The 72089-nt window shown below is 34.5% G+C and overlaps 1 long non-coding RNA gene across 1 annotated transcript; it reads right to left on the bottom strand.

Moving 5' to 3' along the window:
• Positions 1–28362: 28362 nt before the first annotated feature.
• LOC103104769 (uncharacterized) lies at positions 28363–46084 on the bottom strand. The gene is made up of 3 exons (XR_001627943.2): positions 45988–46084; positions 34405–34472; positions 28363–28546 (listed from the first exon to the last, which is right to left on the bottom strand). It is a non-coding gene; the product is annotated as an uncharacterized LOC103104769 (long non-coding RNA).
• Positions 46085–72089: the final 26005 nt, after the last annotated feature.

Raw genomic sequence — 72089 nt, 5'->3', positions numbered from 1 at the left:
TAGTGGAGACCAGGCACAACCCAACTCAGGCATCAGTGGGGAGAAACTTGGTGCAAAAAGGTCCAGCCTTAGTGTGATCACTGAGAACCCAATTCCAACAAGTTGAACTAAACTGAACAGTTGCAAACCTCCATAAAGAAGGCCACCCAGGTCATCTCTATAGAGTGCTCAGTCTGAGACCCAAATACTTGAGCTGACCCAGGCTCAATACAAGCATGGGACAATACTCCCTCCACCCCAGGAATAGGCCTGGGCTTCAGCTTTATAGATAAAATCAAGAATAACATAACCCCTTAATGAGCAAAAGTCAGAAAAATACTTCAAAGAGAGAAAATTGAAATGCAGGCTCAGAAGAGGACAGCAACATAAAAATGAAAGCATGTGAAGCCTCAAAGGAAAATGTTACAGGATATCATGCCCAAAATGAACCCCTAGTAGAACTCAAAAAAAGGGACAGGAAAACAAATAAAAAGAAACTTAGAAGACAATTAGAAAATTATAGAAAAAAATTATCAGTTTAGGACAAAAATTACTGAAGAAAACTGTTACCTAAAAAGGAAATATAATACCTGAAACATGAAATAACTTTAAAAAAAAGTACAAAGCCTCAAAGAAGAAAATGGCTCCTTAAAATTAGAATTGGATAAATGAAAGCTAAAAGCTTTATGAGACAGCAGTAAACAACAAAACATATTTTAAAGAGTGAAAAATAGAAAAGATACCTAAAGTACTTCAAATACTTAAAGAAATCAAGTGAAACAATGGGATTAAATTGATTATATTAATTGCATGGGAAATTGATTACTAGAATACTTATGATACTTATAGTCACAGAGATAGTTAATATATTTAAGATATTTTAAGTTAATCAAAAGCAGTAATGGGATTAAACTGATTTTATTATTAGAAGAAGGTAATAACTAAGATTCTTAAGATATCCATGATACTGGAGGTACCTAAGATAGCTAGGATACTTAGTATGCTTAACCTACCAATATTAGAGCAATAACTATGAACATAACTTGACAGAAACCAGTGACTAAGTTGAATGTAATGGCCTATTATTTTTTAAAAATCAAGGGATGAGAAGAGTAATAAAATTCAAAAGGAGAAAAGGAAAGAACTTTGGGATTAAATCATTTCATATAAGGAGGTGTGAATGAATTAACACAGTGGAAGGGAAAGATGAATAATCTAGTGGGCAATGCTTGAGTTTTATTCCCTTCAGAATTTGAACAAAATGTAAATAACATCCACATTTCAATTAGACATTGAAATCCCTTACTCACTAGGGAAGTAAGAATGTGAGAGGGAACGAAAAAGGGAGGGACAAACAAAAGTGAAAAGGACTTCAGAAATGAGGGTAAACAGAGGCAAAACCATTTCTAAACAAGGAAAGGCTTAAAGGAGAGAAAGAGGACAAATAGAAAAATATAAAATGGAGAGATCATTGATAGGGTAAAGGATCTACTCGTGTAAAAATATTTTAGCAACTCTTTTTGTAGTGGCAAAAATTGGAAAATAGGGAGTTGTCCATCATTTGAGGATTGGCTGAACAATTTCTGGTACATCATTTCAATGGAAAACTATTGTACCAAAAGGAATGATGAACAGGATGAGTTCATAAAATTCTGTAAAGACTTATAAGAATTGATTCAAAGTGAAGTGAGCAAAACCAGGAGGAACAAATAACTCAAATTACAAGAAGCTAAATCAATTGTACAAAAAAATCAAGCCACTCACTCCCTAATCAAAAAATGGGCAAGGAACCTGAATAGGCAGTTTTAAGATAAAGAAATCAAAACTATCAAAAAGCACATGAAAAAGTGTTCTAAATCTCTTATAATTAGAGAGATACAAATCAAACAACTCTGAGGTATCACTCCACACCTAGCAGATTGGCTAGTATGACAGCAAAGGAAAGTAATAAATTTTGGAGAGGATGTGGCAAAATTGGAACACAAATGCATTGCTGGTGGAGGTGTGAATTGATTCAATCATTCTGAAAGGCAATTTGGAACTATCCCCAAAGGCTTTAAAAGACTGCCTGCCCTTTGATCCAGCCAAAACACTGCTGGATTTGTACCCCAAACAAGATAATAGGGGAAAATATGTGTACACAAATATTTATAGCCGTGCTCTTTGTGGTAGCAAAAAAATTGGAAAATGAGGGGATGCACTTCAATTGGGGAATGGACAAACAAATTGTGGTATATGTTGTTGATGGAATACTATTGTGCTCAAAGGAATAATGAACTGGAGGAATTCCATGTGAACCAGAATGACCTCCAGGAATTGATGCAGTGAAATGACCAGAACCAGAATATTGTACACAGAGACTGATATGCTGTGGCATGGTCGAACATAATGGACTTTCTCTACTAACAGCAATGCAATAATCCAGGACAATTCTGAATGACTTATGAGAAGGAGCACTATCCACATCCAGGGAAAGAACTGTGGGAGTAGAAACACAGGAGAAAAACAACTGCTTCCTCACATGGGCCAATGGGAATAGGATTGGGGATGTAGACTCTAAATGATCACTCTAATGCAATTATTAATAAAATGGAAATAGGTCTTGATCAATGATACATGTAAAACTCATTGGCTATGATGGCTATGGGAGGGCCTGGGAGGAGGTGAGGAAAGAACATGAATCATGTAACCATGGGAAAATATTCTAAATTAATTAAATAAATGAACATTTTTAAAAAGCTTTTATTAGAAGCACCTCATGTTCTATGGACTGCAGATGCAAAGACAAAAATGAAATAGTTTCTGCTCTCAAGAACTTTATATTCATTCTGTGGAGACAACTTGTGCACATATAAGTATAACAAAATAGAAGATATTTTGTACTGAAGGTGTTGGAGCAAACCAGGAGGTGTGAAAGAACTTTAGGATCCCCAGAGGAAGAAGCCAATGCCTGAGGAGAGTCCATGGCTCTAAGCAAAGGGAATCCAGACTGAACAAAACACTTATAAAAAGAAACATGGATTCTGTCCTACCAGTCCAAAGTCTCCAGGAGGAGATTGGCTACAGCATCTGTCTGATATTCTTCTCAAAGTCTGTTACACTCAACTATCAACACAATTTTTGCCAGTTTTGTGTGAGTAGGAACAAGGAACCTGGGGTCACACTTTTCTCTTGCTGTGGAAACAGTGGATGATCCCAGTATACACCTCTCAAAGCTGGCTGCCATCTAAAATGAGCTCTACCTCATGGGGCAAAGCTGCCATCAGAAGCACCAGAAAATTTCTGAGCTCTTTCATAAGGAGGATCAGACATTCCTCTATATAATCTGTACTAAAGTTCAGAAATAGCTGTGGTGCAATGGTTAAGAATACTTGGCCTGGCCTAGACTAACAGAAGAAGAAATAGAATTCTTAAATAATCCTATATCAGAAAATGAAATCCAACAGGCCATCAAAGAACTCCCTAAGAAAAAATCCCCAGGTCCTGATGGATTCACAAGTGAATTCTATCAAACATTCAAAGAACAGTTAATCCCAATATTATACAAACTATTTGACATAATAAGCAAAGAGGGAGTTCTACTAAACTCCTTTTATGACACAAACATGGTATTGATTCCAAAACCAGACAGGTCAAAAACAGAGAAAGAAAACTATAGACCCATCTCCCTAATGAATATAGATGAAAAAATCTTAAATAGGATACTAACAAAAAGACTCCAGCAAGTGATCAGAAGGGTTATCCACCATGATCAAGTAGGATTTATACCAGGGATGCAGGGCTGGTTCAATATTAGGAAAACCATCCACATAATTGACCACATCAACAAGCAAACCAACAAAAATCACATGATTATTTCAATAGATGCAAAAAAAAAGCCTTTGATAAAATACAACACCCATTCCTATTAAAAACACTAGAAAGCATAGGAATAGAAGGGTTGTTCCTAAAAATAATAAACAGCATATATCTAAAACCATCAACTAATATCTGCAATGGGGATAAACTAGAAGCATTCCAAATAAGATCAGGAGTGAAACAAGGATAACCATTATCACCTCTATTATTTGACATTGTATTAGAAACACTAGCAGTAGCAATTATAGAAGAAAAAGAAATTGAAGGCATTAAAATAGGCAAGGAGGAGACCAAATTATCGCTCTTTGCAGATGACATGATGGTCTATTTAAAGAATCCTAGAGATTCAACCAAAAAGCTAATCGAAATAATCAACAATTTTAGCAAAGTTGCAGGATACAAAATAAGCCCGCATAAGTCGTTAGCATTTCTATATATCTCCAACACAGCTCAGCAGCAAGAACTAGAAAGAAAAATCCTATTCAAAATCACCTTGGACAAAATAAAATACTTAGGAATCTATCTCCCGAGACAAACAAAGGAACTATATGAACACAACTACAAAACACTCTCCACATAACTAAAACTAGACTTGAGCAATTGGAAAAACATTAACCGATCATGGGTAGGACAAGCCAATATAATAAAAATGAACATCCTACCCAAACTTATTTATCTATTTAGTGCATACCCATTGAACTTCCAAAAAATTTCTTTACTGATTTAGAAAAAAACCATAACAAATTTAATTTGGAAGAACAAATGATCAAGGATATCCAGGGAAATCATGAAAAAAAATACAAAGGAAGGGGGTCTTGCAGTCCCAGATCTCAAACTATATTACAAAGCAGCAGTCATTAAAACAATTTGGTACTGGCTAAGAGACAGAAAGGAAGATCAGTAGAAGAGACTTGGGGCAAGTGACCTCAGCAAGGCAGTATATGACAAACCCAAAGATCCCAGCTTTTGGGACAAAAATCCACTATTTCATAAAAACTGCTGGGAAAATTGGAGGACAGTGTGGGAAAGATTAGGGTTAGATCACACCTCAGATCCTACACCAAGATAAATTCAAAATGGGTGAATGACTTGAACATAAAGAAGGAAACTATAAGAAAATTAGGCAAACACAGAATAGTATACATGTCAGAACTTTGGGAAGGGAAAGACTTTAAAACCAAGCAAGACTTAGAAAGAGTCATAAAATGTAAAATAAATAATTTTGACTACATCAAATTAAAAAGCTTTTGTACAAACAAAATCAATGTAACTAAAATCAGAAGGGAAGCAACAAATTGGGAAACAATCTTCATAAAAACCTCTGACAAAGGTTTAATTACTCAAATTTACAAAGAACTAAATCAATTGTACAAAAAAATCAATCCATTCTCCAATTGATAAATGAGTAAGGGACATGAATAGGCAGTTTTCAGATAAAGAAATCATAAAGAAAGATAAAGAAACTGTTAATACAAACACATGAAAAAGTGCTCTACATCTCTTATAATCAGAGAGATGCAAATCAAAACAACTCTGAGGTATCACCTCACACCTAGCAGATTGGCTAACATGACAGCTATGGAAAGTAATGAATGCTGGAGGGGATGTGGCAAAGTAGGGACATTAATTCATTGCTGGTGGAGTTGTGAATTAATCCAACCATTCTGGAGGGCAATTTGGAACTATGCCCAAAGGGCATAAAAGACTGTCTGCCCTTTGATCCAGCCATAGCACTGCTGGGTTTGTACCCCAAAAAGATAATAAGGAAAAAGACTTGTACAAGAATATTCATAGCTGCACTCTTTGTGGTGGCCAAAAATTGGAAAATGAGGGGATGCCCTTCAATTGGGGAATGGCTGAAAAAATTGTGGTATATGTTGGTGATGGAATACTATTGTGCTAAAAGGAATAATAAATTGGAGGAATTCCATGGTGACTCAAACAACCTCCAGGAAGTGATGCAGAGCAAAAGGAGCAGAACCAGGAAAACATTGTACACAGAGACTGATACACTGTGGTACAATCGAACGTGATGGAATTCTCTATTAGTGTCAATGCAATGTCCCTGAACAATCTGCCAGGAACTAGGAGAAAAAACACTATCCACAAGCAGAGGACAAACTGTGGGAGTAAAAACACCAAGGAAAAGCAATTGCTTGACTACAGGGGTTAAGGGACATGTCTGAGGAGAGACTCTAAATGAACACTTCAATGCAAATACCAAGAACATGGAAATGGGTTTGAATCAAGAACACATGTGAAACCCAGTGGAATTGTGCGTCGGCTATGGGGGTTGGGGGGAAGGAGGAAAAAAAAATGATCTTTGTCTCTAATGAATAATGTTTTGAAATGACCAAATAAAATATTGTTAAAAAATAAATAAAAATATCGAACTAAAAAAAAAATACTGGGCCTGGAGTCAGGAAGATCTGAGTTCAAATATAGCCTCAGAAGCTTTCAAGCTGTGTTATCCTATACAAGTCACTTAATCAATGATTGCCTAACAAAACAATCCTTGGGAGAAGGATGTTGCAAACCACTCCAATATCCTTGCCAAAAGAATTCCGTGGATAGCTATGGTTCATGATGTCATGAAGAGTTGGACATGATTGAACAAGTGAGCAACAACAAGCTTAGGAGTATAATGGTTAAATTGGGATTTTGTCTAAATAAGAGAGTTATAAAAAAGTGATCACTGATTATTATCCCTTAAGTTAGGAAAAATATTAAAAGCTTTTAACAATCTTGTTTAATTGGAATATTAGTAAAAAGAGGGAAATATGGAAGGGAAAGAGCCTACCCTAAATGCTGATCCAGTGAAATGAAACTCACTTCCTGATGAGTTCCAATCTCCAAGTGGGAATCCTGGTCACTCACCAGCAAGCCGGGAAGAATTTAAGCAAGGTCCCAATGCAGAAAAACCTTCCTTAGCTACACTCCAAAGCCTAAAGCCAAAGTCCCAAAGCCAAAAACTCCAGTCAAAAGGCCCCAAATTCTAAGTTGAAGTTGAAGTCTAAAAGCTCCAAGGGGTTTTTGATTGATTTACTTAAAAGTTGATGATTGATAGACAAAGAGAGTTTGATTCACTCTTCACAGGAGAATATGGGTCACACCCTTTCCTCAAATGAAGAGGTTGCTGATACCAGCTGAAAGAAACTCCAGGACACTGCATTGTGCCTTATTTGAGAAAGAAGGTCAGGGAAATAAAGGAACTTAATATTTCAAAGAAGGATAGAGAAGTTAAGAGGAAAAAGCCAATTAGTGGTGACTTTCTCGCCAATAGTCAACTACTCAGAACACACCAACATGTTAAAAACATGGATGTCCTATCTGAGAGAAGGAAGAAACAAGATGCGCACCTGATTAGGAACTCCTTCAGGAAGGTAAAGAGTTGTTGGAAACAAGTGAGTCACTGCTTCATGCTGGTCGACCATTGCATTCAGAATGAATATCACTATGGATCCTACTCTAATCAGTCCTTATGTCATTCTATCTGATGGTGTAAAGAGTACAAGTCATGGAGATGACTGTCCAAATCAGTCTTATAGTACTGAGAAATTTCCATATTATTTTTCCCTTAGTCAGCAGACCTGACTCAACACTGTGAGATACTCCTGGCAGGTGCATGTAAGTGGACAATCTTAGTCCCACTGGGGATCTCTATTAAGGACTTCAGGAAGAAGACAAGCCACTACTTAGCTAGGTATCTACACATGCTTTGCTTTCAGAAGAGGGAAAAATGATTTCTACCTTGTCAACCAACCAGGACTAATTTGCCAGCAAATGAAAGTTTATTAACCTATAATTGGGCAGCGAGGTGGTGTACTGGATAAAGAGTCAAGTCTGGAGTCAGGAAGGTCTGACTTTAAATCCAGCCTCAAACACTGCTGTGTGGCCATAAAGTCATTTAACCCTTTTGCCTCAGTTTCCTCAACTATAAAATGAGCTGGAGAAATAAATGGCAAATCATTTCAGTTAAACGTGGAATTAAACCATGAAAATGACAGAACAACATCAATAATGTACCTATAAGTGGAATATATCAAGATTATATTGATAAGTCTTCCATTCTATATTGCTATAAAAGCTATCCTCATCTATGGATTACAACATATGTTACTCAAAAACTTGTCAGGCTTCTCTTCTCTCCCTGTTCCCCTAAGCCAGGAACAAAAGTTGTTCCAATGACCATTTGTCGAGAGGAATGTAAAATTTGTGGGAATGTCTGTCTCTGAATATGAACATTTTTTTGCGTGTGAAGGAACTCTAGATTAAGCCAAGTTCATTGCTTATGGTCATTGTAAACTATAAAAGCAAGAGGGTCACCTGCAGAGACACAGAGTCATGTTCAGCCTCTGCTAAATATCATCTCTAAGGAGGAACCAAGGAACCAATTTGCTGACAAGTGTAAGACTTCTTGCTGCTATGCCAGCTTCAGGGTATCATTCCCAAGTGGTTTATTTTCCGTAAGTCTTGATGTATAGTATGCTGATTTATTATCACAATAAATCAAACTTGATTGAATAATTCCATTTTTTAAAAAGAAGCAAAATAAAAAGAAGTAATTATTGTTTTATTTGAGTGAAGACGGAAGGTAATATACTAGCATTTAATGCAGGAGCTGGCAAATGACTATCCCAGGGTCAAATCCAGTCCTCTGCCTATTTTGTATCCTACTTTGGGCTAAGAATGTTCTTTATATTTAAAAAGAAAATATATAAAAGAAAATATTATTAATTAGAAAAATAAATGTATGAAAATATTTTAAAAATTAGGAGAAACAGTAGAAACAGTAACAGAAATATTGTACAATGATCAATTGTAAGGGACTAAACTATTATCACCAAAACAAGGTTCCAAGGTAATCCAAGAGACTCATAATTTTAAAAAATGCTATCCTGATGTAAAGGAGTAACTGTTAGAATCTGATTGCAGATAAAAGCATGTCATCTGTCACTTTACGAGTTTTTAAAAAAATGTATCTGGGATGTGACTTCATTTAGCACATGAATGGAGAATATGGGAATATGTATTATATGAAAGCAAGATAAAACCTATATAATCCATTTACTAACCTGACAAGGGGCAGAGAGGAAAAGAAGGATCTGAATTGCTAAATGTCAGAAAACACTGTCAAAAATTATTTTGACATGTAACTGAAAACATAAAATCAATATAATTTTTAAATCAGATATGCCTCAATTGTGTCCATCCCTCCCTAGAAAAATCCACAATCAAGTCTATATTATCTATTCATAAAGGATTGATGCCAGGTTTTCCCAAACCAAACTGTTATTGACTAATATCAATATCTGACATAATGTGAATGCTATATTAAACAGGGACAATTAGTAAAAGAACATCAAATATCTTTTGGGTCTTACTGTAAAAATATCTTTATTAAAAAAAAATCTCTGACAAAAGTCTATTTTCTCAAACTTATAAGGAGCAAAGTCAATTGTACAAAAAATCAAGCCATTCCCCAACTGATAAATGGTCAAGGGATATAAATAGGCAATTTTAAGATAAAGAAATAAAAATCATCAATAGCACATGAAAAATTGTTCTAAATCTCTCATAATTAGAAATTGCAAATCAAAAAAAATTTCGAGGTACCACCTCACATCTAGCAGATTAGCCACTATGACAGTAAAGAAAAAAAACATATGTTGAAGGGGTTGTGGCAAAACTAGGACTTGATAAAGAACTTTATCATCTACCACTAACCTACATTAATAGCTAAGCAAGTTTAAATCACCACAGGAAAATTAATTCCTTTATCCCTAGCAAGTAAAGAAAATCAATTACTGTAGTGAAAAATGGTTAATATCTGCATTCAGGTAACAGAATGCCTACACCATTTTAAATTTTACTTTTTGGGGGAGGGTGGGGAAAAGACGCATATGGTAAAATTTACTTCACATATATTGCTTGAGGATCTCAGAACTTTACATTCAGTTCATTCATCAAATTTGTTACATTCAATTCATTTATTCACTCAATGAAGGATAGCCTCCTTTTCTATTTGGCAAATTCTACTTTTTAAAGAGTGTCTTTCTTTTATAAATTTTTAAAATTATTTTTCTCATTTTGGGGTTTCCTTTACCAAGCATTTGACTTGATTTTCTTTGATTATTCTCATTTCTTTTTCAACCAGTAAGAAAAAAAAAACAGTTTAAGGAGAAAATATTACAAACAGCCAGAAAGAATAAATTCAAATGTCATGGAAACGCAATCAGGATTAAACAAAATTTAGCTGCTTCTACAATAAAAGATGAGAGGTCCTGGAATAAGATATTCTGGAGCTCAAAAGAAATAGAATTGCAACCAAGAATGATGTCCCCTACCAAAAATTAGTATAATTCTGCAGGAGAAAAAATGGATATTTAATAAAATTGACAACTTTCAAATAGTATTAATGAAAAGACTGGAACTGAATAGAAAATTTGGCATTCAAACAGGAGATTCAAGAAACACAGAAAGGTAAACAGGGAAGAGAAATACGAAAACATTCAATAAGGTTGGACTGTTTATATTATTACACAGGAAGATAATACTTGTAATTCTTAGGAACTTCATTAAAAGTAGGGCAAATTAAAGGAAACTACCTAGTGAGAGGATGTGGATATGCATTAATTACAATGGGTTGTTATTTAAAAAAAAGATAAAAAGGAGAACTGCACCAGGAGAAGAGGGAAGGAGACATTGAGTGGGGCAAATTATTTCAAATAAAAAATTCATAAAAGAATTATTATAATGGAGGGGAAGATGGAAGGGGTTGGTAGGAAACAATTGAACCTTTCATTAGATTTGGTTCAAAGAGGAATAAAATACTCTATTGCAGAATAACACTCTATTGCAGTGGTCCCCAAACTTTTTTACACAGGGGGCCAGTTCACTGCCCCTCAGACCATTGGAGGGCTGGACTTAAAAAAAAAAAAACAACTATGAACAAATCGCTAAGCACACTGCACATATCTTATTTTAAAGTAAAAAAAAATGGAAACAAATACAATATTAAAAATAAAGAACAAGTAAATTTAAATCAACAAACTGACAAGATAACGGCCCCTATAATAGGGGCCACATTGTTGTGCATCTGGAGTAGTATGACGGCCATTGTACTACCATGTTTCCCTAAAAATAAGACACTGTCTAATATTAATGTGACCCCCCCCTCCAAAACAGTGGCAGTGTGGGCTTCTCACAATAGAGGCCTACTGCTGATGTCACAGGCCAGATCACTGCTTTCTGATGCCTATATACAGTACTGGAGGTGGTGCTGGGCCTGTGACACTGTATACTGCTGTCTGGGATAGTGGAGGCTGAAGTGCTAGCTGTGATGGGTCTGTCACACCTTGCACAGGCCAATGGAATCCCCTCCCCCAGATCGCTGCTCACTATGCTGATGTCTTCCATTGTGCAGCCACATAATCCTTTGTGTGGTGTCTTGTTCTCCAGAACAAGGCACCATGCAAAGGATTATGTCACCGGAAGTAGTACTGTATGTGAGTGACACCATGCTTTGAGGTGCTCCCACACACAGTGCTCCAGGAGCACCAATGAAAAAGGTGCTCCTTCTGGAAGTGGGGTGGGGGCTGGATAAATGGCCTCAGGGGGACACATGTGGCCCGTAGGCCATACTTTGGAGACCCCTGCTCTATTGTATATAGAAGCCAATCTTACCTAATAGAGAAGTAAAAAGGGACAAGGATAAGAGAAGAGGGTAGTTGGAGGGGTTGAGAGAAAGAAATCGGTTTGAAGAGATGGAGCTCAAAAGTAAACCATGCATTAGGAAGAAAAAAGTGAATGTAGAGAGAAAGAGAAGGATATGGAGGGTCAATGTAAGATGGAGGGAAATAGAATGAATTATAATAATAAATGTGAATGGAATGAACTTATCCATAAAAGGAATCAGATAGCAAAATTGATTAAAAATCAGAATCCTATAATATGCTGTCTACAAGAAACACATATGAAGTAGGGAGACACACAGATTAACGGTAACAGTCTAGAGCAAAATCTATTATATTTCAGCTTAAAAAAATGTAGGAGTAGCAATCATGATCTCAGACAAAGCTAAATCAAAAATAGATATCATTAAAAGAGATAAGGAAATTATATATTGCTACAAAGTATGGTAGACAACAAAGCTAAATCAATACTAAACATATATGCACACAATAATATAGCATCATCATTTTTAAAGTAAAAGTTAAATGACCTATAGGTGGAAATAGATTGTAAAACTTTACCATTTGTGGATCTCAACTTTTCCCCTTTCAGAATTAGGCAAATATAACTAAAAATAAATGATAAAGAGATGAATAGGATTTTAGGGGGAAAATAAGACAGGCCTCTGGAGAATACTGAATGGGAATAGAAAAGAATATACCTTTTCTCAGTGGTACATTATACCTACCCTAAAACTGACCATTTATTAAGAATTATTAAATGCACCTTCCTCAGATCATAATTCAATTAAAATTATATTCAAAAACAGAAAATGGGAAGACAGATTATAATTAATTAGCAACTTAATGATGTAGTTGTAATGAACAAGCAGGTCAAAAAATCACAGAAAGAATCAAAGAGAAAATGGTCTATTTATATACAAAATAATTATTACATCTTTTTTGAGGTAGGAAAAATTTGGAAATTGAGAGATGTCAATCACATGGGGAATGGCTGTTTATAATAGCAAAGGAATGTTAATGAAATATTAAAAAATGTCAAACAAGATGATTTCAGAAATATAGAGACATATTAACTAATGCAAATGAAATGAAAAGAATCAGAACATTGTACACAATTACAGTCAAAGGTTTTAATGAACAATTGTGAATGGCCTAGTTATTCTCAGCAAGCAGAGATCCAAGACAATTCCAGAGACTCGTGACAAAAATGTTCCTGAGTCATCCACAGGAAGAGATTGGGGTATAAAGGATATAAGAGGATATACAAAAAAGAAAAAGGGAGGAGGGGAATCAAAGATGGCACCAAGAGATACTTGAAGAAATAAAATAAATAGGATAATCTTTATCACACAAAGATATACATGGGAAAGGGTGGGGAAGAATATTCTTATAAGTAAGAGAGGAAGAAAGTGCTAATAGGTAATATTTAAACCTTACTCTCAGTGAAATCAATTCTGAGAGGGAAGACCATTTAGATCCATTGGGGTCTTAAATTCTATCTTATCCTACAGGGAAAGTGAGAAGGGAAAACTAAGGGGGTAGGGGAAAGGGAGTACAAAAAGGGAGGGGAAGAGAGGGGCGAGGGAACTTAACAGACCCCCAAAAAACAAGAAGGGAACAAAAAGGGAGGGATCAGAAAGGAAAGCATATTAAGGGAGGGTATTAGGGGGATTGATTAAAAGTACACCACTGGTTTAAAAGGATATAGCAAAAGAAGAAAGGACAGAACTGGGAGAGTAATCAAATGCCACGGAATACACAAGTGACAATCATAACTTTGAATGTGAATGGGATGAACTCACCCATAAAACAAAAACAAAGAGGAGAGTGGATTAGAATCCAAAATCCTACCATATGCTGTCTACAAGAAACACACCTGAGGAACGTAGATACTCACAAGGTTAGAATTAAAGGTTGTAGCAAAACCTATTGGGCCTCAAATGATAGAAAAAAGGCAGGAGTTGCAATCATGATATCTGACAAAACCAAAGTAAAAATAGATCTGATTAAAAGGATAGGTAAGGTAAATACATCCTGATAAAATGAAGTATAGGCAATGAGGAAATATCACTAATCAACATGTATGCACCAAATGGTATAGCATGCAAATTTCCAGAGGAGAAACTAGTGGAATTGAAGGAGGAAATAGATAGTAAAACTATACTAGTGGGAGACCTGAATTTACAACTATCAAATTTAGATAAATCAAATTAAAAAATAAATAAGAAAGAGGTAAAAGAGGTGAATGAAATCTTGGAAAAATTAGAGTTAATACATATATATAGAAAAATAAAAAGGGACAAAAAGGAATACACCTTCTTTTTAGCAACACATGGTATATTCACAAAGATTGACCACATACTAAGTCATAAAAACATGGCAAACAAATGCAGAAAGGCAGAAATAATTAATGCAATCTTTTCAAATCATAACACAATGAAAATAATGATCAGTAAGGGTACATGGAGAGCCAAATTAAAAATAAATTGGAAATTAAATAATATGATTCTCCAAAATTAGTTAGTTAGAGAACAAATAATAGAAACAATTAATAAATTCATTGAAGAAATTAATGATAATGATGAGACATCATTTCAAAATCTATGGGATGCAGCCAAAGCAGTACTCAGGGGAAAATTTGGATCCTTGAGTTCATATATAAATAAAATAGGGAGGGTAGAGGTCAATGAATTGGACATGCAAATCACAAAACTTGAAAGCGAACAAACTAATAATTCCCAGAGGAAAACCAAATTAGAGATCCTAAAATTTAAGGGAGAAATTAATAAAATCAAAAGTGAAAGAACTATTGAATTAATAATTAAGACTAGAAGTTGGTATTTTGAAAAAAAAACAAAAAATATAGACAAAGTACTAGTCAATCTAATTAAAAAAAGGAAAGAAGAAAACCAAATTATCAGTATCATAGATGAAAAGGGAGACCTGACATCCAATGAAGAGGAAATTAAGGAATCATTAAAAACTATTTTGGCCAATTATATGGCAATAAATATGCCAATCTAGGTGATATGGATGAATATTTACAAAAAATATAAATTGCCTAGATTAACAGAAGAAGAAATAGAATTCTTAAATAATCCTATATCAGAAAATGAAATCCAACAGGCCATCAAAGAACTCCCTAAGAAAAAATCTCCAGGTCCTGATGGATTCACAAGTGGATTCTATCAAACATTCAAAGAATAGCTAATCCCAATAATATACAAACTATTTGACATAATAAGCAAAGGAGGAGTTCTACCAAATTCCTTTTATGACACAAATATGGTACTGATTCCAAAGCTAGGCAAGTCAAAAATGGAGAAGGAAAACTACAGACCAATCTCCTTAATGAGCATAAATGCAAAAATCTTAAATAAGACACTAGCAAAATGATTCCAGAGAGTCATTGCAAGTTTTATTCATTATGATCAGGTGGGATTTATATCAGGAATGGAAGGATGGTTCAATATTAGGAAAATAATCCACATAATTGACCATATCAACAATCAAACCAACAAAAATCACATGATTATCTCAATAGATGCAGAAAAAGTCTTTGACAAAATACAACACACATTCCTATTGAAAACACTAGAAAGTATAGGAATAAAAGGGTATTTCCTAAAATTAATAAAAAAGTATTTATCTAAAACCATCAGTCAACATCATCTGCAATGGGGATGAATTAGATGCATTCCTAGTAAGATCAGGAGTAAAACAAGTAAGCCCATTATCACCCCTATTATTTAACATAGTACTAGAAACTCTAGCAGTAGCAATTAGTGAAGAAAAAGAAATTGAAGGTATTAAAATTGGCAATGAAAAACCAAGCTATCACTCCTTGCAGATGATATGATGGTCTACTTAAAAAAACCTACAGAATCAACTAAAAAGCTAGTACAAATAATCAACAACTTTAGCAAAGTTGCATGATACAAAATAAACCCACATAAGTCATCAGCATTTCTATATATCTCTAACACATCTCAGCAGCAAAAATTAGAAAGAGAAATTCATTTAAAATCACCCTAGATGATATAAAATACTTAGGAATCTATCTGCTGAGACAAACACAGAAACTATATGAACACAACTACAAAACACTTTTTACACAATTAAAACTAGATCTAAACAATTAGAGAAACATTAACTGCTCATGGGTAGGACGAGGTAACATAATAAAAATGACCATCCTAACCAAACTTATTTATTTATTTAGTGATAAACCCATTCAACTACCAAAAAACTTTTTTACTGAATTAGAAAAAAACATAACAAAATTCATTTGGAAGAACAAAAGTTCAAGGATATCCAGGGAAATAATGAAAAAAAAATGCAAAAGAATGTGCCCTTGCAGTACCGGATCTCAAACTATACTATAAATCAGTGCTCATTAAAACAATATGGTACTGTCAAAGAGACAGAAAGGAGGATCAGTGGAATAACCTTGGGGTAAGTGACCTCAGCAAGACAGTTGATGACAAGCCCAAGGATTCCAGCTTTTGGGACAAAAATCCACTATTCGACAAAAACTGCTGGGAAAATTAGAAGATAGTGTGGGAAAGATTAGGTTTGGATCAACACCTCTCACCCTACACCATGATAAACTCAGAATGTGTGAATGAGTTGAATATAAAGAAGGAAACTATAAGTAAATAATGTGAACCCAAATAGTATACATGTCAGATCTTTGGGAAAGGAAAGATTTTAAAACCATGCAAGACTTAGAAAATGCCACAAAATGTAAAATAAATAATTTTGATTGCATCAAATTAAAAAATTTTTTGTACAAGCAAAACCAATATAACCATAATTAGAAGGAATTGGGAAACAATCTTCATAACAAAAAAATCTGAGAAAGTCTAATTACTCAAATTTACAAAGAGCTAAATCATTTTTAGAAAAAAAAATCAATCCATTCTCCAATTGATAAATGGGCAAGGGACATGAATAGGCAGTTTTCGGATAAAGAAATCAAAAGTATTAATAAGCACATGAAAAAGTGTTCTAAATTTCTTATAATCAGAGAGATGCAAATCAAAACAACTCTGAGGTATCACCTCACACCTAGCAGATTGGCTAACATGACAGCAGAGGAAAGTAGTGATTGCTGGAGGGGATGTGGCAAAGTAGGGACATTAATTCATTGCTGGTGGAGTTGTGAATTGATCCAACCATTCTGGAGGGCAATTTGGAACTATGCCCAAACGGCGCTATAAGACTGTCTGCCCTTTGATCCAGTCATAGCACTTCTGGGTTTGTACCTCAAAGAGATAATAAGGGAAAAGACATGTACAAGAATATTCATAGCTGCACTCTTTGTGGTGACAAAAATTATAAAATGAGGGGATGCCCTTCAATTGGGGAATGGCTGAACAAATTGTGGTATCTGTTGGTGACAGAATACTATTGTGCTCAAAGGAATAATAAAGTAGAGGAATTCAATTGGAAATGGAACAATCTCTAGGAAGTGATGCAGAGCAAAAAGAGCAGAACCAGGAGAATATCATACACAGAGATCAATACACTGTGATACAATCGAATGTAATTGACTTCTCCATTAGTGGCAATGCAGCAATCCTGAACAAATTGGAAGAATCTATGTGAAAGAAAACTATCCACATTCAGAGGAAAAACTGTGGGATTAGAAACACAGAAGAAAACAACTGCTTGATTACATGGGATATGATCGGGGATATAGAAACTAAAGGAACAGCTTAGTGCAAGCATTAACAGCATGGAAATAGGTTCTGATCAAGGACACATGTACTATCCAGTGGTATTGCATGTTGGCAATGGGAAAAGTGGGGGAAAGTGGAGAGAGGAATAGAATATGATTTTTGTAACCAAAGAATAATGTTTGAAATTGACAAAATAAAATTATTTTTAAAAAATAAAAATACCCCTTGATTGAATCATTCTATATTTAATGTTCCTTTCTCTTTTCTTTAAATTGAGATTTTTTTCTACCAAATGCCTAATGTGAAAAAATGCTTTAGATACATATGTAAAATCTGTATCAGATTGCTTGCCATCTCAGGGAAGGAGGGAGGGTCATAATATGGAAGAGAATTTAGAATTCAAAACTTCAAAAAAGAATATTAAGATTGTTTTTACATGTAAGGAGGGAAAATTAAAATATTTTTTAAAAATTTAAAGCAGGGAACAGTTATCATGTGTGCTTTTACATAAAAAAACACATTTATAAAATCACAGATCATTGGTCTTAGAGTCAGGAAGACTGAGGTTAAAACCTTCCTAACACATATTGACTGTATAGACTTATTAAATTTTCTTGTCTTTTTAGTATCCCAATTTATGTTATAAAATATACTGAAAAATGGCAGCTTCAAATTATGGAGGGAATTTCCTCACAGAAAACTACCTATCTAAAAAAACCACAAGTCCATTTAAAATAATCCATATGTTTTATTATACATACATATATAATTCATATTTACATATCTAACCTCATTTGATCCTAATATCTCATCACTCTTCCTCTTCATGTACCTAAAATGCAATTAATAAAGTTTCAAATTATAGAGAAATTAAGAATGAATCTTCTTCCTCCACTGGCAGAATCTCCCAAATTCCTTAGCATCACCATAATATTATAATAGTAAAGAGGCTACCAATATGTAATTGATTGTAAACATGCAAATATGAATTCTAAAACTTCATTTGCTCTGACCAAAATCAACTTCTCTTTCCAGTGATTCAACAGTTCTATCTTTCCTATAAGACTGGGGTATTAAAAATGGAATCTGAACAATGAAGAAATGAAGATATTTTCAAAATGGATATACCACTGTTATGGATAATATTTGAGTACTGGATTTTAGTTAGAAATATTAGTATTTAGGGTAAGATATCTCCTACTTTATTCCTTCCTTCTTTATCCTGTCCCTGCCTCTCCTGATAATTATAAGTAAATAAGTGTTGGATGTGTCCAGATGGTTCATCCACCACCTTCAGGTTACCCTGACAGCATTAGCCTATATCTACTCCCTGATCAACATCAATTGGCTATCAATATCAAATCTTTACACAAGATCAATATTACCCAAAACAGCTCAGAAATAAATGTACAGACTAACTTTATAGAAATGACCTTAATTCTGAAGCATAAGTTTAAAGAGTATTTAAAGAGTGTAAAAAGTGTTAATCAGACTGATGTCTATATTATTTGCCTTTTATCAAATATATCAATCTGTAAACTAAAAAATCTCTAATTAACAGAAAGTATTATTGTGAAATAATAAATAGATGAACCCATCAGCAGAAATCATCAGCATTTCTATATATTTCCAACACAACTCAGCAGCAAGAGTTAGAAAGAGAAATTCCATTTAAAATCACCCTAAACAATATAAAATATTTAGGAATGTATTTGCCAAGACAAGCACAGGAATTACATGAATATAATTACTAAATAAAATACTTTCTGCACAATTAAAAAGAGATCCAAATAATTAGAAAAACATTTATTGCTCATGGGTAGGACAAACTAATATAATAAAAATGAAAATCCTACCCAAATTAATTTATTTATTCAATGTTATACCTATCAAACTCTCAAAAGTTTTTTTTACTGAATGAGAAAAAATTATAACAAAGTTCATTTGGAAGCACAAAAGATCAAGAATATCAAGGGAAATAATAAAAAATAAAGTGTGAAGGATGGGGGCCTAGCAGTACCAGATATTAAACTATACTATAAAGCAGTGGTCATCAAAACAATATTTACTGGCTAAGAGACAGAAGGGAGGGTTAATGGAATAGACTTGGGGTAAATGACCTTAGCAAGATAGCAAGTGTATGATAAACCCAAAGGTCCAAGCTTTTGGGACAATAACTCACTATTTGACAAAATGTGCTGGGAGAATTGGAAAACAGTATAAGAGAGATTAGGTTTAAATCAACGTCTCACACCCTAAACCAAGATAAATTCAAAATGGGCGAATGACTTAAATATAAAAAGGGAAACTACAAGTAAATTAGGTGAACATAGGATAGTTTACCTGTCAGATCTATGTGAAAGGAAATATTTTTAGACCAAGAAAGAGATAGAGAATATTACAAAATGTAAAATGAATAATTTTGATTACATTAAATTAAAAAGGTTTTGTATGAATGAAACCAATGCAACCAAAATTAGAAGGGAAGCAACAAATTGGGAAAAGATCTTTATAACAAAAAACATCTGACAAAGATCCAATTTCTCAAATTTATAAGTAAATAAATCAGTTGTACCAAAAAAATCAAGCCATTCCCCAATTGATAAATGGGCAAGGGACATGAATCGGCAGTTTTCAGATAAAGAAATCAAAACTATCAATAAGCAGATGAAGAACTTTAAATCTCTCATAATTGGAGAAATTCAAAGTAAAACAATTCTAAGGTACCACTTCACACCTAGCAGATTAACCAACATGGCAACAAAGGGAAGTGATAAATGTTGGAGGGGACATGGCAAAATTGAGATACTAATGTATTGCCCTTGGAGTTGTGAATTGATCCATCCATTCTGGAAGGCAATCTGGAACTATGCCCAAAGGACTTTAAAAGTACATCTGCCCTTTGATCCAGCCATACAATTGTTGGTTTGTACTGAAAAGAGATAATACAGAAGAATACCCATTCAAAAAGATTTATTTCCATGCTCTTCACAGAGACAAAAAACTGGAAAATAATAGGGTGTCCATCAATTGAGGAATGACTGAACAAATTGTATCTGATGGTGATGGAATACTATTGTGCAGAAAGGAATAATGTATGCATCTCTGACATACCTGGAATAGTGATTTCTGCTTTTAAGGTTTACAGTTAAAAGATGCCAGAATTTTTTTTTTCTCACACTGTTTTTCTGCATGATTGTGGCTGTCTAGAATGAACAGGGGAATGCAAGAGATGACTGAATAAGCTATTGCCTCTTTATGTGAATATTTTTGTGGGGAATAAATAGAGTCTTTATATATAGATTTTTTATTTTTGATAGGCATTTTGGAATGGAAGTCTGACAAAAAGAGTTATAATCCAGATATGCTGATTTACTAGACATTTTTGACCTTGGGCACATTCTATAAATTAGTTTGAGATAAATGATTTAGATTTTGAATATATCAGTTCTAAAATGGTAGTTGTGGGATATGACCATTTTGATGAAGATTAGGGGCAAGATGTATGACTGGTCTGAAACTGATTTCAAAGTGTGGCAGTGTTAGCTTACCAATTCACAGTCATACCTAAAAATAGAGATCAATGGTAACTGGAAGTCGCAGACTAATTTTTTTTAAAGCTCAATTATTGAAACCTAGAAATAAAACTGGTTTTTATATTTAACAAAAGGAAGTAATAATTAACTGGAGGAATTCCATGTGAACTGGAACGACCTCCAGGAATTGATGCAGAGTGAAAGGAGCAGAACCAGGAGAATATTGTACACAGAGGCTGATACATTATGGCACAATCGAATGTAATGGACTTCTCTACTAGCAGTAATGCAAAGATCCAACACAATTCGGAGGGACTTATGAGAAAGAATGCTATCCATACCCAGAGAAAGAACTGTGGGATTAGAAAACGAAAAAGAAAAACGTGATTAATCATATGGTTCAATGGGGATATAATTGGGGATGTTGACTTTAAATGATCACTCTATTGCAAAAAAATAATATGTAAATAGGTTTTGAACAGTGATACATGTAAGAACCAGGGGAATTACTCATCAGCTCTGGAAGGGGGAAAATGGTGAGGGCAGGGAAAGAACATGAATCATGGAACTATGCAAAAATATTCTAAATTAATTAAATAATTTTCAAAAGTTTATCATTTAATAACAATATTCACTTAGGTAAACAAAAATCTCATGGTATATAATAAGAACATGCAAAAATGAAAGGAACATAAAATTAGTATAACAAGGGCTGTTGCTTTCATTTATGATGCTTAGAAAAGTGTTTGAAACAGAGTAAGTGCTCCAGAAAAAAAATGCTTTCTCCTCCATTCAATCAGTCAATCCATTGTGATGAGAGGGATTATTTAATAACATAAATTCTGATGATATTAATGGACTAACCTCATCAAATAAACAAATACTGGATATGAACTTGAAAGGATTTATAGAGAGGACATGGAAAATTCAGTGATTTCAGTATGTTCCATCCAGGAGGTATTTGTGGAGGTGCTTACCTTCCCAACAGGGTTTGAGGAAAGAATTTTTCTTTTTTTCTCTAATCACTCATCCTCACTCACTGTCAATCTTGCCATAATAGCAATTAAGCTTCTTCTCCAGAGGTGATTCCCATCTAGCATTGGGAGTTTCTGTTGACAAATCTTTGAGATTCAGTTAAGAAGCTATGCACGAAAGACAGATATAGAGAGGTAGTCATTTGAACCTGAAGCAGCTTTAAGGGGCATGATCTTTGGCCCTGATGAAAATAAACTGGCTTTGAACTCATGAAATGAAAAGCTCGTCTGGACAAGAAAGAATTGGAGTACAGATAAGATTTCATGAGGAGTAAAAGAGCTTTACAACCTTGTAGAGTTGCCTTGTCTACATTAGTTCTCCTATTAGAATGTAATGGGTACTAGTTTTATCATTCTTTGTATTTGAGGTACTTATTGTAGCAGTGGGTACATATAGTAGCAATTACTCATTAAAGAATTGTTGATTGATACGTGTATGGTACCACTATAATACAGATTCTGTGTGAATTTGTGCAGCTCTAGGTTATGAGGGAAATGGATTGCAGATTCTGTTCTTCTAGTATCATCTTAATAAATTCTTTTGCTAAAAAGCTAATTGTATATAATGGTTAATTGTTAATGGAAAATACACCTGAGTTCTCATGAACACTAGTTTTATTGTCAGCTGCATAGATCCAACTCCTAGAGGCTATGGTAGAAATTGCCCTCTGGAAACCCAGTTCTTAAGTTTGGGAGCAAGTTGGGGAAGCACTTCAGAGTTTTGTTTTTTTTAAGTGTATTATTTTTAAAAGAATCATTAACATTTTCCCATAACTTTCTTATGTCTAGACAATTAATAAAATAATGAACAACTCCCTGATTTCTGTTTGCTAATATCTGAAAAATAACATTTTTTATTTTGTTTTTTTAATTGAAAAATTTTAATTAATTTAGAATATTTCCATGGTTACATGATTTATGTTCTTTCTCTTCCCCTTACCCTCCTCCCATAGCTAATGTGCAATTCCACTGGGTTTTATATGCATCATTGATCAAGACCTATTTTCATATTATTGATATTTATTCTAGGGTGATCATTTAGGATCTACATCCTCAATCATATCCCAATTGAACCATGTGATCAAGTAAATGTTTTTCTTCCGTTTCTACTCCCACAATTCTTTCTCTGGATATTGTGACGGAGGATGGCACTAAAGAAAAAGTGCCAGGCTGAAGAGTGTGTGAAACTGATCACCTCAATGGGGGAGGGGGCCCTAAGGGTTTGGAATCTTGAGGAGGAGAAGACTCTGGCTGGTAGAGGAGTTGGTCTCTCAGTCTGGAGAAGCTGAAGAGAGAAGGTGGAAAAAGACTTTCTCCTGTGGGTTACCCACTTTTTTTGCTGGTGACTGGAAATTTTCCCCCCAACATTTGACTTTATTTCAGCTCCTGTTGCCCCGAGTCTGAACTGTGGCCAAGGGGCCAAACCCAAGGGTGAATCAACCTGACTTTCTCTCAGGGGGCTCAGTCTGCCAAAGCCTGAGTTCCCCCCAAACTCAAGGAGTGAGGAAAAGGGGTTTAGATAGAGATTGACCAGAGTGGCAGTTGGTAACTGACTGGTACTCCCCCCCACCTGGAATCAAGATGTTTTTAATCCTGTGTGGAGACTGCTAGGCTGAGTCAATGACTATAACTGCTATCCTCAAGAGTTGTAATTGACAACAACTTCACAACTGACAGTTGATGACAGTTGATGACAGTCACTAAAGCTATTTTAATGGGGTTCTTTTAAATCTAAGGTGCCATTTGAATTATAGAGGAGAGGAAAAATTGTAACCTAGGGATTCAGTCTTTCAGTGTAGAGAGGGGGGAAAGTATGGAGAACATCACTCTTCTCACAGCGGGGTTCAGGAGAGACAGCTGATGTTTAAGGTTAGCTCAGATAGAGGAGAGGGGGTTTGAAGATTTCCCCCCTTCTGCCTTCCCTCCTTAACTCAGGCTATTCTCCCAGATTCACTCTTGTCCCATTAGTCCCCCCTCCACTAGTTAAGACCAAAGGGTCTCCCCTTGATCTGTTCACTCACATTCAGTTTGGGGAAAAGATAACTATTTTAATGGCAACTCAATCGGGGTAATACCAAGAATAGCTAGCATGGAAAGAATGGGAAAGGGAAGTGGGGAAATGGGGTCTCTGTCTCTATCTAAACCCCTTTTCCTCCCTCCTCAAGTTAGGGGGCATCTCAGGCTTTAGCATCCTGAGCCCCCTGAGAGAAAATCAGGTTAACTTACCCTGGGTTTGGCCCCTTTGCCACAGTTCAGACTCAGGGCAACAGTAGCTGAAATAAAAGTCAAATGTTCCGGTGAAAGATTTCCAGTCACCAGCAAGAAAAGTGGGTAACCCTCAGGAGAGAGTCTTTTTCCACCTTATCTCTTCAGCTTCTCAAGACTGAGAGACCAATTCCTCTACCAGCCAGAGTCTTCTTCTCCTCAAGATTCTAATCCCTTAGGGTCCCCTCCCCCCTCGAGGGGATCAGTTTCACACACTCTCCAGCCTGGCACTTTTTCTTTAGTGCTAGCCTCTGTCACAATATGGATAGCGTTCTTTCTCATAAGTTCCTCAGAATTGTCCTGGATCATCATATTGCTGCTGGTAGAGAAGTCCATTACATTCAACTGTATCTCAGTGTATCCATCTCTGTGTATAATATTCTCCTGGTTCTGTTCCTTTCACTCTGCATCAGTTCCTTCAGGTCATTCCAGTTCACATGGAATTCCTCCAGGTCATTATTCCTTTGAGCAGAATAGTATTCAATCACCAACAGATACCACAATTTGCTCAGCCATTCTCCAATTGAAGAGCAGCCCTTCATTTTCCAATTTCTTGCCACCACAAAGAATGTGACTATGAATATTTTCATACAGGTCTTTTTCCTTATTATCTCTTTGGCATATAAACCCAGAAGTGGTATGGCTGGATCAAAGGGCAGATAGTCTTTTAAAGCCCTTTGACATTGGTTCTAAATTGCCTTCCAGGGGTGTTTGTTTTTAAGAATGAGCATATTCTTCAGAGATAAAGGGGACAAGTGGACAAAAGCACTCAAAGAAAACTGACAAGTGTAATAAGGCAGAATATAAAAATAATTATTAAGAAGTATAAAATATCCATAAGAATATTTAAGGGGAGGACACCATAAAACTGTTCAGTGGAGAGAATATTATCTAAAGAATGCAATTCAGTGTTAGTGAACATTGTTAATATTGGACAATAATCTTATTCTAATTAAATAGTGATAGCTAGAGAGTTTGTCAGGGACCAATTGTATCAATTTCCAAGAAAAAGATCTCAGAAGAAATAAATAAATTAATTTTGCCTTTAAGTTAATTGACTAACATGTGATTATCTAATAATCCAATAGAAGTTTTAATGTTTGGTAAATTTTCTTCTGTGATGTATTAATATGAACTAATAAATGCTTATTTATTGACTATCCATTTTAGGTAGTTAAACTTCAGGACGGTTTATAATTATAAAATTTATGTTTTGTCAATGGAACTTTTTGGCTTATTTCAAACAATTGGATAGGGGACTGATTTATACCATTTATGAATTGAGATTATATTTTTGTGAGGTAATGAAACTATATGCTGCTAAATGTCAAATAATTTATGAAGGATAACAATGTACTTCCACATAAATTTCTATTTGGTGGTCTTAGAAGTTCTTGTTAGAGAAAAAATGAACTGCCTGATAGAAGTTGGTTTTTTAACTTACACTATTAAAAGACAAGGAACATTGCTCAGGAAAATATCATCTCATAATCATCTTTTTATTTTTAATATCATATTTTTCCAGATTACATAGATATACAATTTTAATAATTATTTCCTAAGATTTTGTGATTCTTTATCTCTCCTTCCCCTCCTCAAAACAGCAGTTAATATGATATAGGTTGTACATGTGGTATCATACAACACATTTTCATATTTGTCATATTGTGAGAGAAGATACATATTACTTAAAACAGAGGAAAATTCATGAAGGAAATAAAGTGAAGAAACTGTATGCTTCAATCTGCATCAGTTCCTTCTATGGTGGTCAGTAACTGATTTCGTCATGAGTTCCTGGGAGTTGTCTTAGATCCTTGCATTGTTCATAATAATGAAGTCATTCATAGCTGATCATTACTCATTATTTTTGATACTCTACATGATGTTCTCCTAGCTCTGCTCTCTTGACTTTGCATTACTTCAAAAAAATTCTTTCCAGGATTCTTTGTGATCATCCAGTTCATCATTTCTTATGACACAATACTATCACATTACAATCACATACCCATCTCATTATCATCTTGAACTTGAGGTGACCTAAAGGAAAAGCAATATCATGAAGACAATGGCAATGTATATACCAATAGCTGACATAACCAATTAGATAATAAAGCAATCTTAGAAAGAAATTTACAAGATTCTCCAAATCAAATCAATATCTTTCTTGATAATCTAGTGTCAAAATAAAGATAGATACAAAAAAGCATGGCAGGCATATATAAGAAAATAAAGTATATAGTTAAGAATAAAAGCTGCTCAAGGGGAGAGACTTCCATTTTTTGTTTTATATGCACATCACTGCACAATACTTAATGTGTGATAAACAATTTATCAATTATTATTTTTTGATTGAAGATAAGGATGATTTTTCCTGGCTTTTTAGAAAGTGGTATCTTTTTTCTCCTTTGTATTTCACAGAACACCAGGCCTGAATGTTTCTGAATCATTTATCATTTCATATTACATTTATTGTGTTATGTCTTCAAATAAATCTATGAAGTACATTAAAAACCATTTCTTACCTATTTTTTTTCAATTCCTTCAGTTTCTAACTTAGTATCTTTATGTTAAAGTTCAAATTTAACTGAAATTATGGGAGCTAAACTATTAATTATAATATTAATTAAAATTAAATTTGTACTAATTGAAACTAATTTGTACCTCTAGTTATATACAAAATATTTGTTGGGAAGTTAGATAATTTCATTAACTCATCTGGTTGATCTCCTGACTCCTTGAATTTTCACTGGTTGTCCATTGTGCCTGCTATTCTCCCTCTCATCTCCATCTCATGGATACTTTGACTTCAATACCAGATAAAATTCCACCTTCTATATGAAGCCTTTCCTGATTGTGCTCAATGTTAGTGCCTTCCTTCTAAGATTATCAATAATTTACACTACTTTATACAGAATTGCTTGTGTATTGTCTCCCCATTAAATTGTGAGCTCCTACCAACACGAACTGCATTTGCCTTTCTTGGTATCACCAGTGCTTGACACAGTAATGTTAACTTAACTTGGTTTCATCAAAATTTTTGAATCAATTCACTCACATCTGAACTGCTCAGCATACTTGAAAATATATAGTTGAATCCATCAGATGGTATTACCAGTTGATATGTAAATGATCCACAGTGAATAGTATAACTGCTTTTGAATATATACCTTGACCCTTTCTTTACAAAGTATGTTTCTATATGGGGATAGATCTCAAATTCTTAGATTTTCTTACAGTGCACTATTTACAGAGATATACTTGGAGATATATATGCATATATACATATATACACACATTAATGTAAACATATGTGTATATCCATATGTATACTATGTGTGTCTTTCCAATTTTGGAGATCATTTTATTAGCATCTGCTGATCCCTAAGGTATTTGTATAAGATTCAAACAGAAATCATACATACTAAGCCATGCATAAGTATCCTTGAAGGTTAAATATTGATAGTTTTAAAATGTAATATTATCTGTTTTGTTGAATTTTTATTTATTTTGTTAAATAATTTCCAATAGCAATTTAAATTGGTTTCAGCTGTACTCTGGAGTACTGTAAGACACATGCAGCTTACCTGCCTTTTGTTAGATATCTGCATTCTAATGTATTATAACAGTAAAATATCCAGGCAAGATCTGTTACTTTAATGAATTTATGCTACACTGTACATAATTTAAAGTGCAGTCAAATTATAAAGAAAAAATCCTTTATCTCAAATGTTTTGCATCCTGTTTTTGAAAGAAATCATTTCAGAGAAGGTAGAGTATTCAGTGCAGAGAAATTCCCCTGGAGGATAATTCCCCAGGGGGACAATTGACTGTTTAATTTAGTGTACTAGCAAGCTCCGTGCTTGCTTATTTTTGCTGTCTGAATACTAATTGCAGTATGCAGAAAAGAAATAGGAAAATCTGCTGGAGAAATTACCTTTGAAAGTGAGCATGACAGGTACATATATGATAGACACACTACTATATATATATTTTTCACTCACATCAGTTGAAACATTAATATTGAGAGGGTCAGTTAATGATATTTTTGTTTAAGGAATAACCAGTAGGGTTTGTATTTCAAATTCCCTATTCTAAGTTATAGTTGCCTAAGTTGATAGTTCACTTTTCTCATTCCTCTCCTGCTCTTCTCTGCTATTAGGGAGGTAGGATGTTAAACTACAATTGCGGCTCTGGGAAAACACTGTCAAGCACAATTTGTATCCCATGCAAGAAACACATAATTGGAAGGGACTGAAGAGAAATCCTGACATGTTGTCTATCTCCTATTAAGCCAATGTCTGTGTGCAGTAGTGTGACATATACCATATTGTTGATTATGTTACAAAGTCCTTTACCTTACTCACATAGCAGGGTGTGTGGGAAGAGTTGAAATAGGTCAGGATTTGGAGTTGGAAGCCCAAGATTTGAATCTTGACTTGGGCACTCACGAGCTCTGGAACCATGGGAAACTTATTTTACCTTGCTTTCATCATCTGTTAAAGGGAGTAAGATAACACTTGCATTACCTAACTCTACATGGGCATTATGAGGAAAATACTTTATAACCCATAACATACATTGCATTTCAACTTAATAGACATAAAATGTCTACTGTGTGCCAGAGACTGAAAGGCTTTATGGATACAAAGACTAAATGATTATTGCTTTCAAAAAGCTTACATTATACAATAGGTCAACAGGAAGCATAGAAAGAGGAATCAATGTGTATATTAATAAGTCAACATAGCATGCATACAAGATACAGAGAATAATCGCAATCAGGGGATATAGAAAGGCTGTGTGAATTGCTATTAATTTATGTAATTATAAAATTGGGGTAGGCACACCTGATTCTTTTGGTACTTACAAAAGAAAGACCACAATGACAGTGGGGAGTAATGCTGCAGTTCCTTTAATATAGCACAAAGGCTGTAGGAATGAACAGGCATAGAAAGTAAAGAAGAAAAACATGGTGGAGGGAAGGAATACAAAAGCATACAGCTTAGAGGTGAGAATGGACTGGTAGGGTAAGATAGGCAGCATGGGTAAGACCATTGGGGAGAGTCAGAGTAACCATGAATTAGAGCGTTCAATACCAAAGACCCAGATGCAGAAAAGACAGCTTTTGCAACAGAAGTTTAGAGTCTCATTTTATAGGGCTTTGGTAAGGGACAAATTAATTCTTAATTATGCCACATTGGGGATAGTTCATTAACATATCTATATGTCAGCAATAATTTAATGTTTATATATCCACATCATCTTAAAGTTATCAGTAACATTTCGTGTTCTGCCGGTCTTATTGCAGTTGTCTGGAGCTTAGCTGTTGTTTACATATCATAGGACCAAAAGTCTCTGACAGAAAAGACTAGATAACTTTTCCTGACTTAACACATAGTCTCAGGATGTAATTTTTGGTTAAATATAGTAGAATTTACAAATTATTTTCCTTTGATATTTGGGATGGTCTATACATGATTTCTAGATTCCCCTTTACAACTGTTCCTCCTGCTATTATTAATTTATATTGGCTTTTTATAAACTTATTTACTAGACTAGAAATAGGGTGATTAGGGGGACCAGACAAGAGACAATTTGAAATTATATAGGTACTGGCACTTGAGTTCAGAGAGGATCGAACAATAAGGAATTAAAGGAAGACGGTATCATCAAACAAGACTTGAACTGGGCAGCTCAAATGAACCAGTGGAAAGAGTAATGGATTTGCAATCAGAGGACATTGATTTAAATCCATTCTTATTATAATCATGAAAGCATGCTAGATTTGGAGTGGGAAGATGTATTACCAAATACAGTTTCAGGAGAGGTCATCTAGCCTAACTCTCTCATTTTAGAGGTGAAAAATTGAGATCCAAAAGAAAGAAATGACTTGTCCATGGTCACCCTTCTAACTCTTAAAATATGATTCTATTTTGGAAAACAATTTTCCCTCTCTGGACCTCTGCTTTCTAATGTGCAAAATAAAAGAGTTAAACTATAGATGACTGCTAAAGTATCTGTTATCACTAAATCCTTTGAACTATATGTGTGTGTGTGTGTGTGTGTGTGTGTGTGTGTGTTGTTATTATTTATTTATTTATTTATTTGGATTAACTATTGTTAATCTAAGTGATTACAGAATACTTCTGAATATAATACTGAAAATCTGTAGCTAACAGTGCCTAAGGTGTCAGCTAACTGAATTGGTAGGAACAGATATTCTCTAACAAAATAAGTCTATTGAGACATTACATGGTTACATGTGCATAAAGAATATATAATAAGTATTCTGAATTAAGCCTCATTCAATTGACTCATTATGGTATAAATTAAATTCATTGTTAGTAGACCATTATATATGGTAGGTCCTAATAATAGAAAAGACCTTAGGATTGAGACTTGTGATGGATACCAGACTAATTTAGCCCCAAGTGACTCATCAATATTGAGTTAGCCATTAAGTGATTAATTAACATTTTCAGACTAGCAATTCACAAATAGTGTCCCCTAAGACAAGGAGGTATTATGGTCTGTATAACTGCCTACTCCAGTAATATCACAAATCATTTGTATAGTAAAATTTAAATATAACTAAAGCTTTAAAATATTTATAATGCCAACTAGATGGTACAGTGGATAGAGCATGGAGTCAGAATAATCTGAGTTCAAATACCACTTTCCACACTTAATACGTATGTAGCCATGGGCAATTCAGAAAATTCTCTCTGTCTCAGTTTCCTAATCTGTAAAAGGAACTAATGAAAGTATCTATCTCTGAGAACTATTGGGAGGATCAGATGAGATAATGTTTATATACTACTTTGGAAACCTTAAAATCATTACTAAATGCTAACTATTTTAATTATTATCAATAGGGGCCATAATTAAGATAATATTTCTAAATTGTAAATTTAGAGACAGAAGTCACCTTAGAAGCTAACTAGTCTAATCACTTCAAAGATGATAGAGATTTGAAAAAAAAACTTATCTGGGAAAGATCACACAGGTTATAGAGCAACCAGGTTTAGGTTTGAACCCTGATCTCTTAATTCAAAGTTCATAAATAATAGAAATCTATTCCCATAGATCTATAAATTATATAAGTATGTCCTATTGATGGGTTGAGAAATATATGATAATTTTTAAAACCCTTACCTTCCATCTTCAAATCAATACTGTGTATTGATTCTAAGGCAGAAGAGTGGTAAGGACTAGGCAATGGGGGTAAAGTGATTTGCTCAGGGTCACACAGCTATGAAGTGTCTGAGGTGAAAAGGGTGAAATTACGGCTGAGACTGAATGTATAATTAATTTAGATCACAAAGAATTTTATTTATAAAAATCCTAATGAAAAACTCAAATAATAAAATACCCAAGCCAGGTGTCAAATTTTAGTCTAGTCTAGTAGTAGTCTCACGGTAACTGAGGATGACGATTGTCTTTGTGCGCTTTTGTGCACAAAGAGACTTGTGCGTGAAGATTTAATGGAAAAGTCCATGCACAGAGACAGTCCCACTCTCTCAGCGTTGGAAGCCTGGGTCCATTGGCACAAAAAGTTGTTACACCTGGAGACTTCCTCATCTGCATTAGATGGCCATGTTGTCTTTTGTGCTCCAACACGCCCTAAGCACTTTATGGTGATTTAATTGATATAGTAGAGAAGATTAAGAAGGGAGAAGGAAAGGATGAAGGAGGAAGGAATCAACTTGAACTCCAAAAGGGGCTCAGCTGAGATGCCTTGACCTGATTCATGTCAAGGACAAAAATCACCATCAAAACCCAGACAAATAACTGCCACCACTCTCAAGATGTCAGAACGCCTAGCAAGCTGCCAGCCAGAGTCACCTCTCCAGGGAAAGACCAAGAGGCAGGAAGTGACGTGCCTTATATGGATGTTTTTACATGACTTTTCTGCATCTCATCTGTACCAATGAGGACTTAGCTTGACTTAGGACAGCTCAGAGGTCTGTCCTTTTTTTGCACATGTCTGTTGAAGGCCATCTCCTCAGATAATTAAATCTTGAGTTTGAAGCAGACCTTCAAAATCTTGTTAAACTGAGTAGGGTGGAGAATGTAGAATTTACAAGAGCTGATTCTGTTATTCCAATTCCAAGTGTCTCCATTGTTTCTGATCAGGAATGAACTAAATCACATCTTCTAAAGAATGGTCTGATTAAGGTGTAATAGTTTTAAAATTCACAGAGGCCAGATTTGAATCCAGGGCCTCCCATCTCTGGGCTTGGCTCTCAATCCATTGAGTCACTTAGCTGCCCCAATTTTTTAACTTTTAAATTATTTTTAAATAAACATTTTCAACAGAGCCATAACTTGTGCAAAGAGACTTGAGACTTTACTTAGGCTCCCAGATGTATAGGGCAATGTCAGAAGTTCTGATTCTTTAGTAGGTATAAATAACAAAGTTTAGTAACAATATAGCAAGAACAATTATTTTTGGAATAGGTGACATGCTGAGGCAAACTCCATTTCCATCTCTGAACTCTCTCTCCTTTATTCCCATATCTCACCAGCAATAGTCTTGAACTCCTATCAGGGGTTTCCCCTAACTGCTCAACTGAAGACATGTTTCAAATGGCCTCTTCCAGGTACAGTTTGAGATGGTTATCCCAGGCTTACAAAACTTCATGCATGACTCAGAGATAGCAAGGAAAACAGATAATGAAAGAAATGGTAAAAGTCCCCTCAGAGAAGGAAGAAATAGTGATTAGATAGGGGAAAGGGATTAGCAGTGATAGGACCCACCTTCCCCTGAGTTTATCCCTGGCTTGAAGATATCTTTCATTCTAAACTAAAACCTGCAGATGCAAACAGAAAATGGATTGTGAGACTAAAAGAAGGGAACACGGAGTCAACTGTAAAGATTATAGACTCAAAGAACAAAACCTCTGAATAATAATTATGAGATAGGGAATAGGAATGTCAAAAACTAAAATAAATGCTTTTGTCTCTTAATTCATGGTAACTGAATAAATTAAATTACAAGTAGTAATTCAACAAATTCTTTACATTGGGAGAGTCTATACATAATTAACTTGTAAATGTAAGAAGGGGTAATCTCAGATCTTTTTGGATCAGAAAATCTGTATGTACATTATAGCTCCTACACTTACTTATTCTATTTCTTTTGACAAATCACTTAATCTTTCTGATAAGATTCTTTAATCTCTAAAATAGTATTAGTGTTAACTACTTTGAACACCTTACAAGACAGTCCTGAAGATATGTGTAAATCTGTGATATATTGTTAATTGTTTAGGTCCTGAAGTCATAATTTATGGTAAAAGTTCATCATTGTCAAGGTTACTCATAAAATTTCCTTGAATTTCCCATAAAACACAGTACATATTCTTTAAAAATTGCAGTTGGAGAAAGACTTATTTAAAAGGAGCCAGTCTGCATCAGAGAACAAAGGTTCTAAGATGGTCATTATGGAAATAATTTATTATAAATTATTTTTAGAAAACAAGTTAAACTATTGCTCATACTAGAAATTGGAACAGGTGTCCACAAATTTCTAGTGTAATGTAATGAAAGTTATTACAGCTTTAAAAGAGGACTAATCTCTACCAGTAGCAATGCAATGATCCAGAACTATTCAGGAACACCTGAGAAAGAACACTATCCACCTCCAAAGGAAGAACTGTGAGAAAAGAAACACCGGAGAAAAACAACTGTTTGATCACATGGGTTGGTGGGGCTATGATTAGGAAAGTAGACTCTAAAAGATCACCCAGGTGCAAATATTAATAATATGGAAATAGGTCTTGATCAATGACACATGTTAAACCCAGTGGAATTACACCTCAGATACAGGAAGGGGATGGGGAGAGGGAAGGGAAAGAACATGAGTCTTGTAACCATAGAAAAATATTCTAAATCATCTAATTAAATAATTTTTTAAAAGAATAAAAAATAAAAATGGACTTAGACTTTTTGAACCTCTGTAGAAGAAAGATTAGAGTCATTAAAACTGATGATTAGGGGGAATTGATCTTGAAAGGCTCTCTTCCTGGAGCTCCAGTACCACATACCAACTTACTATTGCACATTTCAAAATAGATTTCTCATAATTATCTCAAACTCAATATATAAAAAAAAAGAATTCTATATCTCTTCCTCCAAACCTCCCTCCACCAAAACTTTTCCTTTTACCATCAAGTGTACTACGATCCTTCAAGCCACAGAGGTTCACCACCTTAGTATCATCCCCTTTCATTAAACATTCATTTGGTTTCTGAATCATGTAATTTATTTTTTCTATATCTCTAAAATATGTTACCTTCTCTCCACTCATATAGTTACTATCCTAGTTCAGGTTCTTATCATCTCTTACTTGTGCTGTTGCAATAGCCTTCCAATTGGTTTTCTTGCTTCAATTCCCTTTCCGTGCCAATCTACCACCTGCAGAATTCATAAAGTGATTTTCTTAAAAGTAGTGAACAGTGATCCCCTTTTGCCAGTAGCCTCAAATGTACATTGACCTGTCTGATATAAAACTCTTTCCTTCTGACCCCATCTCAAATTTTCAATCATATACATTACTCCCCTCCATTCAATATACATTCTAATTAGATTAACCTACTTGTAGTTCCTTCCACAAAGCATTCCATTTCCCAACCCTGTGTCTTTGATCTCAATAGACATCATACTTGACTGTTCTCCATCCTCACATTTTACCACCACTGGGTTCTTTCAAGATTCATGGCAAGTGTATTTTTCTGTAGGCCTTTCCTTGGCATCCTCAGCACTGCTTTTATTTTTCCTTGAAGACTATCTTATATCTATTCTCTGTGTATTATGTACCTTTTTATGCACATACTCTCTTCTTTATTTGAACTCTTTGAGTGAAAGAACCTTTGTGTTTTTTTTCTCCGTGTCCCCAGCAGGTAGTGGCTGATAGTTTTGATTATTTTTAGGGTGATCTTATCATCATCAATTAACTGATTCTTCATATTATATCACCATGAGGAAAGAGAGGACACAAGGAAGCCAAAGGAAATTGAAAAGAGAATTTTTTTAATTGACCAGGAAGTGTCAGGAAGACCACCTAAGTCTATGTCTTCTGCTAACTCTTTTTGACTAAGCAGAATGAAAATATTCTCTGTGGATATGATAAAGAATACGTGGTTGAATTACATTTGGCAATATGAGTGGCTCTCACATTGAAGGCTAAGTGGAAAATGAGAAAAATCTGAGGAAATAAATTTGTATCTTCTTTCTCATATTCACTGTGAGTATAAATCCATTGAGTGAAATGCTCACGTTTCCTTCTCTGTTTCTTTGTCTGTCTTTCCCTCTGTGCCTATATGTCTCAGTCTCTCTCTGTGTCTGTGTGTGTGTGTGTGTGTGTGTGTTCTCCCTTTTACTTTCAGGTATTTCAATTTGGGTAAGTTAAATTCTACCTTGATAAGACTCCATTTTAAATATAAGGCAGTATTTGGTTGTAAACTGTAAAGCACTACATGCTATTTCCTCAGAGGAAAGAATTCCCACTGATACAGATCAGCAACTTAACTACACTACACTCTTACTTAGATACTTCAAAATTCCTCCCTTTTCCTAGGGAAAAGTCTGCTTTTTTGCAAGAAGTTTGAATACGTTTGGCAGCTTGTATTATAGAGTGGAAAAGTGTAAAATTCTATGTAGCTTTCAGCTTTTTAGGAAGGGAGCAAATGTTCCATGTAACAAAGTAGAATTTACCATAAATTCAGATGTTGAGTAGTTATCACCATTGAGGGAAAAAGAATCAATTGTAACTGAATAAATTATTAAAGTTATGCAGAATTATTGATGCACTAGAGAAATACATGAGAATTATGTGGGTCTGAGCAATGGAAAGATCATCAATTAAGCAAATACAATGAGTTTATAAATAGCATTAAGCAATGGGGAGCTTGCCTTTGTGAGTTGGCATGCTAAATTTCCTAGGGTAATTGACAATCAAACAGATTTTCTTTGTGTACATTTAAATTTATGAATGGGAGAAAAAAGAATATTAAAATGTAGACAATCTATGGTAAAAATTAAATGATAATGTCATATCTGTTAAATTACAATATTTATGAGATTTGCAGATGGCTGCTAGGGAAAGAAAGAGCATAATTTACATATACCAATTGTGTCTGTGTCCAGAATCTGTATAGGCACAATTCTCAGCTTATTTGCAAACATCTCTCCAGTTAGACTGTGTCTGCACCACAACTGATGATCAAAAACCTAAACTCAGCAAGGACCAAGCAAGCACTGATTTAAAATACTATAACCTTTTGCTTGAGACATGCATGCCAAGACTATTTCTTCTTTATTAGTCTCTAATATTTTGACACCTTCTTTGGAAATTAAATCATTAAGGGTCATTTTTAAAGGACCAGTTATAAACATTCTGCTACATACATGATCCTTCCCCCCAACTGGTACATTAAAATTTAAATCTTTGGAGATTTGATGTCCTCTAATGAGAGCCTGTAGAGTGCTGGGACATCACTATAGGAATCAGCCTTGAGCAAAGTAGAAAATATGAAAGGGTCTTTGAGAAAACTGTGGTGGATTTTAGGAAATATCTACTACAGCTAAAAGAAAACTAGTCCTGGTAGGCACTGGATAGAATACTAATCATGGAATCAGCAAGACCAGGATTCAAATTTGACCTCAGATACTTCCTGACTCTGTTATACTGGGGAAGTCATTTAATCTCTGTTTCACTATCCTCAATTGTAAAATGGGGATAATAACAGCACCTATCTCACAGAGTTGTGAATATCATATGAGATAACATTTGTAAAGTATTTGGAACAATTCCTGGCACATAGTAGTAGTAGTCTCTTGGTAACCGAGAATGATTGTCTTTGTGCGTTTTCATCTATGGATAGATGAGTGTGCACAAAGACACTTGTGTGTGAAGGTTTAAGTGGAAAAGTTGATGCACAGAGTCAGCCCCACTCTCTCGGCATTGGAAGCCTGGGTCCAGAGGCATGAAAGGTCGTTACACCTGGAGACTTCCTCAGCTGCATTGGATGGCCGTGTTGTCTTTTGTGCTCCAACATGGCCTAAGCACTCCACATAGTAGGCACTATATAAATGCATATTCCCTTACCCTCACCCCTTTTATGTTCTATCTGACATAGCAGTAGTGACAATTAATTATGGAATTTTATAGTTGTAAAGGATCTTAAGGATTATCCTGCCAAATTTCTGTATTTTTAAGGAAAACACAAAATATCTGCTATTATTTCTTCGAATGTACATTATACACTGAGTTAAGAGAGATGGTGGTTCAAACCCTACTTCTAACATGTTCTAGATACTCAAAAGTGAACGAACCATTCGGCCTCTTTGATGCTCAATTTTTCATCTATAAAATAGGGAAGATAATACCTGTAACATTTGCCTCATTGAGATTTTGTCAGTTTCAAAACAAATAATGTATGTAAAGCTCTTTTTTGAATGCTCTGTGAATATTGATCATCACCAAGAATATTTCTTGGACTCAGTCTTCCTGATTTCCAGATATAATATTTTTCCACTACATTATACAACTTGCAACAACAAGCATTCATTCAAAATCCCAGTCAGTAGCAGTTAGTTAAGAAAAAAAAAAACCCAAAGCTTCTGCTAAGCTTATTAGCTACTAGAAAGTTTAAGAAATGTATTTTATCCCAATTCTTCAGAATGTTCCCTTTTTCCTTTTGCCATTTCCTTTCCCACTCCCCACTCTGCTCCCATATCAACTGTGTTACTAATTAAGTTATGCCCCCTAAATTTTGACTGTCCTGCATTGTTTTGTATGTAATCCATATATTTGCACTTTAAAAAAATAATTTTATCAATAGCCTTCATTTTTCATTCACCTACATTCACCTACACCCAAATTGGTAGCAAAACTAAAATCAAGAAATAGTAGATTATAAACAGACAGTTAACATTCATTTAGGACACATGGGAGATAGAGTAGTGGTACACACATGAGCTATTCAATAAAATCCAACAAGCATTTATCAATTTCCAATTTAAAATTAAAAGTACAGCAAGAGGTAAAATTCACCTACTTTTTCAATATGCCTTTTCCTCTACATCTTATAGACAGTCAACATATTAAAAAAAAAAGAGGGGGAAATTGATCAGTGAAACTAACTAATAAATCCAACAAAATTGAAATTATGGACAGTTTTCCACATCCAGTCTCCACCTCTGCAAAGAAGGTGGGTCACCTTCCAAGACATATCTATGACATCAAATTTGGTTGTCCCTATATTTTTGGTCTGATATTAAGAAAAGTTTTTTTTTTTTTCTGTCTATAAAACAACCACTAATTTCAGGAGTCTGTATCACTTAAAATCTGAGATACCAGCATCAATCCTTGTGCTTGCTGTTAGTGAATTTCAAAGAAACCACAGATCTTACCACATAAACAACAGATTTACTTTAGCCAAACAGGAAATGTTGGCAGCAGGGATTAGAGGTTAAATGAGAATACTTGATATCATAGTAATTAAAAGAGAAAGTGGTCTATTGGGTAGAGCACTGGATGTGAAATCTATTCTGTTCTCTGCCATTCATTGCCTTTCAACAGACATCCCTTATTTGATCTTTCCACATAGATAAAGAACAAAGAGTTGTTCGAGATTTACAGTAATATGGTAGAAGCAAGGAAATGATTTCTATAGCACATTTTTCAAAGAAACAATTTAAAGAATGTATTACTGAAAGATATCTAGAATCATTTGATTTTGAAAATGAGCACAAAGAAATAAAGAATGCTGAAATAATACAAAGAGAAGAAGTTAATATATCATCTTTGGACTAAAAGTTATGCTTTTTTTTCTGCTGACCTATGACAATGAATAGAAATCCAAATTGGTAGCAAAACCTGAAATTAAGAAGTATAACAGATTCAGATTAGGAAACACATGAGTCATCCAATAAAATCCAACAAATATTTATTAATCTCCAAATGAATATGAAAAATATAATGAAAGATTCTTCAGATATAAATATGGAAATGGGAAAAATCAATTTTTATTTTCAAGGAGATTTTATTTCTTTGGGAATGTAGCAGTGCAATGGAAAGAGTCCTGAATGTGGAATTACTGAATTTGGCATCATGAAGCTTGAGTTTGAACCTTGGCTGTGCTATTTACTACTTGCATGATGCTGTTAAGTCATTTAACTTCTCTGATTTTTGGTTTCCTCAACTGTAAAATGAATAGTTTAGACTAGATCACCTATAAGATTCTTTACAAATAAAAGAGATCCTATAATTCAGATTATTATAAATGGAAACTTATGGAGGGATGAGAAAGCAGTGACTAATTAAAGGGTTAAGTATTATATATCCAATGTACCATGAACAGTGTGCCCAGAGATCCTAGCCAAAATTAATGTGAAAAGAATGATAGTGACACCACATTTTAACAATCTTGCTAGTGCATGGACCCAGTAGAAAGTAAGCTCTTTGAGGGTAGGAACCTATCATTTTATCTTTCTATTTCCAGCACCTAACATAATGTTTTGCACAAAGTAGACATTTAACAAAAGCCTTCTTAAATTTAATTCACTTAAACTTTATTGACCCAGCTGCAATCATTTCTAAACCTAACTACTTAGGTATTTATAAAATGTTCTACTTCCATTCCTAAGAACACTAACTGACAGAAAAGTACATAAAAAAGCATCCACTCCTTCTTGATGAAAGACTGTAGATCTGTATCAGTGAGTGCTCTCTGTGTGTATCTGAGGGGAAGAGAAAGGCTGCCAAATCAGCAGTGAAAGACAGGGCTGCTGAAAATGCCATATGGAAGAGAGCGGGAGTCCCTAATGTGAATTCCACCAGGAAGCCGTCAACTTGTCACAAATGTTAACAAGGAAACTGACATTTTCTTCTCCTCTTTCTTTCAAGCAACCCCAGGGCATTGATTTTTTTTTTTTAGAAATGCAGTAACCTCTGGAACATCAACCCTTGTCTATTTCCACTCATATTCTGTCCTTCCAGTCTCTATTTCTTTTCACTACAATTGTTTCTTTAAATTTTTTGTACATGACTATATATAGTTGCAAATAAAATATGTAGATCCTTATATGAGAGGAGATGAAACTCACCTCTGGAAAAGTAAAGGAGAAAAAGAAGATCGAGGAAATTATTGTTAGTGTCTAAACTGTAGCAACTTGACAGAAAGTCACTGTAAAGAAATCATTTTTTAACCAAATATGAAGTAGGATGTCAAAGAAGACAGCTATTAGAGGGAGACAGAAACAGAGAGATAGAGGTAGAGGCAGAGAGAGACAGAGAATGAGACAGAGGCAAGGAAGTGGGCAATTATTTATTTTCTTGCCCTCTTGGAATATGGATTCTTTATGGCTCTCTTGATATAGTCATAAGATTACAAAGAAAAACAATTATAATACACTGTACTCATCAAAATTTTAAAAGCCACAAATTCATGGACCCCAAATAAGAATCCTTGTGACCATTTTAAAACAAACCTTTTAGATTTGAAGATTCTGATTTTCATTGTGCCTACATTAAAAAAAAAAACTAAACTAAAACTAAAACTCTTCTCCATTAAAATTCCATTCTGTTTTATCACTGTGGCAAGATGGTGGTCCTGGATCATTGAAAATGATACCATCAGAGTATAAGCTCTGAAAAAAACTTTATATACAGTTCTTGAAAAGAAATGTAGTCCAAAAACTATCCTTCCTAATTACATTGAAGTACATTTCTTTGATCTACATCAAGTTAGAAAAAAATTGATTCCTGAATTATAAAAGTTTCAATATCTCTTACAAGGTTTGACAGATTAAAATTTAAAATTTTCAAATGTTGGAATGAATCTTTGACCTCATCAATTTCCTGCAATGTTACAGTCCACAATTCATTTGTTCCTGCCAATCCTGTGTCTCTTGCTTATTTCCTAATCTAAGATCACCAGAGGGAGTACACCTAAAACTCTGAAGGCTTTTTCTTTCTATCTCCTGACATCGTGAGTACAGGGATGAATCATGCTGTATGCCTACTTTGCCACCTCTCACCTTCACTATATGACATACCTATATTCTCTTCCTATCATGAAAGGAATTCCCTGATTTCATATTTTGCTCCTATTCTCCTATGAAGTTTCTCAATTGCAATATACAGTGCAGGAAGGAGAGGCTGTCCTGTTCCTGAAATGGGGGTGCTGTCTCCATATTGAAGCTAGTTTGGGTGCTCTAGAAGGTCCTTTAGAAGGGCAGTAACTCAGGTGAGACAATCATCCAAAGCAATTCAGCCCTATGAGTATGCTTACTACCTAAGAGAAAGAATCAGAAAGTGACCTGGTAAAATAAGGATGGAAAAAGACAGAATTACTCACTAAGAGTAAGTTGGGGAAAGGGAGCTGTGTATTCCTCTAGTGCATGCAATGGCATACAATGGCAACAGATCTTTAGGGAAGTTTCTAGCATATTGAATGGACTCCCTGTGTTGAATTTATAATAGATTATACATGAAACTAACACAAGATGGGTGCATGTAAATAGATTACAACCTATCTCATTGGAGGACTTATGATGACTAATGTTATTACAAATAGATAAAAGTTTTGAGGCTTAGTATAGTGTCAAAGTGCTTAGCACAGTGCATGGCAGATAGTAAGGACTATATAAAAGTTACAGTAGTAGTAGTAGTAGTAGTAATTTGTTATAAAAATGAAATCTTTAGTAATAATTAATTGGTAATATAATATAGAAAAGTATTGTCTTTTGGATCCATGCTCTACAACCACACCTGCATAGGTATAGTCCAACCCCAAAGCTGTAGAAGCCAACAGGAATAAGAATGAGATTGCCCAACCTGGCTCCAGTCATCTTTTATTGAAATAATCTGGGAAGATTGAATCACAATGGTGATAATGTCAGCTTTTCATAAGTTATTGGTTTTCTTCGTGTACTCTAATTGTACTATTGTACTGAATTAATACTCCACTACACATGTTTTGGAGGATAAAAAAAAAATTAGTAACATCCAAGCAGACCTTGAAAGACAGTGGAGGGTGGACAAATAAGGTAAGTTGGTGGTGGTTAGGAGATATATAAAGTGGGTTGTTGCATTAGGATTCAAGCTATTTATTGAAAGGTCTGCTCATTCAGCAAGGGATATATATAGACAGAGTATTATCAGCTAACTCCAGAATTCCATTAAATACTACATTTAAATGGAATCAGCTTTAAACAACTCCAACTAGCCAAAATATAGATCAGCTTTTTAAACATGAATAACATAAATGGCTCTAGTTTTCACATGAAAAGTGCATGTCAAAACAATTCAGCAAATTGCAAGACCATCCTATACTTTTGGGTCAGAGGAAATGATTTAGGACTTCATCACTAAAATCCATAACTACTATGGACTATCATATGTGGTCCACTATATCAGGTCAACTTTATTTTAACCATACTTCATTTTACTTTCTAGCTTTTAGCTTGCCAGGAAAAGGGCTTATACACATGTGTGCTCAATGGAACCTTTCCCTCCTTCTAGCTCTATTGACCCATCCACATTCTCAATTCTGGAAGCATTAATGAATCCCAGAACATTGGCTATCATGACATCATTTAGCCAGAGAGACTCGCAACTTTCATCAGTGTCAGCCCTTAATGTGCCCTTGTCCTGTCTGTTAGATATAGACATGACTCATCTATTAGGCACATCAGAGCAAACCTTGGTGCTTTCCTGGTTCCAGTGAACTGAAGTTATTTATTAACTCAAAAGTGGGACTTAGTACTATAGTATTTCAATTCTATATCCTTATTAAATTCCTTAGGAATTAATACTTTTTAGGGCTAATCCCCCTCCTCCTCCCAGCAAGGAGGTAGCAGGTAGACATGGATAGTATGGACACACATCAAGTTATAGCAAGTAGTTCTTTTCCCACATAGATGATGGAGTGGAACACCAAAAAATCATTGAAAAAATATGGTTGAGAAGCTAATATTCAATTTGAATGAAGACATTTACAACATACTTGCTAACTGGCTATTTTACATCTTCTCTCTACAAAGTATAACCTCATAAATGCAAAGTAGGCATCCTTTCTTTCTAATGGCTTCTCTCTTTCATCAATCTCTCTGTTGGTACTGCTTTTAGTTTAACTGTTCCAATAACCACTAAGCTCCTGCACCAGGGTTCACTGAGAGAAGAAGCAAGGTGTCTTTCAAGATTTCACAAAGTTTCTAAGAAAAGAAAGAAGGTATAAGTGAGGTGGAGTATCATCCCTAGCCCAGGATTATCCAGAAGACTGGGATCATTGTTAGTAGCTAGCTGAAGTTAATGAGATAAATGTCTCCATTTGATATTCCAGAGTCAATAGATATCCCTTGAATTTCAAAACCAATAAGAATAAGGGAGAGTAAGGGGGAAGAGATTGATCTTAATTCTGCCTCAATATGCAATAAAAATTCATTGAAACCAATAGGAAGTCATCAGAGAACATTTGTACATTCTTTGTAGGGAAGTATAGGAGTACTTTTTTTTCTATCCCTAAGCAGGGAACTATAGAATCAGTTTTTTTTAAAGGCAAGTATCAGTTATCTATATCTTTGCCTATATTTATATATCAAATATATATATATATATATATATATATATATATTTGGAAAGGAGGATATTTAAATCCAGTCCCCATGCATGTAATTTTTCAAATCCAGAGAATTCTCCCTGGCTACCATTCAAGAATTTACTCTTTTTGATGGAATGGACTGTTGTAGATATAGTACAAGCATCTCTCAAACACAGCACATAGTAAATGCTTAATAAATGTTTTATTTAAAATTTATGTCGATTATTATTGAAATTTACAAAAGAAAGATGACAGGTTCTCTCTCTCTCTCTCTCTCTCTCTCTCTCTCTCTCTCTCTCTCTCTCTCTCTCTCTCTCTCTCTCTCTCTCTCTCTCTCTCTTTCTGCAAAGGGGTTCAAAATACCTAATCTTGACATTAGACATGAGGAGAAAATTATTCAGTTTGTTGAAATATTTTTCATGTCTTCACTGTAAATCTAACAATTTTATGTCCTTTACTCCATGTGCCTTGTCTCAGAGCAAAAGAAGCACTACCAGAAAGAGGTGAACAGTACTATGAAAATCAATTGTATTACCTGGGTGTTAATAAGCTTGTGTCATTGATATCACAGGCTTTTAATTCATTATGCCTTTATGGACTTCTATCCCACAATGCTAGAGCTATGTGACAATGCCCCAGGGATCTCTCACTCCCATATCATTTAAATAGTCTTTTTTTTTAATGTGTACCAAAAAGAGATACCAGGTGTCTAGCAGTGTTACACTCTGCCATTATATTATCACTACTTTTCTTTGCATAAATACAGGGTTGACTTTTTACCACTTAAAGCTTGTCCATTCATTAGATTGAATAGTTTTCCAAATACACAACAATGAGGGTTATCTCTGGGTCTTTCAACAGAGCTGTCTTGGACTTAATTTAAAAAATGATCTCTTGTTTCTTAAATGATGATTGTGTCTGCAGTGTGTAGCATTATCCACTGGAGAATTATAATTAAAAAGATTAATTTGGAGACTTTATGTTTGACAGAAACAGGTATTTGACTTCTTATTGGTGAAATCAGAAGAGTACCAAGCTTGAATCATACTATATAGAGCAATCTTAAGGAAGAAAAAGAACATGTTGAAGTTAGTGCAGGGTCCCATTTCCTGGGAATAGCATTTTAATATATTGAAAGTGATTAGCACAAGGGGGTGAATTTTATATTAGAAGGTACAAAATCCCCAGGGAAAAATAATACCAGGAGGGGTTTGGTGCATCCATGAAAAATGGTAACATAATTATGGACCACTTTTTGGATCTGTACTCATGACAAAATAGAAGACTCATTCCTATTGAAAACACTAGAATATATAGGACTAAGTGGGCCTTTCCTCAAAATAATAAACAGTATGTATACATACTGTTTATTATTTTTGAGGAATATATATATATAAAGTACAAATATTATTTCACTCTTATAGAAGATACCATAGTGTTTGAGAAATTAATGTTCTTGATCATAGGCACAAATTCTAAGGTTCTGAGGTGAGATTCAAATAAGCTTCCTGATGCCAACTGAGCTCTTTCTTTAAAAATAAAATAAAACAAATTTTAAAATGTTTTACTGATTTTTTTCCATCATAATAATTTTCCAGTGACTACGTTCTCTCCTCATCTATGAATGAAATAATTCCTTGTAAAAAAGAAAAAGTCATACAAAACAACACAATACATTGAACTTGTATAGTCTACCTAAATTTCAGTTAACAATTTCTCTACTGAAAGACAAGACACGTGCTGCATCAAGAAGTCCTCTAATGTCCATTAGAACCTCAATTATTTAACATTGTACTAGAAACACTAGCTGTAGCAATTAGAGAAGAAAATAAATTAAAGATATTCAAATAGGCAATGAGGAGACTAAAATATCACTCTTTACAGATAACATGATGGTTGTAATATTTATTGGGAAAGAAAATGGGAAGATTGGAAAACAGGGGATAATGGGAGGTTTGTATGGGGTATGGAGGAGTTAAGGGGAGAGAGGGTATATTGCTTGGTGAAGCAAGGGAGGGAGATGCCCCCTGCTGAGAGGAAACAGCAGGGGTCCAATGAGGTCTGTTTGTCTTTGAATGACTGAAACTGAAGTTCAGCTCCCTCTGTGACCAGAAATGATAGTCCACGCATCTGACTACGTATTCAAATAATGTAAAGTTTAATAACTAGTTGGGATTGGAGTTTTTTTTTTAGCTTCAGACCTGAGGCCAGGCCCCAGAGGCTGGCAGAGGGTTCTCCCATTCCCATCTACTCTATATCAGTCCACTTTTGTCTTTTTTTAGAATCTTAGCAGTAGACAGAAAGCAAACAAGAACAGATCTAACCTTCAGAAGAGATTGGACTTGAATCTTCAGGCTGAACCAAGAAAGAGCATAGCACTCCAGACTGGCTGATCAGCTCCTTCTTCCTCCAACACCCGGAGGCAAGTCCCACCCGGCAGGAAGGAAGTGCTAGTCACAAGACCCAACTGCCACTCCCAGTTGGGCCCTTCCCCCACAAACTGTCAGTCTTGTTTCCTTTCCACATGGTCTACTTAAAGAATCCTAGCGAATCAACTAAAAAGCTAGTGGAAATAACCAACAACTTTAGCAAAGTTGCAGGAAACAAAATAAACCCACATAAAGCATCAGCATTTCTATATATTTCCAACACAACCCAACAGCAAGAATTAGAAATTGAGAAATTCCATTTAAAATCACCCTAGACAATATAAATTATTTAGGAATTTATTTGCCAAGACAAACACAGGAATTATATGAACACAACTACAAAACACTTTCCGCAGAATTAAAACTAGATGTAAACAATTAGAAAAACTTTAATTGCTCATGGGTAGGGCAAGATAACATAATAAAAATGACAGTCCTACCCAAATTAATTTACTTATTCAGGGCCATACTTAACAAACTACTAGGAAACTTTTGTATTGAATTAGAAAAATATTATAACAAAGTTTCTTTGGAAGAACATAAGATCAAGAATATCAAGGGAAATAATGGGGAAAAAATGTGAAGGGTATGAGCCTAGCAGTACAAGATCTTGAACTGTACTATAAAGTAGTGGTCATCAAAACAATATGGTACTGGCTAAGAGAGAGAAGAGGGAATGAATGGAATAGACTTGGGGTAAATGTCCTCAGCAAGAGAGTATACAATAAACCCAAAGATCCCAGCTTTTGGGACAAGAACCTATTGTTTGAGAAAAACTGCTGGGAGAATTGGAAAACAGTATGAGAGAGATTAGGGTTATATCAACATCTCACACCCTATACCAAGGTAAATTTATAATGGGTAAATGACTTAAATATAAAGAAGGAAACTATAAGTGAATTGGGTGAACATAGAATAGTATATCTGTCAGAGCTTTGGGAAACAAAAGAATTTAAGACCATGTTAGAAATTGAGAATATCAAAAAATGTAAAATGAATAATTTTGATTACATTAAATTAAAAAGTTTTGTACAAACAAAACCAATGCACCCAAATTAGAATTAAAGCGAGAAATTGGGGGAAAACTTTATAACAAAAACCTCTGACAAAGGTCCAATTTCTCAAATGTATAAGGAACTAAATCAATTGTAGCATAAAATCAAGCCATTCATCAATTGATAAATGGGCAAGGGTCATTAATAGGCAATTTTCAGATAAAGAAATCAAAACTATCAATAAGCACATGAAAAATTGTTCTAAATCTTCTATAATTAGAGAAATACAAATCAAAATAACTCTGAAATACCACCTCACACCTAGAAGACTAACATGACAGCAAAGGAAAGTAATAAATGTTGGAGAAGATGTGGCAAAATTGGGACATTAATGCATTGCTGGTGTAGCTGTGAATTGATCTAACCATTCTGGAAGGCAATTTTGAACTATGCTCAAAGGACTTAAAATGACTGCCTTATCTTGACTTAGTCATACCATGTCTGGGTCTGTTCCCAAAGAGAAAATAGAGAAAAATACTTGTACAAAAATATTTATATCTATCCTTTTTGTGGTAGCAAAAATTGGAAAATGAGGGAATGCCCTTCAATTAGGGAATGGCTGAACAAATTGTGGTATATGTTGGTGATGGAATACTATTGTGCTCAAAGGAATAATAAGTGAAGGAATTCCATGGGGACTGGAACAACCTACAGGAATTGATACAGAGTGAAAGGAGCAGAACCAGGAGAACAATGTACACAGAGTCTGATACACTGTGGGAATTTTTTTTTCTTTTTTCTTTTTGCTTTCCTTTGCTGTCATGTTAGTCTGCTAGGTGTAAAGTGGTATTTCAGAGTTGTTTTGATTTGTATTTCTCTAATTATAGGATATTTAGAATATTTTTTCATGTGCTTATTGATAGCTTTGATTTCTTTATCTGAAAACTGCCTATTATTAATGTCCCTTGCCCATTGAATGTAGTGGACTTCTCTAATAGTAGTAATGCAATGATCCAGGACAATTCTGAGGGACCTATGAGAAAGAACACTATCCATATACAGAGAAAGAACCATGACAGTAGAAACACAGAAGAAAAAAAAACACTCCCTTGATCACATGGTTTAATGGGGATATGATTGGGGATGTAGACTCTAAATGATCACTCTATTACAAATATTACTAATATGGAAATAGGTCTTGAACAATGATACATTCAAAACCCAGTGGAATTTCTCATTGTCTATGGGAGGAGGCAGGGAAGAGAAATGGGTAAGAATATGAATCATGTAACCATGGGAAAATATTCTAAATTAATTAATTAAATAAATACATTTAAAAAAACAAAATCAAAATTGGTCACTGCATCGATTGAAGTTATAGTATCTTTCAATATTCTCTTCTATTATTGTTTTCATTGTCTAAATTTTTCTCCTAGTACTATTTATTTTACTTTGTATTGTCCATTCAAGTCCTCCAAAGTTCCCCTTAATTTTATAGTCAGTTTCTCTTTTATTTATTATATTTTTATTTTCCCAAAATACACATCAATAAAGTTTTTAAATATTCATTTTCTCATATTTTGTAATTCCTGTTCTCTCTCCCTCCTACCTGTCCCACTTCTCTAAGAAAGTAAGTAGTATGATCTGGGTTGTACATCTATTAATATACAATACATAATTCTATGTTCATTATGTGAAAAAAGAGACTCATTTTCCCTAGAGAAACATTCACAGAGGAAATAAAATAAAGAATGGCACATTTCAATTTATATTCAGACCCTGTCTGTTCCTTCTCTGGTTATTTATATCATTTTTCTTTCATGAGTCCTTGGAGTTATCCGGGATCTTTGCCTTGTTGATAATACTTGTCATTCACAGTTGAGTATCATACATTATTGTTGTTACTGTGTACTAAGTTCTCCTGGTTCTGTTCACTTCATTTTACATCATTTCATAAGTCTTTCCAGGTCTTTAAGCAATCATTTTGTTTGTACAATAGTATTCCATTACATCCATATACCAAAATTTGTTCAGCCATTCCCCAATTGATACTTTCAGCCTTTCGTCCTTTGCCATCACAAAAAGAGCTGTTATAAATGTTTTTGTACAGGTAGGTTCTTCCCCACTATCTTTAATTTCTTTGGAATACAGACCTAGTAGTTGTATTACTGGATCAAAGAGTAAATGGACATTTTGCTGTCCCTTTCCACATGGTTCCAGATTACTTTCCAGAATGATTCTATTGATTCAAGTCTCTACCAGCAGTATATTAGTGTTCCAGTTTTTCCACATCCCCTGCAAAATTTATTGTTATTCTTATTTGTCATGTTAGCCAGTCTAATAGGCATGAATTGATACCAAGATTTGTTTCCATTTGCATTTCTCTAATCAATAAAGAGTTGGAGCATTCTTTCACATGATTAAGCTAGCTTTTAATTTCTTCATCTGAGAATTGCCTTTTCATATGCTTTGACCATTTGACAGTTGGAAAATACTTTGAATTTTTATAGATTTGACTCCGTTCCCTATATAATTAAGAAATTAAATGTTAGAAACTTCTTATGAAGAAAAATGTTCTCATTTTGTTATTTACCTTTTAATCTTGGTTGCATTGCTTTTGTTCCTGCAAAAGTATTTTAATTTAATGTAGTCAAAGTTGCCCATTTTATCTCATAATGTTTTCTATATCTTGTTTTAAACTTAATTCATCTCTTATCCATAGGTCTGACAATTAAGCTGCTTGGTGATCCCCTAATTTGTTTATGACATTACCCTTTTTTCAAAATAATGCATCAGTTTTAACTTTACCTTGGTATGTGGTGTGAGGTGTTGGTCTCTGCCTAATTATTGCTATACTTTTTTTTCCAAAACTTTCAGCAATTTTTGTCAAAGAACAAGTTCTTCCAAAACTTAGATCTTTGGGTTTGTTGAACACTAAATTACTATAGTCATACACCATTGTGTGTTGAGTGCCAAAACTTATCCACTGCTCAGCACTCTGTTTCTTAGGCAGTACCAGATTATTTTGATGATTACTACTTCATAATATAGTTTGATAATCAGTACAGGTAAGCCAACTTAGTTCATTTTCATTTTTGAATTATTCCCTTAATGTTCAAGATCTTTTGGTCTTCCAGATGAATTTGGTTATTATTTTTTCTCAGCCTATAAGATAATTGTGGGGTAGTTTAATTGGTATGACACTAAGTATGCAAATTAATTTAGGAAGAATTGTCATTTTTATTATATTGGCTTATGTTACAAATGAGCAATTAATGACTTAAAAATTTTTTGTTTTAATCTTATTTTACTTATGCAAACTCTTTTGTATAGTCATTATATCTTAATGAACCATTCAAATATATCCATATAGCACCATTTGCTTAGGCATTTACAAATGAATGAATGAATACACTTATTTGGTTTCCACTATTTTACTATCAAAAATTATACATCAATCTTTTTCCTATTCCATGTTGCCTCTGTTGACTTAGCTCATATAACTTTGTCTTTTCTCTTTGACTTATTACATTTTAGGTTGAAATCTGTGCCTAAAAGTATAATTTCCCTATAAGATAATCTGTTATTAATTTAAAGTAAAAATAAAATACAATATGATGTTTATGGCAAGGAAGGGAGGTAAGATTGCTTCTGATAAGACTGCTAGCTGCTCTCTGAGGTCAAATGTGAGTCCTAGGTTTATTATTTTCAAGAATTCAGTAAACTGAAATGAAGTAAACAGGTTTAAGTGACTGTTCATCACTGCTAGAGAAGTTAAAGATCTCTTATGGGCTCATATCCTTTATGGCTTCCTTTAATTAAAAAAAAAACTAATGGGGACAAGAGCCTATACTAATAATCCTTCTTAAGTAACGGAATTATTTATTCATTATTATATAGAAGTGAGAAAAATTATGTCAGTAAGGTTTGATAAAAAGATATTTGTCAACAGCATATTCACATTTTAATTTTTTAAATTCTATTTCCTTGAAGATATGTTCCATCAGAATTTCTTCTTTTAACACTAATGAAAATATATTGCCCCAGAAATTCTTGGCCTAAAAGAAACCAAGCAGATCTAAAGAAATCCCTAAGGGAAGCGTCTTGCAGACAAAAGGCAATTCCAACATCTTTCCTTTTAATGTCTTAGGGGTTTATTTTCATGGTTAGTCAGGCATTTCACTGCTAAAATACACACTTATGAGTAAGTTTTTAATATGAACAGAGCCAGAATACTCTGTAAACTATAGTTTGGGAGCTGGAAGACCTGTATGAAAATACTGGGTCAAACTCTTCCTCTCTGTGTGGCCTTTGGTTAAATTACTTAGTCTCTATATGACTCAGTTTCTTTATTTGTAAAATAAAATACTTGCACCAAGTGTACCATTTTATTCATAGGAAAGAAACAACATTGTCTAAATATAATTTTGTTATCTTCTGAACTTATGTGAAACAGTCAAAGAATATCAAATTAAGTAGAAGAGAAAAAACACCAATATATTGATAATGGGTACTACTACTATTTATATAATTTAGCAGTCAATTAAAACCTCCTGAAATTTTTAGAAAAAATATTATTCATACTTTTCTCATATTAGTTTTAGATAGTTGATTTTTTTTGTCCCAAGAGCAAGGCTTGCAATTATTCCTCTTGAACTTCTTTGGGTTAGATTCGGTCAAATGCTCTTTCTTGCCTTTCAACATCTTTTTGAATCCTGTCTGTTATTCAATTTATATTCCTTATCTGTCACACCTTTGGATCATCTAACTTTGATGAACATATTCTCTACCCCTTCATCTAAGGCACTGATAAAAAATTGAAACAACAGGGCCAAATACAGATCCCTGGTGGCATTTGACTAGATACCTTCTATCATGGTGATAATAAAGCAAAAATAACTACTCTTTGAGTCTAATTATCTAAATACATCTGAATAATTTGAATAATTTGATTGAAATGTTTTTGAACTGACATTTGTATTGCTTCTCCATAGGAAGGGCTTTGCTAAAATATTAGCAAACTATATCCATTACATTGCCCTCATCTCCTACTTTAGTAATCCTATGAATAAAGGAAATGAGGTTAAGTTAGTGTGAACTCACATTTTTGAAGCCATATTGTTTCTTATAATAATAAACATTTTAATTTCTAGATATTCATTAGTCATCTCTTAAGTGGTCTTTTCTAAAACTCTCTAAGGATCTAGATTCTCTGTGTTGTTTTTTATTAATTGTGACAATATTTGCCTCTGTTCTCTATTCCTACCTATTTTCATGACTTTTCAAATAGAACTTAGTGGCTCAGCATTGATGTGTGCTGCCATATCTGCTGCATCTATTGAAACCTGAAGATATAGTTCACATGGGCTCAATAATTTGAGCTCATAACAGGAAACTAGGCATTCTCTTCTTATTTCCTTACTTATCTCAAATATCAACTCCCTGTTAATTATTTTTGTTAGGTCATTAACAAATGTTTCTTGTATGAAGAACAAAATGTTAGCATGAAATGTTAATATATATTCAAACCATATACATACTGTCCGGCTATCCAACTCTGGCCATTTCCTCACCATTTACCCTGAAAGACAAATTCTGATGGAGGTAGAGATATTGAAGAATCATGTAATCTTACAATCAAAAGTAGGAAAATACTTTATAAAACATCGCACTTATTGATGATATCCCGAATCAATGTCATTACCTGAGTGAACTTGCCCACTCTCTGTCTCAAATGCTGAAATGTTCCCTTGTGAGAATGCTAAAAACATACTAAATGCTACTAAAATGCTAAAAAGTAGCATTTTACTCCCCACTTCAGTCTGAAGGTCATCCTCTCTGCTGAAGGAACATAGGCTGGGCCCCTGCAGAGACAAAAGGGGAATTTATGAGCCAAAGAGTGAGATTTGTCATGGTGAATGTTTTGAAGAAAAGACTGCATATCTTTCCTCCCTTTTCTCCCATGACTATCCTTGCAACCGGATTGCATTGCCTGGGAAAACTTACTATCTCTCCCAACCATGAATAAGCATAAAAACCTCAGATGATTTTATCAGAGATGGCAGTATTCCCACTTATGGCTCTTTTCCTATCAAATGATTATCTAGTTTCTGCTTGAACACTTGCACTGAAAAGTTAGTTTTCTCACAAAGAAATGTTTTTCATGTTGGGCAGTTCTGGTTACTAGACATTTTTTAAGATATCTTCAAGGCCTTCCTTTTTGAACTGCTTCCATGTGATTATATTTTAATACCTGTTTTGTTATTTAATTCCAATTCAAATGACAATTATTGCTTTAAGTTCCACCCTATTTGTTTTATACCCTTTTTTGCATATCTACAATTTATTCAACCCTGCTCTAATCAAGAAGTTAGATTGCCACTGAAATATTTACTCGAATAGTAGGATGTTCAGATCTAAGACCTATGATTGTCCCATTCAAAAGACAATCTTCCATCTCTTTTCATACTTAATAAGGGGAAGAACTAAAATCTCCTGAGGTGAGAAACTTGCAAGTATCCTGGCGGGTAGTCAAGAGACTGAGACCATGATGCCATAAAAATAAAAGAGAGATATTTCTGCAGAAATAGTGTGGGGAAGCAAGGGAAGTTCCATTTAACACTTCTACTGATTTTTTGCTCAAATGACTTCAACTATGTTCACACAGTTTCCAAAATAAGTAGCTTCAATTACAGAGGATCTCCAGGCAAAACAGTTACTGTAGTTGTTACTGATACTACCAATGTCACTGTCTCTGCCCCTACTAGGAAGGAAGATGCAGGGGAAAGTATGTCAATGACTATAAATGTTGTAATGCCACCCCAGATTGAGGGCACAAAGACTACATGAATAGCCACCATTTCAAAAGAAACTGACAATGCCAACATTTCTTCTCTCCTTTCTTTTCTCAAACATGGGAGAATAGGATATATATCATTAGCTATCTGTCTATCTATGTTTATTTATATTTATATATACATATATTTGTTTGTTTATTTATTTCCTAATTTTTAAAAGCTAATATTAAAATCAAATTGGTGAATTCAGTGTACTACTCTACATGAATTTATTTACCCAAAGGAAAATGAGGTGACTATGATGTATTGCATAATTTCTAACCACAAGAATGCAATTAAGAGAAACTGAGTCTCTAAGACAAAAAGAAATAGGCTTATTGTAAGAGGGCTAGTCTCTCAATAAAGCTGGACTTCTGGTCAAAACCAAAAACCCAGAGCACTGCAAGAGACTTTCATATATACTTAAAGAAAATCACAACCAAGACCATGTTAAAAATAGAGCAGAGAACTTCTCACTGAAAGAGGAAGTCACTTGATGATGACTTGAAATTCACATGATAGACAAGAGGGGTTTGGGGAAACCTGGACTAATGACACAAATGATAAGAGCAAGTGGTATTGGGTGGTACCAGGCTTCAAACCCTGGGTCAGGTCTAGTGACTGTGGAGATTGGATTTGGCTCTCCCCTGATTGTAACAATGAAGGTACTTAGCTCTTCTTTATTGTGAAGATTAAATTGTAGTCCCCTATCTATTTTTAGATTTAAATTCCCAAAAGCATAAACCCAGTATTTAAAGTAGATCTACCAATTTTAACCACAAAAATGTAAGAACTAACTACAAAAAGGTGTGAACTAATCACAAAAAGGTATGAATGTCCATTTTATACATTGAGTGGGAGGTCTGTGACCCACGTGTGAAATAGAGGAAACAGAGACACACAGGAGGCCATTCATCCTTCACTCAGGCTTGGACTGGAATTAATCAGTCATTCAGAGTTGGACTAGAAGACAGTCACTTGGACTTGGAGTGAAGATAGTCACTCAGAACTGGAGGGAAGACTGTCATTTGAGGAGAGACTGGAAGACAGACACTCAGGCCTGGTGTGAAGCTGTGGAACTGGAAGAGCTCCTGCAGGAGACCTCAGACTGCTTTCCTTTTAGATGTTTACCATGGTGAGTGTAAAGGCTGACTTTTTTCCTTGCCCTTTCTGGAGGTGTGAACCTCCGAGAAAGACCCATCAAACTTGAGACTCTTTTCCCTGTCTGGTGCTTTAGAATTTCTAACTGGTTCAGAGGAAGCTGGAGCAATCTCTCTCTCTCTCTCTCTCTCTCTCTCTCTCTCTCTCTCTCTCTCTCTCTCTCTCTCTCTCTCTCTCTCTCCTTTTCTGTTTTCCTTAATATTTCCCCTCTATTGTAAAATAAACTACCATAAATTCCATTTACTTAGTAATTCATTTGAGATTTAGAAATTAAATCCCCAGTGACCACAAATTAAATATATTTAGTCAAACCATAAATTTAACATGACTTTACCAAATCACAAGTTCAAGACCATAATTATGCTGATGGTGCATGATATAGCAAATTTGAAGGGTTGGACTGACAAAAAGGCCTATGCTAACAATGATTAAATATATATTAATTCAGTCATCTTACTTAATTCAACCATAATACTTATACTATTATAATATAATTATATTATATATTTATAAAAATAAATATGTATATACTATAATATACAAAAGGCCTATTAAAATAATCAGTTAGACTAACATTAGTTACTTATCTTAGAATTACATTTTATGATTAACCCAATACTACTGTTAACATTAAAAACTAATTTTATATAAGGGTGTAGGGGATTTTTCACTCACAGATGAAATTGGGGGTGGGTGAGGTAAAGAAGAAGGGAGAAAGAAAGAAACAAAGATGTAGAGAAACACATAAAACAAGAAACACAAAGAAAGTAATTCTCTTTTTAAATTTGCTGGTGTTAGCAGCTGTATCCTCAAGGTGAAAAAAAGATATTTCCATTGATATTTTTTAATATTGCTCCCCACAATGTGGGAAATAGGTTAACTGAATCAGGACCACAAGGAATCCCAAATACTAAATGGGTCAGCAGTGTTTTGATTGGAGGAAAATCTGGTTAAATAGAATACTATCGTAATTTTCCTTAGAATCAGTGGCTTCTAATATTCCTCCTCTGTATTCTCCTTTAATTTTTTTTTTTTACATTTTGAGTTAACAAATTTCTCCTTCTCTCCCATGATTCCTCCCACCTCCATGAGAGAGTAACCAATTTGATATGGATTTTACATGTGCAATCATATAAAACATTTTTTCCATATTAGTCATTTTGTGGAATAGATTACAAGCAACCAAAAAAGAAGAAAGAAAATATATTTTCATCTACATTCAGACTCTCTGAAAGTAGATGGCATTTTCCATTATAAGTCTCTGGAACTGTATTAGATTGTTGTGTATTGCTGAAAACAACTAAGTTATTCACATAAGTTCATTGAACAACATTATTGTTTCATTGTCCTCTTGTAAAGTAGATTAAAAATCCCCACAGTCCTCTGGAAAGGCAGAGATAAGGTACTAGACAAAAAGGAAGAGCAGAGAGAGACTTCCCCAGAAAATCAGGTAGAGTTAAGAAAGTATTGCTAGTTTTCCACTTCTGCCAAATAATCATGATATTGTCTAACAGTTCTTTGTGTATATTCCATAAGCCCCATGAGAACAAGGACTATATCTTATGTAAGATTTATATCTCTCCTAGGTCTCCACATATTGCTTTGAATACTATTAATTATAGTTAGCATTTATGTTATCTTTTAAGGTTAGAAAAATATTTCATAAATCTGCTCCTTCTCAAAACCACTCTAGCAAGTAAAAAGTATGACTAACTCCATTTAACAAATAAAAATTGAGATAGACAAAAAGTTAGTTAATTTGTCCAGGGAAAACAGGTAGTAAGCATTTAAGTGAAGATTGAAGTCTGGTCTTCTTGACTCCAGATCTATGATTCTATCCAATATATTACTTAGCTACTTAGAAACTATATGCTAAGAAAATTTTATTGTACTATTGTTATTAATTGCTATTTCTGGAGCCACGCAGAACAAGTTTTCTTTCTCATTTCCCTGGCAGCTTTAACCTTCTCTGAGGATGGCTGTGTAACCCTTCTTCCAACTAAAGTAGTCCAATTTCCTTTGGCTATTTCTCTTACAACTACGTTTTTATATCCTTAATCATCTCAGGCACATTATCCTGGACACACTTGAGTCTGTGTAAGATCCTTGATCTTGTTCAAATGGAAATTCCAAAGGCTATTCCAGACAGAATCTGAGCACAGAATACAGAGGACAGCAAGAGTAGTATTTAGGTTGATCTGGGTATTTCTTTTAACTCAGTCTAAGATGAAGACATTTATTTTTAAAGCAGAACATCCTATTATTGCTTAGCCTCCAATTTCTAGTTACATAAAATACCTGGATCATTTTCATATAATCTGCTGTCATTCTAGATCTCCTCCATCTTTCATGTGTGATTTTCTTAAATTGAGAATAGGACTTTACATTTATCCCCAGATTCATCATTTATTTCTATTTTGCAACAGGGTATTTTAAAGTCCTGATTCTTTCATCCAACATATTTAGTTACCCTTCACAGCATTGTACTAACTGCCAATTTTATAAGAAGTACTGTTTTCTCTATATCTAAGTCAGTGCTAAAAACTATTAAAGGGTACTAAAGCAAAGCCAGAATTTCATGACAGCCCATTAGAAACATCCCTTCAAGTTTTTAATTTGTCATTCATTTATTCAATTAGCAAGCATCTTGTTAAAATTAAAATTCGCCAGACTGTATATTAATTTAGAATTATTAAATAATGAAAGCTAAGAGAGAAAAAGAACATAATCAAATGGTTGTTAGCCTAATTAACCCGAGTTCACTGCAATCTTGCATTAATGGTATAAATCCCACCTGGTAAAAGAAAATAATTCTTATGATATATTGCTGTATTTTCCTTGGTAGTATTTTATTTAAGATATTTACATCAATATTCATTAGGGAAATTGATCTGTAATTGTCTTTCTCTGTTTTTGGACTTCCTGTAATAGGTATCAGTACAATATTTGTGCCATAAAAAAGAATTTGGTAGGCCTTCTAATGTTATTATTGTGGCAAATAGTATTGGCATTAATTGTTCTTTAAATGTTTTATAGAATTCACTTGTGAATCCATTTTACCCTGGAAATTTTTTCTTTGAGAGTTTATGGATGCTTTACTCAATTTATTTTATTTAGATGGAATGATTTAAGTATTCTATTTCCTCTTTTGTTAATTTAGGCAACTTATATATTTTTAAAATATTCATCCATTTCACCTAGATTCTCAGATTTATTGTCATATAGTGAGCAAAATTGGTCCTAATAATTGTTTTAATTTCCTCTCTATTGGAAATGAAATCACTTTTCATTTTTGGATATTGGTAATTTGATTCTCTGCTTTTTAAAATCAAATTAACCAATGCTTTACTTATTTTATTTATTTTAATAGAACCAGCACCTATTATTATTTATTCATTCAATAGAATTTTTAATTTCAATTTTATTAATTCCTCCTTTAATTTTTAGGATTTCCAATTCAGTCTTCAACTGGAGTTTTCTAATTTGTCCTTTTCCGTGTTTTTTGTTTTTGTTTTTGTAGTTTTATGCCCACTTCATTGATCTGCTTCTTCCCTATTTTATTAATGTAAGCATTCAGGGATATACATTTGGCTTTATCCCATAATTTGATAAGTTGTCTCCTCAATGTCATTATCTTCAATGAAATCATTGATATTTCTATGATTTGTTCTTTGACCTACTTGTTTTGCAGAATTAGATTATTTAGTTTCCAATTAATTTTTAATTTGTTTTTCCATGAACCCTTATGGATTATAATTTTTATTGCATTACGACCTCAAAAAATAGCATTCATTATTTCAGCTTTTGATTGTGAAGTTTTTATGACCTAGGACATGGTTATTTTTGTATAATCATTGGCCCTTTCTCCTAGGGGGAAGTCTTCAAATGTTTGGAGTAGACACCCCACTGAACTCAATAATGGTTTTGAAGTCTGTCAATTACCATCAACTTGGTTTGGCCCAGCTACTGAGATGATTTTGCCAGGGTGGGGTGTTATACCATGTGCTACTGAAAGAAGGTATATTCATTTTTATCCATATTCAATTTTCTTCAGATATGAGTTAAATTTAACTTTTCTAAAATTTCATTAACTTTCTTGACTTCTTTCTTATTAAATTTTTGCATAGATTCATCTAATTCTGATAGGTGAAGGTTCAGGTCCCCCACTAGTATGGTTTTATTGTCTATTTCGTTCTTACGTTCCTTTAGTTACTCCTTTAAAAATCTGGATGCAATATCATTTTGTGCATTAGTTAAGTACAAATATTTCTGCATTGTCCCTTCTACTGCGAAAAAGAAGGCATTCAGTTACCATGTAACTACAGTTAAGATAACATATAGAATCTGGCTGCATTTACACTAAAGGATTGAAAGGCATGGAATATATATTTTGGAAAGCAAGGGAACTGGGTCTACAAACAAGAATCAACTACCCAGCAAAACTGACTATATTCTTGCAAGGGAATGTATGGTCATTTAATAATATAGAAGACTTCCAAGCATTTGGAAAGAAAAGACTAGACCTGAACAGAAAATTTGATGCCCAAACACAGAACTGAAGGGAATCACCCAAAAGTAATTAAGAAAGGGGGGAAAAACTTTTTTTAAGGGAACCAATAGCTTAAAATGATTTATATCCCTACAAGAAAAGAGGATATTGGTAACTCTTAAAAACTATTGCTATCACCTGGGTAGCTAGAAGAATTATGCTTAGAGGGAACAGTGACAAACTGTATAGGAAGAAATGCCAAGACATAATACACATATGCATATTCATATATATGTATACACAAATATATATATATATGTATATACATGCCTATGTATATATGAGTATGTGTATGCATAAATATGTATGTATGAATATACATATATATGTATATATATATATATAATTACAGGTACAAAAAGAGGTTAATCCTAAGAGAAATGGGAAAAGAGACAAAAATGGGGTAAATTTATATGTTATAAAGAAGCACATTGCAAGAGTGGGGGAGAAAAACAATAAACTGGAAGTTTAAAAAGGTTGGAGACAGGAAATACTTTTACATGCATTGACATTGAATCTAAGAGGGAAGAACAATCTGATCCATTGGGGAAGAGAATTGATTTGCTCCCTATAGAGAAGTAGAAGGGGAATAAACATAGGGTAATAATAAATAATAAGCATGGGGGGTATATTAAAAAGACACTAAAGAAAAATGAGAGGGGAATAAGAAGGGGGAAAGGAAGTAAAATAAGGGTGGAAAATAGGAGAACTATTTAAAAACAAAACATTGCTGTAGAAGGAAATAGTGAAAGAAAAAAAGGCAGGATTAGGAGTGGAAATCAAAATGTTTGGAAATACACAGCTGGTAATCATAACTCTGAATGTGAATGGAACAAACAGACCCATAAAATAGAAGCAAATAACGGAGTGGATTAGAAACCAAAATCCTACCATATGTTGACTACAAGAAACAAACATGTGGAAGGTAGACATATACAGGGTAAAGGTAAGCAAATGTAGCAAAATCTATTTGGCATCAACTGAGAAAAAGAAGGCAGGAGTTGCAATCATGATATCAGACAAAGCCAAAGTATAAATATAGCTACTTAAAAGAGAGAGGGAAGTTAATTACATCCTGATAAAAGGCAGTATAGACAATGAGGAAATATCAGTACTCAACATATATGCACCAAATGGAATAGCATCCAAATTTCTTAAGGAGAAACTAGTGGAGTTGGAGGATGAAATAGATAGTAAAATATTCTAGTGGGAGACCTTATACTACCTCTATCAGATCCATATAAATCAAACCAAAAAATAAATAAGAAAGAGGTAAGAGATGTGAAAGAAATCTTAGAAAAATTAGTTAGTAGATATGTGGAGAAAAATGGGGACAAAAAGGAATACACCTTCTTTTCAGTAGCTCATGGTACATTCACAAAGATTCACCATGTATTAAAGAATAAAAACACTGCAAACAAGCACAAAAGAGCAAAAATAATAAATGCAACTTTTCAGATCATAAAGCAATAAAGTATTAATTAGTAAGGGTACATGGAGAGGCAAATCAAAAATTAATTGGAAATTAAATAATATGATTATCCAAAATCGGTTAAAGAAAAAATCTTAGAAACAATTAATAATTTCCTTGAAGAAAATGACAATGATGAGACATCCTTTCAAAATCTATGGGATGCAGCCAAAGCAGTACTTAGGTGGGAATTTATATCCTTGAGTTCATATATTAACAAATTAGGCAGGGCAGAGATCAATGAACTGGGCATGCAAATTAAAAAACTAGAAAGTGAACAAATTAAATATCCTCAAATAAAACCAAATTAGAAATCCTAAAAATTAAAGGAGAAATTGATAAAATCAAAAGTAAAAGATCTTTTGAATTAATAAATAAGACCAGAAGCTGGTACTTTGAAAAAAATAAAATAGACAAAGTACTGGTCAATCTAATTAAAAAAGGAAAGAAGAAAGCCAAATTAACAGTATTCAAGATGAAAAAGGAGACTTCACCTATAATAAAGAAGAAATTAAGACAATCATTAAAAACTATTATGTCCAATTATATGGAAATAAATATGGCAATCTAGGTGATATGAATGAATATTTACAAAAATATATATTACTTAGATTAACAGAAGAAGAAATAGAATACCTAAATAACCACATATCAGAAAAAGAAATTGAACAAGCCATCAAAGAACTCCCTAAGAAAAAATAACCAGGGCCTGATGGATTCACAAGTGACTTCTATCAAACTTTCAAAGAACAACTAATCCCAATAACATACAAACTTTTTGACATCACAAGCAAAGAGGGAGTTCTACCAAATTCCTTTTATGGCACAAATATGATACTAATCCCAAATCAAGGCAGGTCAAAAACAGAGAAAGAAAACAATAGACCTATATATAGTAAAAATCTTAAATAGAATACTAGCAAAAAGACTCCAGCAAGTGATCACAAGAGTTATTCATTATTATTTGGTGGGATTTATATGAGGAATACAAGGATAGTTCAATATTAGGAAAACCATCCACATAATCGACCATATCAACAAACAAACCAACAAAAATCACATGATTATCTCAATAGTTGCATAAAAAACATTTGACAATATACAACAGTCATTCCTATTGAAAACACTAGAAAGTATAGGAATAGAAGTGCCTTTCCTAAGAATGATAAAGAGTATATATCTAAAACCATTATCAAACATCATTTGCAATGGGCATAAACTATATGCATTCTCAATAAGACCAGGAGTGATACAAGGATGCCCATTATCATCTCTATTATTTAACATTGTACTTGAAACACTAGCAGTAGCAATTAGAGAAGAAAAAAAATTAAAGGTATTAAAATTGGCAATGTGGAGACCAAGCTATCACTCTTTGCAGATGATATGATGATATACTTAAAGAATTGTCAACTAAAAAGCTCGTGGAAATAATCAACAACTTTAGCAAAGTTGTAGGATACAAAATAAAACCACATATGTCTTCAGCATTTCTACATATCTCCAACACATCTCAGCAGCAAGAATTAGAAAGAGAAATGCCATTTAAAATCACCTTAGACAATATAAAATACTTAGGAATCTATCTGCTGAGACAAACACAGGAACTATATGAACACAACTATAAACACTTTCCACACAACTAAAACTAGATCTGAACAATTGGAAAAACATTAACTCTCATGGGTAGGACAAGCTAACATAATAAAAATAACAATACTACCCAAACTTATTTACTTATTTAGTGTCATACCCATTCAACTACCAAGAAACTTTATTTACTGAATTAGAAATCATTTGGAAGAAAAAAAGATCAATGATATTCAGGGAAATAATGAAGAAAAAAGTGAAGGGAGGTGGTGTAACAGTACCAGATCTCAAACTATACTATAAAGCATTGGTCATCAAAACAATATGGTAACTGGTTAAGAGACAGAAAGGAGGATCAGTGGAACAGACTTGGGATAAGTGACCTTGACAAGACAGTCTATGATAAACCCAATGATAAACCCAATGATCCCAGATTTTGGGAAAATAAGCCACTATTTGACAAAAACTGCCAGGAAAATTAAAAGACAGTATGGGAGAGATTGAGTTTGTATCAATATCTCACACCCTACACCAAGATAAACTCAGAATGGGTGAATGACTTGAATATGAAAAAGTAAACTATACCTAAATTAGGTGAACACAGAATAGTATACTTGTCATATCTTTGGTAAAGGAAAGATTTTAAAACCAAGCAAGAATTAGAAAAAAATACTAAATATAAATAATTTTGGTTATATTCACTTAAAAGTTTTTGTACAAAGAAATCCAATGAAACCAAAATTAGGAGGGAAACAACAAATTGGGGAAAACATTTATAAGGAAAACCTGTGACAAAGATCTAATTACTCAAATTTATAAAGAGCTAAATCAATTGTACAAAAAAAAAAAAAAAACAAGCCATTCCCCAATGATAAATGGGCAAGGGACAAGAATAGGCAATTTTCAGATAAAGAAAGGAAAACTGTTAATAAGCACATGAAAAAGTGTTCTAAATTGGTTATAATCAGAGAAATGCAAATCAAAACAACTCTTAGGTACCACCTCACACCTAGCAGATTGGTTAACCTGATAGCATGGGGATGTGGCAAAATTGGGACATTAATACATTGCTGGTGGAGTTGTGAATTGATCCAACCATTCTGGAGGGCAATTTGGAACTATTCCAAAAGGATGCTAAAAGATTGTCTGCCTTTTGACCTAGCCATACCACTTCAAGGTTTATATCCCACAGAGATGATAATAAAAAAAGACTTGTACATGAATATTCATAGCTGTACTCTTCATGGTGGCAAAAAATTGGAAAATGAAGGTGTATTCTCCAATTGGGGAATGGGTGAACAAATTGTGGTGTCCCGTGTTGATGGAATATTATTGTGCCGAAAGGAACAATGAACTAGAGGAATTCTATGGGAACTGGAATGAACCCCAGGAATTGATGCAGAGTGAAGGGAGCAGAACCAGGATAACATTGTATACAGTGACTGATACACTGTGGTACAATCGAATGTAATGGACTTCTCCATTAGTGGCAATGCAATGATCCAGGATAATTCTTATGGATTTATGAGAAAGAACACTATCCACATTCAGTGGAAGAACTGTGGGAGTAGAAACACAGAAGAAAAACAAATGCTTGATCACATGGGTTGAGGGGGATATGATTTAGGATGTAGACTCTAAATGATCACCTTAGTACAAACATCAACAACATGGAAATGTTTTGATCAAGGACTCATGTAAAACCCAGTGGAACTGCATGTTGGCTATGGGAGGGGTTGGGTGGAGGGGAGGGAAGGAACATGATTCTTGTAACCAGGGGAAAATATTCTAAAGTGACTAAATATTTTTTAATTCAATAAAAAAACAAAGGACCAACGGCAATAACCAATTTATGTACAGATTGTCTTATATGTTTGAGTGGAAATTCCTTGATTGAAGAAATATTAAATTTATATAAAAAATAAATGATAGCAGAAAAACAAAAAACACCAGAAAATTAATCCTGGAGGAGTAGAACCAACAAAAGAATGGGTGAAACAATGCTCTTGCCTAGGGAAATGTGGAGAGACAGCAAGGAAGACTCATCTCACTGGGGTACAAGGGGAGGGCTGAACAAGCCTGAATGGAACTCAGATGAGATACACTGCAAACAGCAGAGGAAAGAGCCCTCTCAGGAAAGAGACTACTTGGGCCAGATTAAACAGAATGAGAGCAAAAAACAACCCAATAAAAAACAAGTAGCAAGTAGAAAAAATAAATTTCCATAGACCTGTGCACAAAGCACTGAAAGAAATGGACAAAAAGTCCAGTCTCTTCTTAGGCAGAACCCAACTTGAACCAGATGAACTAAATAGCTGAAAACCTCCACACATCAGGTCAACCAGACCTCCTCTGAAGAGTACTCAAACTTACACTGAGTCAGCTGAGTCAACCCCAGGCTCAGAACAACTGTGAGACAATATTTCCTACACACCATCAATGGAGCTGAATTTCAGTACATGGAAAAAATCAAAGGTAAAGTAACACCCTAATGAACAAAAGAAAGAAGAAAGGACTGAAATTAGAAAAAAATATCTCAACAGAGATGATGAAAATGCAAGGTCAGAAGAAGACAGCAATATATAAATGAAACTATGTGGAGCTTAAAAAAATGTCAAAGGACATTAGTCAATTCCAAAATGAATTCCTTGGAGAATTCAAAAAATCATAAAAGAATTTTAAAAACAAGAAGATTTAGGAAAAAATTAACACAAGAGCTTACTGGAGAAAACAGTTTCTTTAAAAAAAAAGAAACATACCTAAAAGAGGAAAATAACTAAGAAAGAAAGACTCAAAGAAGAAAATGAATCCCTAAATATCTTAAGTGGAAAAATGGAAGCTAGCAATTTCATAAGATGGCAGGAAACAATAAAACAAATTTTAAAAAATAGAAGAAATTTGGAATTTCTCACTAGAAAAGCTACTGACCTGGAAAACATATCCAGTTGACAAAAACTAATAATACTAGGTTGTCTGAAAGCCATGATCAAAAAAAGAACTTCGGTATCTTTTGAAAGAAATGATTAGCCCTTGGGTTCTTGAACAAGAGTAAAATAGAAATAGAAAGAATCACCTAATCAACTCCTGAAAGAAATCCTAAATTTAAAAATCCTAAGCCTGTTTTAGACAAATTCCTGAACACCCAAGTCTAGGAGAAAGTACTACAAGCAGTCAAAAAATATCAATTACTAAGAAACCAAAATCAGTATTACACAGGACCTAGCAACGTCTACATTAATGGATCAGAAGGCAAGGAATATGATATTACACTAGACGTACATCCAAAAATCATCTCCCCAGTGAAACTAAACATAATACTCTGGGGGAAGAAATGTATATTTAATCAAATAAAGTAATTCCAAGCATTCTTTATGAAATAATTAGAGCTAAAAAAAAAAGAAAAGAAGATTAGATCATGTAAGTCAATACTCAAAAGAAACATCAAAAGGTTAACATAAAAAACCTCCAGGGAATCAGGAGGGCTAAACTAATCACATGCCTGCATGAGAAACAGTAACTAGGATACTTGAGATTAGTATAAGAGATAGCAAAAATTGTTAATATACTTAAGGCAATCAAGGGAAACAATGGGGTTAAAATGATTACATTCCTTTCATGGCAAAGAGATAAATAAAATACTTAAAATAGTTATAGTAAAAGTACTGTAAGGTAATCAAGAGAAAAATGGGGTTAAACTTATTACATTATTAGAAAAAGGCAATAACTAAGATTTTTAAGATGTAAATGTCACTTGAAGTACCTAAGATATCTAACGTTCTTAGCGTACTTATGGTACTGAACTTCATGACTATTAGGGTAATGAATAGGAGTATATATAGACATAAAGCAGAATCTAAGTTGAATAGGATGGGATGATAGTTTTCAAAATCAATGAAAAAGAAAAAGGAATGCACTGAGGAAAGGAAAAGGGAGACAAAGTTGGGAAGAAATTATCTTGCATGAGGAGGCATGTAAGAATCAATACATTGGAAGAGAAGATGGGGGTGACTGGCAATTCTTAAACTCTACTATCATCAGAATGGGTACAAAGTGAAAATAATATCCACACTCAGGTAGTAGAAGTAGTCTCTCGGTAACCGAGAATGACGATTGACTTTGTGCATTTTGCACAAAGACACTTGTGCGTAAGAGATTTAAATGGAAGAGTCAATGCACAGAGACAGTCCCACTCTCTCGGTATTGGAAGCCTGGGTCCAGTGGCACGAAAAGTCATTACACCTGGAGACTTCCTCAGCTGCATTGGATGGCTGTGTTGTCTTTTGTGCTCCAACACGCTCTAAGCACTCCACAGTGCTTTGCTGTGTCGCCTTCTCAGCCTTTGAATCTTCTTGTTGGTTTCTTCCATCTGTTCAGCTGAATCAGTCTTCACATGCTGGGTGTGGAAAGCCCTGGTTCACCAGGGGTCGAAAACAACCCGATGGCTACCCTCACAAGGTTTAGCCAGCCTGTCAAAGCCATTGCCTGGGGTGTGGCTGCTGCCGCATGCTAGCACCTACTAGGAGCCACAAGTGAGAGCTGGGTGTCCTGTGAGGGTCAGAGGCTGGAGAGCTGCCCTAGAAGGGCACGACAAGCCCTCCATACCAGAGATACTATCCCTCTCTGAACACCCCATAAACCCCACACTAAGGTATAGAAATCTATTTTACATCAAACTAGGAAAAATCTTAATAGGAAATCTCTATAACAAAGGCTTCAATTTTCAAAAACAAAGAAACATGAGTGAAATATATTAAAAGATGATATATTTTCCAATTGACAATGGTCAAAGGATATGGACAGAATTCTCAGAAAACAACTCTCAGAAGAAGAAATTAAAACTATCTTTAGTCATTTAAAAATGATCCAAACCCTTATTGATTAGTTAAATATAAAATGAAAACAATTCTGATGTACTACCTGTATTTCATCAAATCCAAGATTTAAATTTTGTTCGAGATAATTCTTCAGAGAAGAAGCTTGCTAACTAACTGAATCCAGAGAATGAACTGTTTGCAGAAATATATCTAAACCTTTTCACCACAGAAAGATCCAGAATGAACCTTGGGGTGTGGTTGATTGAACATTTTTGAATGTACTCTCTTATGCCAAAGGGGACTGCCCCCTAATTGGTTTTTGTCAATGCACCCAGCAAAACATTGGTTTGCTGTCCTTCTCTCTCCTCTATTTCCCCATATTTGCAACTATTACAATTTTCCTCTTAGTGGGTAAAAAAAAAAATTTTGAATACACTTATAGTTAGAAATTTTTGGGGTGCAGTATGCTTATGTTTAGTGATCAATTGGGGAGACTAGTCTCCCAATCATCATCAGGGGGGATTGTGAATTTTAAAAGTCTCCATCTTGGTCTAGCACCCAAAAATTGTGCACACCCACACTACACGGGCATGCGCTAGTCAATGACAAATCAGAAATAACTAACTGCCCACCTGGGCTGTCCTAAGCCAAGCTAGAGCCAACCATTGGATTTGTGAGACACAGGAAGTGAGGTAGGGAACAGCCTCTGGAATTCGCTGACTTCCTGTGGAGAGAGCTAGAGGGAGTTGGGGTTAGGAGCTTGGAGAGGGAGGACGCCCGCAGACAGCTTTCCTTCAGAGCGGTCACGTGAGTTAAGGACTGATTCTTTCCACCTGGGCCCTTTGGGCCTAGAACTCTCTCTGCCTTGGTCAGAGGTTGAGTAGCCCCTTTCCCTTTTCTCCTCTCTCCTTCTCTCCCTCTCCTTTCCCTACTCCCAGTGTGATTAAACCTCCATAAACTCCATTCTGACTTGAGTGTTTCATTTTAGGAATTTCATAAGTAAATTCCTTGGCGGCCATTGTTCAATATTACATAAATCCTGTAGCCACACTTTAACCATTACAATATTATAACCTTTCCCAGAAAGCCTAAAATTTCTACCATTACATACCTCACACACATCAGACTGACAAACAAGACAAAAAGGAAAAATGATAAATGTTGAAGGGGATGTGGAAAAATTGGGACACTAACATAACCATTCTGGTGAGCAAACTGGTACCTATCTTAAGGGACATCAAAATGTCCACATACACTTTGATCTAAAAGTTTCACTACTAGGTATGAATCCTAAAGATATTAAATATAAGGGGAAATGAACATCCTATACAAAATTATTCATAGCAGTTCTTTTTGTGATGTAAAAGAAATGGAAACTGCAGGGATGCTCACAAATTGGGGACTGGCTGAATGAATTGTGGTATATGGTTGTAATGCAACAATATAGTTGTTCCTAACTATATCGTGGTTCTCTTATCATGGCTTCAATGTGTCATGGGTTTTACAAATATATATATATATATATATATATATGTATACATATATATATATATACATATATATGTACATATATGTGTGTGTGCATGTATAATTCTGTATCATGGAGTTTTCACTATACTGTGGAATTTTCATTTAAGTTGTGGTATAGTACTTCATTTGTGAGTACCCATATAGAATTTTTATATGTTATTAAAATTGCAGACTTCCGAGTAATCATGGCTGCAATCTAGACGCCACACTCTTCCTCTCCCCAGCACCAAACAAAATAGACTACATCAAAGGAGCATTAAAATCACCTTTGTAGGAACAGAAGGACTCCCCAGTACTCCCCAGTACCCCACAGAGGCGAAGGTACGTGGGGTTTGAACATTTCCACACTATAATAAGAAGGAGGAAAAGCTTGCACAGAATTATGAACTGTGCTGCCCTCCCCCCCACCTCCCCCACCAAACCAGAGTGAGCTACTGGAGCTCTCACTGGGACAGCGAGTGAGTGGGGAACGTCTCCGTCTGGGGGGGGGCACTCCAGGGTCCGTGAGATCTGGGGACTACCAGGAAAAAACACGGGAGAATGCTGCGCCAAGCAAAGGGGGCCCAGGGAGCTGTACTCGGGGAGGTTGTGCTGAGCATCTGGGCGGAGCTGAACACCTGGGCAGTGTGGCTGTGATCAGGGGCCTGCACTCTAAGAAACCTTGGAGGCTGGGAAGAACTAGTCTGAGGCAACCTAAATTCACAGAAAACCCTCCCACATCACCCAGACCCCAGACCAAAAAAGGAAAGGGGAATAAAACCACCAAAGGGATGGCTCACATGGCCCAAAATCAAGCCTCCAGGAAGAAAGGGAAAGGTGACTATTGAAAACTTTTATAGTGAATGTACCCAAGGAAAAGAGGAGAATGAGGAGGAAATCCAAAAAAAAATCAGAACATGCCTCCCAAAATGGAAACTATCAACAAGCTCTGGAAGATCTCAAACTGGAACTTACCCAAAAGATGGAAACCTGGAAAGAAAAATGGGAGAAAGAGATCAGCAGTCTGACAGATAAGACTGCTCAATTGAAAAAGAGCTTGAAGCATCCAATAGAAGGGCAGACAAAGCTGAAAAGCAAAACCAGTCCTTAATGACCAGAATTAAGCAACTCAAAGAAAGTGAGATCATAAAACGACAAGAATCAATAAAGCAAAGAAAAAAAAATTAATGAATTAGAAGAAGACATAAAATATTACACTGAAAAGGTCACAGACTTGGAAAACAGAGGAAGAAGAGACAACCTCCAAATTATCGGGCTCCCAGAAAAACCAGAGATAAACAATAAACTCGATATTATTCTACAGGAGATTATAAAAGAAAATTGTCCCCACTTTCTGGAGCAAGGGGGCAAAATAGAAATAGAAAGGGTTCATAGAACACCCTCTATACTAAATCCCCAAAAGACAACCCCTAGGAATGTAATTGCCAAAATCAAGAGCTTCCAAGAAAAGGAGAAAATCCTATAAGAAGCCAAGAAGAGGAGCTTCAGATATAGAGGGGCTCTCATAAGGATCACACATGACTTAGCGGCTAACACACTAAGAGACCACAAAGCATGGAACACGATATTTAGAAAGGCAAGAGAGCTGGGTCTCCAACCAAGAATCAACTACCCAGCAAAACTGACTATACGCTTCCAGGGGAAAGTATGGGCATTCAACAAAATAGAAGATTTCCAAGCATTTGCTAAGAAAAGACTAGAACTTAGTGGAAAATTTGATATCCAAGCACAGAAAGCAAGAGAAACATGAAAAGGTAAATATGAAAGAAAAGGAAAAGGAGACAAATCTTATCTTTTTCTTTAAGTCAAACTCTCCTCTATAAGGACTACATTTACATCAAATTATATATATTAATATGTGAGGAAAATGTTTTGTGTAACTCTCAAAAATTGTATGCATCATAAGAGTAGTTAGAAGAAACATGCATAGGAAAGATTGGGGCATTAAGAAGATTTGGGGAAAGTGGGAGCAAAGAAAGGAAAAGGGAGGAGGGAACCGTCGATAACATCTTGAAGATAAAATCTTGAAGATTTACTTCAAGAAATAGAGGGGGACTTAATAGAATAATCTTTCCCATATAAAGATACATATGGGAATGGGAGGGGAAGAACTCTCATATGAGAAGGAGATGAAGAGAGCATGAAGTGGAATTACGTAAACCTTACTCTCAGTGAAATCAAATCTGAGAGGGAAGAACATCTAGATCCAGTGGGATCCCGAATTCTATCTTATCCAATAGGGCAAGAAAGAAAGGAAAATTAATGAGGGGGAGGGAGAAGGGAGTATAAAAAGGAAGGGAAGAAGAGGGGGGAGGGGAAGGGAGCATAAAAAGGGAAGGGCTAGAAAGGGAAGCATCTCAAGGGAGGGAACTAGGGGGACTGACCTAAAGTAAACCACTGGTTGAAAAGGAGGTAGCAAAAGAAGAAAGGTCAGAAATAGGGGGAGATATCAAAATGCCAGCGAATCCACAAATGACAATCATAACTTTGAACGTGAATGTGATGAACTCACCCATAAAACATAGACAAATAGCAGATTGGATTAGAACCCAAAACCCTACCATTTGTTGACTTCAAAAAACACATATGTGGCAGGTAGACACTCACAAGGTTAGAATTAAAGGTTGGAGTAAGACCTTTTGGGCCTCAACTGATAGAAAGAAGGCAGGAGTTGCAATCATGATATCTAACAAAGCCAAAGCAAAAATAGATCTAATCAAAAGGGATAGGGAAGGTAAATATATTCTGTTAAAAGGGAGTATAGACAATGAGGAAATATCACTAATCAACATGTATGCACCAAACAGAATAGCATCCAAATTTTTAATAGAGAAACTAGGAGAATTGAAGGAGGAAATAGACAGTAAAACCATATTAGTGGGAGACTTGAACCAACCACTATCAAATTTAGAGAAATCAAACCAAAAAATAAACAAGAAAGAGGTAAAAGAGGTGAATGAAATCTTAGAAAAATTAGAATTAATACACATATGGAGAAAAATAAATAGGGACAAAAAGGAATACACCTTCTTTTCAGCACCACATGGCACA

The sequence above is a fragment of the Monodelphis domestica genome, chromosome 2 (assembly GCF_027887165.1).
Source record: "Monodelphis domestica isolate mMonDom1 chromosome 2, mMonDom1.pri, whole genome shotgun sequence".
Taxonomy (NCBI): Eukaryota; Metazoa; Chordata; class Mammalia; order Didelphimorphia; family Didelphidae; genus Monodelphis; species Monodelphis domestica.
This window is presented reverse-complemented; position numbering and strand designations above follow the sequence as displayed.